We start from the raw sequence: 60,948 nt of genomic DNA, 5'->3' as shown, positions 1-60,948 counted from the left end.
GCGCGGGGCTGAGCGCGCGGGGCGCGGGGCGCGGGGCGCGGGAGAGGGCCCGGCCCCCACCCCCACGTGCCTTTCCCGCCGTCCCTGCGCCGCCCGGGCCCCCGAAACCCCCGCCCCCCGGGGCTGTGCGGTCCGAGCCCCACCCGCCCCGGCCGCCGCCGCGCTCCCCGGGCTTGCAAGTCACGTTTTCCTGAACCTGCACACTCAAGGAGGGGGGTCCGAGGAAACCCGGGGCACCCAGGCAAATCTGAGTTCCGGATGCGTGCCCACGTTTTAGTGGGAGCACTGAAGGAGCATGTTGCAGCCTGGGTTCATCCCGGGCGGGGTTGCTGGTGCAACCGCCTTGAAGAGGTCAAGACCATCTATGCTTCCCTCAGTGATAGCGAGAGGAGGGCGTGTGTGATTTCATGAAAACGAATCACCCTGACTTGTAACTTCTCTCTACAAACAAAAACACTGCCTCGAAAGGTAGTCCAGATCCGGGACATTTCCCGCTCTGTATTTGCTCTGGGGACGTTAGCACTCATTATGTGCTCGTAAATCTCGTGGCTCCTCTTAAAGAGCCTGATCAATCACTTTTAAGATTTCACAGACCCGCCCCCCATCCCTACCACCCCCCACCCCCCCCCCCCCCCCCGTGGCTCAGTGGTTGAGCATCTGCCTTTGGCTCAGGCTGTGATCCTGGGGTCCTGGGATGGAGTCCTGCATGGGGTTCCCCGTGGGGAGCCTGCTTCTCCCTCTCCCTCTGCCTATGTCTCTGCCTGCCTCTCTATATCTCTCATGAATGAATAAAAAATATCTTTAAAAAAAAAAAAAGAAGATTTCGCAGATCAATCTTGGGGTGCCTGGATGGCTCAGTCAGTTGAGTGTCCAACTTTTTTTTTTTTTTTAAGATTTTATTTATTTATTCATGAGAGACACAGAGAGAGAGAGGGAGGCAGAGACACAGGCAGAGAGAGAAGCAGGCTCCATGCAGGAAGCCCCACGTGGGACTCGACCCCGACCCCGGGTCTCCAGGATCAGGCCCTGCACCGAAGGTGGTGATAAACCACGGAGCCACCTGGGCTGCCCCGAGTGTCCAACTCTTGATATCAGCTCAGGTCATCATCTCAGGATGGTAAATCAAGCCCCTTTTCAGGCTCCAGGATCAGCAGGGAGTCTATTTGGGATTCCTTCCCTCTGCCCTTAGTCCCCCTACCCCCCACTCTCTCAAAAATAGAAAAAAGAAAAGACTTCACAGAACAGTCTTAAATAAATTAAACAGCATTTCAGATATCTACCCTTGAAATATTTTAGGATTCACATCTGTTTTTCTTTTCTTCTCATTCCTTTTTTTTTTTTTAACTTTTTCTCACTCCTTCCTCCTGACCACCACCCCCCTGCCCCAACATAAAATATTTTCTGTAATCCATTACAGGGCTGAAAATTTTTTTCCAATGGTGAACACATTTTTTTCATTTGGGGTGCTCCTTTCAGGAAAGTGCCCATATTTTTTTCATATTGAGCTATTCAAAGACCACCACTTTCCAGTCATTGTAAAGTTGGGAATGAGGCATTTTTCAAAGCTTCTTCAGGGAACTCCAGCCTCTGTGGATGGGCATCCTTCCCACAAAAGCCCCTTCTTTAAACCACAGCTGAAGAATATGAAAAACAGGGCCCAAGGGACACTGCAGAAGGACAAAATATGCCCCTAAAAACCATAAACTCTTTCCCAATCCTTGCATATGCGCATGTTACAGATAGCAGTGAGCCTCCCAGAAGATGGTGTCAGATGACATCTTTTGAATTTCTTTTTCAACTCTGTAGGTTCAGGGGATCACAAAAGGCCTGAAGGCAGCCAGCCAGAAGCTTGCAGACATGGCAGGAGAAAATAAAGACCATCCAGAGATCAGCTAAGCCATGAAAGGAGCTGATGATGGGTCTGCTCTGGGGAGAACTTAGCACTCACAGATTCCGTCAGCAGCGCAACCCTGACAAGTGTCACTGAATCCCACTGCCTTGGCACTGCAGGGCCTCTGCGATGCTTTGTCTCATGGAAGCTGATGACGAGCTGTTAGCCAAAGAAGTAGAAAACAAACTAGAGAAAGTCCACGCGTGAGTTAGAAAAGTAACACAACTAGACCACAGGTAGCTTCATGTCTGCTAAAACCTAAAGGCCTTCAGCTCTAGAGTGGTGGTTGCACCCAAACGTGTCCACAGCCCTGGGCTGAATCCACACTGGCTCCACCTGAGCCCCTGAGCATTCTCACCTGGGGCCCTGGGTCATCTCGGTTGACCCTAGAACATAACCTATTGACTTCTTGGTCATGGTAGTTCTCCAAGAGCTTCACTGGGCAGGCGGAGTGGAAAGCCGACTTAGGACAAAGGAGTTGTAGTCTCTCACGTGCTTTCAACCAACTGTGGAACCTTGACCCCATCCTCCGGGGCCCTCGGCTGTACATGTGGGGGGTTGGAGGAAACCCAAAATCTTCAAAGCAGCGTTCACATCAAGTTTCCAAAAGTTGGCAGAGGTGTCCAAGTGGGGTCCTGTGGCCAACTAAGCTGGACAAATGGTAGATTACACTTCGACGTCCTCATCCCAGATGAATATGATGATACCTGGTTCATGAGGGTGTGAGGAGAATTAAACGGATGGTAAGAACACTCCCAGCGTGGTTTCTGGCGCTTAGAAAGATTCTTAAGATGGTTAGAAGGGAACTGGCTCAGCGAAGGAGGACGAGGGTGCGGGGATGCTGGGCTGGGGGGGGTGTTTCCTGGCGCCCTGCGGGCCCAGGGCGAGCAGGACCAGGACGGAACTTCCCCAGGCCAGGAGCCCGGAGGCCGCAGACCGGCCTCTTCTGCGAGGGGGGCGGTGCGGAGGCCTGTCACCCCTGGAAACGGGCACCGTGAGGGCCCCGCTGGCCTGTCACGGAGGGGCCCTGCCGGTCTCCTCCCAGGGCCTTTGTTAGGCCCCGCTCCCCCAGCAGCACCGCCCTGCGTGCTGGTTTTGTGAAGGGCACAATCTGACACTCTGACGAGACCACCCAGCTTCCTCCTGAGGCTCGCAGGGAACAAAACCGCCCCTCTGTGTGCCAGTGACCTCCCCTCCTGCCAGGCCCCCTTCCATCCTCCGCCTCCCTGCCTCCCTGCCAAGGGGAAGTGGAGAGGCAGCCGGGCCCTGGCCCTGTGGGAACCCAGGGGCGGGTGTGCTCATGAGCTGTCCCCAGCAAGGACAGGCACGGTACCCGCGGTGCTGCTGCCACCCTGTGGCACAGGGCTTCCTCTGGGCTCCTCGTGGCCCCTCCAGAGCAGGCCACGTGGAAACAGCATTTACCCGCAACTCATTACTGATTAACTCAAGCAAAGGCCACAGAGACCAAAAAATAGTTGGGAAGTCTGAAGCAAAAGGGAACTTGAAGCATTCTGTGTCTCCAGCAGTGAGCCCCCAAGTGTGGTCCCCAGACCAGAGGTATCAGCATCCCCTCAGAACTTACCAGAAACGCAAATTCTCATCCTACACTTACCTAATCAGAAACTGGGAGAGCAGAACGCTGCCATCTGTCTTAATGGTCCTCCAAGTGGTTCTGATGCACACCAAAGTTTGGGAGCCGCTGGTCCAGAGTCCAAAAGGAAACAGACTTTTGTGTTGACAGGTTATCCTAATCCTGGCTTTGCTTATGAGCTATGTGACCTTGGGTGAGTCATTTAACCTCTCTGTGCTTCAAGTTGTTCAATAATCATTCTTATTTTCTAGGGTTGTTGAAGGTTAGATAAGAAACAAAGGCCAAGTCACTGACAGGTAGACATGCTCGATAAATGGTGCTAGTTTAGGGTGTTATTATAACGGGGTCATAAATTTGTTCACACAACCACTAAAATACCCAGAGAACATGGAGTGCTTTCCTCTTTTTAATACATATTGATAGAGTGCCAGCCATAGTAATGGGGGTTAGAGACATAGGGAAGTACAAATAAAGCCCCTCCGTTTGTATGGTTACGTTCCAATAAACGTGCGCTATAATGGACTAAATAGTGTACCCTCCAAAGTCACGTGTTGAAACCCTGATTTCCAATGTGACTGTATTCGGAGATAGGGCTTTTAGGAGGTCATTAAGGTTAAATGAGGTGATAAGGGTAGGGACTTCATTCAACAGGATTGGTGGCCCTCTCTCTGAGCACACATACTGAGGAAAGGCCCCATGGACACACGGGGGAGAAGGCTGCCATCTGCAAGCCAGGAAGAGAGCCCTCACTGAACCCGACCCCACAGGCACCCTGAGCTTGGACTTCCAGCCTCCAGAGCTGTGATAAAATAAATCTCAGCTGTTTAAGCCACTCACTCGGCGTGTTTCGTTATGGCGGCCCAAGCGGACTAACACAGTGGGTCAAGTTGTAATCACTGTTATGAAGAATAAAAAAGCTGGAAAGGGCCTGGAGAGGGATTGGAGCAGTATTTCAGTAGGGTGGTCAGGGAAGGCTTCCTGAGGAGGCTCTGTTTTAGGAAAGACCTAAACAGAGCAAGAGATCAGGACTGGGGATCTCCAGCGTGTTGTGCCAGCTGTGCAGCAGGAAGAGCCAGGAGGCCAGGAGGGCCGGACAAAGAGGAGGGGTCAGAGAGGGGCTGAGGGAGAGCCCTCTGGTAGGATCTTTTTTTAAGAGATTTTATTTATTTATTAATGAGAGACACACACAGAGAGAGGCAGAGACACAGGCAGAGGGAGAAGCAGGCTCCCTTCAGGGAGCCTAATGCAGGACTCAATCCCAGGACAACGGGATCATGACCTGAGCCAAAGGCAGATGCTCAACCACTGAGCCACCCAGCAAGCATCCCTCTGGTAGGGTCTTGCAACCTGCAGTGAGGACTGTGGGTTTTATTGTAGGCGTGATGAGGTGCTACTTAGGGTTTGAGAGGCAGGAGATGGTTATTTTAACTCTAACTCCTCTTTGTCCTCTAGGATTAACAATCCTAGTGCCTGCCCATCTAAATAGTTTCCTTTGGATAACTCAGATACCTTCTATTTAAATGCTTGGCCTCTTTTGGGGCAGTTGTCTGGACTCCCCATTCCCTCCCCTCTTCTCCACGTTCTTCACCCAACTCTGGAACTCACTCCCACTAAGGCAGGTTCCCTGTCAGACCTGATGGCTCTCAGCCTGACACCCACACCATGCAGGCAACGAGAGAGGTCTCAGGTATGCAAACCACACCCTCTGTTGGTGCAGAGCAGCCCAAAGCAGTGAAGAGGGGATTATCCTCAGCTTCTGGAACACCTGCCCTTGTGGCTTCCCTTCTTTTTCCAGTCACTCTATGGATGGAAGAGATGGGCTCTCTGCACCCAATTCTCTTTCTGATTGAACCTCCCAAGTGAAAACCCTACAGTCTTGTTCACTGGCCTGGGTCTTGATAAGCAAAGAAAGGAAATGGGGGAATTTAGAAAATCTGTCTTCATAATGCCTGTTCTCAAGTCTATTGCCTTGAAATAAGACCCTATTTTGAAAATCAGAACCTGAATACTATCAATTTCTTTCCGTAGTAATTTCCCTAATTTCTTAAGGCAGATGAGGACCCTTGGCTGCATTGACAGAAATGTATTGAGAAAAGCAAAAGAGAAAATCATGTCAATTTTTCCCATCAAAATATTAGGTAATCATCATCATCATTAGTATTATTATTACAGAAAAATGAGGCCTGGGGGCAGGGAAGTCCTCACTTGGGTTCTTTATCATTTGATGGATTTTTCCAGTGTCTCTTCAAAGACTGATTTTTTTTTTTTTTTTTACTGCTACTTAAGAAATCCTTATTTCTCTCTCTGAGATTTATTCATTTATGAAATTACAACTTCTTTGGGCCTTTGTGTCTGGCCTCGGTTTTTCTTCCATTTTATCCTCTATTTTCTCCATTTGTCTTTCTCATGAGGTTGGGACTTGCCCCAGGTCACACTGCCAGGTCACCCTGGACCTCTTCACTGTACTTTAGAGGCCCCATGAGACCCCGTGGGAGAAAGACTAAGGAACTGTGCTTTGGAGAAAAAGCTGAGGAGTTAGAGAGCTCGGACGCCATAAAGGAGCCCGCCTTGTGGCTCCTTGCCCCTGTGGGGAGAACCTGAGTCAAGTCCAGAGATTTCCCTCAGGCAAGAGCCCTTTAGGAAGTGGAGAGAAGCCTTGAAGTAAAAATAATGGAAATGTTTCCCATATCTACTCCCCCTGCCCCCAAAAGCAAGGAAAACTTTGACATTGGAAAGAGGTTACCATTAACTAGGTGTTTCCTGCCCTAATGGAAATCAGAGCCCAGGATGGCAATACCATCTCTCAGAGGCCCCTGTTGGAAGAAATCAAGGAGTCATCCCAGAACAGCAAAGGCTCCCTTCCCACCCGTCTCAAACTCCCACAGTCCAAGCGGATGCCCCCTTGCTCCTGCCTTGCCCCAGCTACGCGCTTATGAGACAGCGAGTCACCCCAGAGTGGCTAAGCCCGAGCATGAGCTTTGCCATCAGGAGCTGCCAGTGCAGGCCACACACCCCCACTTAGGTATCGGGGATCCTTGGGGCAGTAATACCACTCCTCTAAACCTAAGGTCTCCTCTGGTAGAGTATCATCAGCCCTGTAGGGCTTTATGGGTATTTAATTAGGCAATGCTTAGCTGATGGCCAGCACGACACATGGTCCGTAGGCTGCGGCTGAGAACCCGTGCACGGGGACAGCCAGACCCGCTGTGCACTCCTGTGTCACTTCTGATTGGCCAGCATCCGTGCTTCAGCAATGCTAACGTAGTTTTACTATCACCTTTGGCTACTGTTGGTACTGATGTTATTATTACTTTTGTTTCACACAGTGCGTGTAGGGTGGCTTTATGTGAAAAGAGAGACAGACAGACAGAGAGACACAGAGAGAGGATCCTGCCACAGGATGGCAGCAAATAATCTCCGAAGTCTTTTCCAGCTCTGAAGTTTTGTGAAACTGCTCTATAGCTGGAATGGAGTCAGGACAATAGGATTGGGTTGTAACACAAGCCCGTCGTTGGAGCCAGAAGCTTCGGTCTCTGCTCCTTCCCATCCAGGCAGGAATCCGCAGGAGTCTGGGGCTCTGTTCCGGAGGCTCGGATGATTTGTCCACATCATCGTCTTCCTTCTCTTTAATCCTCTTTAATCCTCTGCCCTCCCTGGATTGCATGCAATCTTGGTGTTTCTCTGTGCTCCGAAGCAATGCCCCACAGGCCAGGATCAGGATCCTGGAATGCTCTCTCCCTACCTGGACTTGGCAGTTCAGGCTCCCACTTGTCTGTGGAGAATCAGATCACAAATTCTCAGTCTATCAACTGACCAACCATCAATCCGTATATATTGAGTGCAAGCATGTTGAGGCCACGAAGGAGGGAGGTGCTGAGAGTGCTGTGGATACGCGCCACACCTCGGTCCTCACAGGACTAAGTTTGTGTTATGCTATATGTTGGCAAATTGAACTCCAATTTAAAAAAAAAAGGGGGAGTAAGTTTAAATCCTGGCACTGTTATTTCCTAACTGTGTGACCTTGGGGAAGTTTTATACCTTCTCTGAGCGTCACCCCTGTCCTCTGTGAAATGGAGCTATAACATCTACCTTGCTGTAGTAGCTGTGAGGGCAGGTGATCCCGCACTCACGGAGCAGGTGCTCACCAAACAATAGGCGTCATCATAAAGCAGATTCAAGGAATTTGCAGTCCAGTGGGGGAGGAGAGATAGAAACACATCACGAGAAAACAATGTCAATGGATTCTTATGCCGGGGGTTCTGTGTCTCTTCCTCAGTCTGAGGAAGGTTTAAAAAACCTATCTGAGCAGCTCCATTATTAAACAAATCACAGCACCCTAGTGATGAGTATTTGGTACCCTGAAAATTAAAAATTCAGTCTTTCCAGCTCCTCCCTCAGTGCCTCACAGGGATTCATGGATAAAATTCTCCACATGATGGGGCGCCTCTGCCTTTGGCTCAGGGCATGATCCCGGGGTCCTGGGATCGAGTACCGCATCGGGCTCCCACAGGGAGCCTGCTTCTCCTTCTGCCTATGTCTCTGCCTCTCTCTGTCTGTGTGTCTCTCATAAATAAATAAATAAGATCTTTAAAAAAAATATTCTCCACATGAGATTTCTGACCTGTAGTCCCATGCCCATTCATAATTGTGCAGTAATTCAGCAACATTTTGGGCACCTACTGTTTACCAGTCAAGCACACTTCCTAGCAGGGAAAATCATTAAATGAGTAATAATATCCACATAGTAAGTACTAAAAGAGGGTCAGATAGAGGAATTCCAGTGAACGCATCATTGTAAGGTGGACATTTCTTCCTCTCCCCAAACCTCCAAGAGGCTTCCCTCACTCTGCCTCTGAATGCAATTATGCCTGAACTCATCTCTATGGCTAAATCACTGCTCTTAGCATTAATCCCCCTTCCACACCAGAATACCCTCATTTAGCTTAACCACAAAGTTCTCTAACCACATAGAATGTAAAACCCTGCAAGTACAGAAGAGGAAGGTGTGTGTTGGAAACCTGTTATGTACCAGGCACCTCACAACAGTCCTGTGAGACACCATTATTACATCCATTTATATACAAGAAAGGTGAGCTTTCAGCAAATAAATAACTTTTTTTTTTTTTAGAGAGAGAGAGAGAGATGATTGAGAGGGGTAGAAGGAGAGGGAGAGAGAGAAAATCTTAAGCAGACCCCACACTCAGGGCAGAGCCTGTCATGGGGCTGGAGCTCACAACCCTGAGATCAGGATCTGAGCCAAAATCAAGAGTCAGAGGCTTAACCAACTGAGCCCCCTAGGCACTCCAGCAAATACGTAACTTAAAGCAAAGTTGCAGTTGGCGTCTGAGCCCATATCCAAAGCAGTGGCTTTCTCCCTTAGAACATTCCAAGCTCAGAAATTAACTCTGATGGAGCATTGCAAGCCCAGGGCTTCATCTGAGACATACTGGGAGATAATCTCCTAGGTCACTGGTTTTTCAAACTGTGAGTCATCAGTTTGGTGGGTCCCAACTAGCATTTTTTAGTGAAAGAATAGAAGAGAATAGAAAATATCAGAGTGCCTCACTCGGGTTGTTTCAGGAAATTTTTATTTTAATCGTGTATGTGTGTATAGGCTTGCATCCTACATAATTACATTTCATGATTTAAAAGTTCAAAGCTACATTTCTAAGACTTGGCTAATCAATAACCAATTGAAACTTTTTATCTCATAAACTCAAGGTTTTTTTTTTTTTTTTTTAAATATTTTTTTTATTTTTTTATTTTTATGATAGTCGCACAGAGAGAGAGAGAGAGAGAGAGAGAGAGGCAGAGACACAGGCAGAGGGAGAAGCAGGCTCCATGCACCAGGAGCCCGACGTGGGATTCGATCCCGGGTCTCCAGGATCGCGCCCTGGGCCAAAGGCAGGCGCTAAACCGCTGCGCCACCCAGGGATCCCTAAACTCAAGGTTTTAAGTGTCTTTTGGCTTCCACAGCTGACCCCTCTCAAGGAACTTTTATTTTCCAAATATAAATTTTTCCTTAGGAAGTGATGATTTGGACTTTTATCTTAAAGATCCAGGTGTCCTACCACCACCCGTTTTCCAAATTCAGTTCTGGGCTCTGCTAATACATGTTCCTCTGACCCAGTTCTCCAAAATCACTCAACACGTGGATGAACTTAAAGATGGATTTCACAACCAGGTTAAATTTCTGTTAGAGAGACGTATCTGATGGTGCTTCTTGCCAAATGAAGAATTAAGTCTACTCTAGCCCTTAGCTCCGGACCCAGAACGAAGGGGAGAAATTCCTTGTTAGCACTGACATCTGGTGGTCATCACGAGGCCGGCACCTCAGTATCTTGAACTTGAAAGCCTTAACCTGGGAACCAGTTAACAATCCTAACTGCAGCCACACACACATACACACCTGCATCACTTTCTTTCTTGTAGCTGGACACAGCAGGGAGGAGGGAAACAACAGAGACTGAGAGACAAACAGAACCAAGGTCCATTGCCCATCATGAGATCCTGGGTAAAACTCTATAAGCCTTGGCTGCAAAATTGGGATAAGAAATCAAGCCCCCACCTACCCCCCACCATGGGCATGGCAGTGTCTTATTTTATTCAACGCTCAAAACAACTCCTTTGATGTTAAGTTCCAGGCACTCATTAAGCATTCAAAAAAATTGGTTCTCTTGCCCCTTTCATCATTTTATATAAGGCACTCACTAATTGTCCTTTAAAACCTAAATTCCTATTTCCTTCCTATCATTGCTTGCCTGCCTTATTCCATTAAAATAATAGCAAAGATTTATGGAGAGCTTACTGGGTGCCAGGCATTGTTCTAAGAGATTTACATGGTTAAAATCAAGTCATATAGGCCCTCTGAAAAAGAGGCTATTATTCCCCATTTTACTGATGAGGAAAATGAGGTGTGGGGAGTTTAAATAGGTTTCCCAAGGCCACAAGCTGTAGGACTAATAATGTGTTTGTTTGGTGGGGAGGGGCAGAGGAAGAGAGAATCCTCAAGTAGATCCCTGCTGAGCCCTATGTAGGGCTCAATCTCATGACCCTGAGATCATGACCTGAGCTGAAATCAAAAGTCAGACACTTAACCAACTGAGCCACCCAGGTGCCCCCTGGAACTAACATTGTTAATTCAACAGTGTGGGTCCAGCAAGAATACTCTTAACCTGTCAGCCAAACTTGCCTCCTTTGTTTTATTTTTTTAATTTATTTATTCATGATAGAGAGAGAGAGAGGCAGAGACACAGGCAGAGGGAGAAGCAGGCCCCATGCAGGGAGCCCGACATGGGACTCGATCCGGGGACTCCAGGATCGCCTTGGGCCAAAGGCAGGCACTAAACGGCTGAGCCACCCAGGGATCCCAAATTTGCCTCCTTTATAATGATAGCCAACATTTAGTGAGTGCTTGTTATGTGCTGAGCTCTCTATATACATCATCTCTTCTAATCTTTATTAAAACTCTGTAAGATAATGATTATCATTACTCCCATTCTACAAATGAGAAAACTAGGTCAAATAACTTTCCCAAGGTCACAAAATTAACAAACGGTGAAGTTGGAATTCCAACTAAAATGATGTGATTCTAGAGTCTTTGGTCTTAACCACACTTCTTCTTTAGATTTTCATGTAGTTCCAGCCTCCCAAACTGCTTGTGATTTCAAAGGCAGAGTAGTCTCTGCCTGCAGAAGATACTCCCTCACCAGGTGGTTGATGATGGTGGTAGTGATCATGGCCAAGTGGGTAAAGGAGTGAAGTCCAGCCTTCGTGACTGCACAGTAATGCAACCACAGGAGAGATAGAGAAAGGCCAGATGACTCTCAGTGTCTTTCCTGTCCAGTGTCTGAAGGCAGGGTGACAGCAAAACCAACATTCAATTCAATGGCATCATCTTTAATTTGATGAATTCCAAATGGCCAGTGTTAGCACCTGTTGGAGTACTATCCCCTTCCCCTTTCAGTGTCTCTCTGTAGACATGCTATTGTCATTTTCGGTGAGACAGTTTATCAGAGACTGCCCTGAGAACTACAGGCATCAGGCATCCGGGATTCCTGACACTAAATGTTGGTTGTGCCCCCACCCCTGGACTTTCTCCACTCCCAGTCTCCATCTCCCACCCTCCCATCCCTGTTGTTATGGTAACCAAAAATGCCTTCACACATTTCTAAATGTCCCTTGAGAAGAACCTTCTCTAGGTCAAGAACCAGTATAGCTAAAAGGTCATTTTACTCTAGATAGAATATAATTTCCTTGAATCAGGCACTCACAATATTTATGGAATTTTGATATTCTACCTCTATGACCCTTGCTTGTCAGTTACCTATCACTGTAAGCTCCTCCCAGCCTGCACATGTAAGACACATGATATTGTGGAAGACCCCATTTTCCTTTATGAAATCACAGAAACCAAACTCTTAATTTTATACCACCTCCTAGGTCTTTCAGCACTGCAGTTGATTTGGTGTGTATATATTTGTATACATATATGTGTGTGTGTGTGTGTGTGTATATATAATACAAACATATACAAAACAAAAAATTCAATGACTTTTTTAAAAATTGAGAACTTTATGGTTCTTTGGATGCAAGAGGTCCCCCCGCCCATCTGAGTGTTATGCAGAAAAGAAAGGGCAAGGGGAGCAATTACTGGCTCCAATGAATGGGGACAGCAGACAGTCAACCCGATCTTTGGGTGGTTGTTTTCTCTTTGTCTTTTTTTTTTAAGATTTTATTCATTTATTTATGAGAAACACAGAGAGGAGAGAGAGAGAGAGAGAGAGAGAGAGAGAGAGAGGCGGAGACACAGGCAGAGGGAGAAGCAGGCTCCATGCAGGGAGCCTGATGTGGGACTCAATCCTGGGTCTCCAGGATCAGGCCCTGGGCTGAAGGCGGCGCTAAACCGTTGAGCCACTGGGGCTGCCCTGTTTTCTCTTTGTTAATAAGCTATATTATTTTCCTCTTGCTGCTGCAACGACCTACCATGAACTTAATGGCATAAAACAATACAAATGTATTATCTTACAGTTCTAGAGGTGAAAAGTCTAAAATCAAGGTGCTAACTGGGCTACATTTCTTCTAGGGGCTGCTAGACAGAACCTATGTTCTTGCTTTTTTCAGTTTCCAGATGCCATCCACATTCCCTGGCTGGTGGCCCCTTTCTGCATTGTCCAACCTCTTACTTCTGTTGTCACATCTCCTCCTGCTCACTCTAATCTTGCCTCCCTCTTGGAAGGACACTTGTGATTACACTGGGTCTACCCAGACAATCCAGCATAATTTCCTCATCTAAAGATCGTTAACAAGGTTCCTTCTACCATGTCAGGTGACATATTTGTAGGCTGCAGGGATTGGACATGGACCTCCCTGAGTGACCATGACTCAGCCTGCCATAGATACCTAGACCAGGTTTCTTCCCATGAGAGGTTTTCCATTTTAAGGCTCTTCTTCTCTAACAGAATGGGAAGCTCCATGAGGCCCAGGCTCCACAGTCATGAAATGAACTGTTATTCTCTACAGTAAAGCAGGATAGTATGGCGCTTTAGGATCAAAGGACAAGACTACTGAGGTAGCCCTTGTCACCTTTTTTCAGCTGGATCATGGACAACTCACTGCACCTCAATAAGCTTCAGTTTCCTTCTGTGTGAAGTAGAAACACCACTGGCTTTCAGCGTTGACATGACGACTGAAGACCAGCTCTAAAAAGGGCCCAGAACATAGTAGGACCTCCAGGAGACCCTCCTGAGGGACAGTGCACTAGAGCTACTCAGCAACAGCATTGTCTTGATGAATCTGCCCATGATAGCGATGAAGGGTGAGGCGAGGAGGAAGAACCTGGAGAACCGAAAATGTTGGCCACAGGGCAAGAATGAGGTCATCCTATCCTTCTTTTTCTACTTGACCTACCTTGTGAAGACACATCAGGTCTGTGTTGGGAGCAAATGGCTAGCCTCAAGAGGAATGCCTTCTGTGCTTTGAAGATGGTACTGGGACTTAGGAGCCTTAAAAATTATGTTGGATATTCAACATTGCTCAAACCCAGTTGGGTTGAAAAAGCAAAAATCTTTACGTGATTGGTGGTCTCAGTTTCTCTGCAAATGAGGATTTTGGGAGGAAAAATCCTCTCTCCCTAACTGGATAGAGCATGGAGGAACCTCAGAAAATTTCATTAATAGATATGCCTTTCATATTTATATTTTGAAGGATAATCATGGCTTAACTCAGGACTTGTGTCTTAGAAATCGGTGTCAGTGTGGCCAACAAGCACATGAAAAAATATTACATATCACTTGTCAGCAGGGAAATACAAATCAAAACCACAATGAGATACCACTTTATACCAGTGAGAATGGCTAAAATTAACAAGACAGGAAACAACAAATATTGGCAAGGATGTGGAGAAAGGGGAACCCTTTTGCAGTATTAGTGGGAATGCAACCTGGTGCAGCCACGCTGGAAGACAGTGTGGAGGTTCCTCAAGAAGTTAAAAACAGAGCTACCCCACAATCTAGCAATGGCACTACTTGGGTAAATACCCCAAAGATAGAGATGTAGTGAAACAATGGGATACCTGCACTCCAATGTTCATAGCAGCAATGTCCACAATAGTCAAACTGTGGAAAGAGCCAGAATGTCCTTCAACAGATGCATGGATAAAGAAGATATCGTATAGGGGCCCTTGGGTGGCTCAGTGGTTGAATGTCTGCCTTTGGCTCAGGTCATGATCCCAGGGTCCTAGGATTGAGCCCTGCATCAGGCTCCCTGAAGGGAGCCTGCTTTTTCCTCTATGTCTCTGCTTCTCTGTGTGTCTCTCATGAACAATTAAAAATCTTTTTTTAAAAAAGGAAGCTGTGGTATATATATACAATGGAATATTACTCAACCATCAGAAAGGACAAATACATCCCATTTACATAGACATGGATGGAACTGGAGTGTATTATGCTGAATGAAATAAGTCAATTGGAGAAGGACAATTATCATACAGTTTCACTCATGTGTGGAATATAAAAAACAATGAAAAGGATCAAAAGTGAAGGGGGGAATCTCAGTAGGAAAAAACTAGAGAGGAAGACAAACCATGAGAGACTCCTAACTGGGAAAAAAACAAAGGGTTGCAGAAGGAGAGACAGGTAGGGGGGAATGGGGTAACTAGGTGATGGGCCCTAAGGAGGGCACATGTTGTGATGAGCACTGGATATTATACTATATTTTGGCAATTAGATTTAAATAAAATTAAATTTGAATAAAAACTTTATTATTAATAAAATTTTTTTTAAAATTTTAAAAAAATTTAAATCAGTGTGTAGACATGAGTTAAGTATGGGATTCTGTTATGAAAAAGACTTGGGAAATTCTACTATTGTTTCTTTTATACTCTTAGGCACTGTTATTTTAATCAGTGATAAGACACCTTGTTTAAAACAATTAGCTTTGGCAATACACAGATACACAGAACATTAAATTCGAAAAGTGTTCGTTTTCTTCTTCTCTGCCACACATATGAGATAATAGAGATAAGAAAAGTAGGTGGAAGATGATGCTAAGTAATTTCAGGGCATTATTACAGAGTGAGGCTGGTGAGATTTTTGTCCTTTTGACAAATTGAAAGAAGCCAGCAGAACAAATCTTGTTTCAGGAGTGCATTTTCACTTAGCTGTCCTCTAAGTGGAAATGCATTACCCCTAGAAAGAAAAATCAAAGTTCTTCAAATGACGAAGATAAAATGGCAAATTTGGCTCCCAGCAATACATGCTTGACAGCTACTAGAGTTCCAGGAAAAGAAAACAAAAAAATTAAATTTGACAGAAATGAAGAGGAGGGAAAAATAATTTTTTCCAGTTAGTGTCTCGATGCCTTTGAAGAGATTTTAGGGCAATTCAATAACAGGCCTCTTAGACATCTCCCCCATTTTATCCTATAGACATAACGCTATTTCAATGGAGCTGCCACCCTATATACAACAGGCGATGTCTACACGTGTAGTCATGGATTGATGGCACGATGACTTGCTCAAGACAACCTAAGAACAAACGTGAGCAATGACCTGCTTGGAAATGAATTGTACAGCTTTCCATCAGCTCTCATTTCTGGGCTCAGGAATGCACTCCTGCTGAATTCTTGCAAAAGCCTGTTCTCCAGTCTGAGCTTCAGATTTAGGAGTTCGTTTGTTCCATGTTTAGAGAACTGTGCTATCTAGTAGGTACGGTTGTGGCTATTTTAATTTAAATTAATTTAAATACAATTTAAATTAATTAAATACATTTTTTAAGTCAATCATTTAAATTCATTAGCTGATCTTACTTAAAATTAAATGAAATTCAAAATTCAGTTCTTCAGTTACACTAGCCACATTCTGAGCATTCAATAGCCACATGTGGCTAGTGGCTATCGTGTTGGACAGCACAGATGACAGGACATGGCCATCAGGGCAGAAAGTCTTATTCTTTGAGTTATCTTTGAGCTCAAAATGTGGTTGGTTGATAGTGAAGAGTGGGGAGTGGAGAGGTGGTGCAAAAAGAGTATGGTTGGAGAGGAGGGATTGCCATGGACTTCTACTAGCAACCAGAGGGGATTTCAAGTAAAGAAATATTTGCTGAATACCTATTCCATGAGCACCACACCTGAGAGAAACAAAGATAAATAAGTGAGATGTAGTTCCTGTCCTCAGGAAATTCAAAGTAAAACCAAAGAAACAAAAACACATTATGAAACCACTTTAATTAATACAAGTTATAGTGCCAAAAGGGACATACCATGAGAAAGCTATGGGGGCACTCAGGGAGTTCTTAACAGAAATTAAAGATGAGAATACTAAAGTGGCTGAAGGGTGGAAGAAAAAGGAGACCACAGGGTAGGAGAGGACCCCCAGAAGAGAGATAACAGCAATTGGAGAGAAATGTCAAAGTGGAATTGCTGACTAACACAAACCTGATATGAAGCCAGGCCAGTAGAAGGGGTAGATTCCCAACATCACCAAACACCATTTTTTTTATTCGTCTCTCACCACTATGTTTTGAAAGATATTTATCATTATTACCTGACCTTTTTCTTTTTAAGATTTTATTTATTTATTCATGAGAGACATAGAGAGGCAGAGACATAGGCAGAGGGGGCTCCCACAGGGAGCCTGATATGGATCCTGATAGGACCCCAGGACCCTAGGATCACAACCTGAGCCAAAGGCAGATGCTCAACCACTTAGCCACCCAGGCGTGCTAACCTGTGGTTTTTCCTGAAGCAATTTCTAATATAGTATATCCCTATACTATGTTTTGGGTTGCTGAACTCCTGCTGGATCAATGATTTCATAATTTTATAATTAAGAAGCAGCAATTAGATATATTCCTTCATCTAATAAATATTTACTGGAGATCTACTCTAAGCAGTGGGGATATAGTGATAGATTAAACACACAGTGCTACCTTCACTTGTCACTGACATACAGATTCTAAGAACTCTCCTTGGAAAGGGCATTTGGGAGGGGATGTTGGGATGGAGCTGGATGGCACGAAGCTGGGGAGCAGATGGAAAGGAGGACAGAAAACCATATTGCTGTGATTTTGTAAAATTTGGCTATGGAAAAAAAGGCTCATGATGGGATCATTTGTGGAAGTAGCAGAACAAGGAAAGATTCATTTCAGCATGAGAAGAGCCTGTAAATTTATGTAAGAAATATTTTGAACACCTACCACGCCCAGGCACTGGGCATACATTCTACAAGACTGTGTGTCTCTATGTTCATTCAACAAATGTGCAATGAGTTCCTTTACCATTGGCTGGACACAGTGGAGGGTACAAGCATCTGTAAAATAACCACTGTCCATATATGAGCATGACCGCCATGTTTGAAGGCAAAAGCGAGGGGAAAATCAAGCCCTAGAGTGAGAAGAGTTGATCAAAGGGGCCAGTTCCAGCAAGATAGTAGGACAATGACTTATGTGCCCAGTTGGGAAGAGTTTTTTTGGATTCTGGGGGGACATCTTTTCTTTTCATAGGAGGAAATGGCCAGGTGGTCCAATTTTTCTATAAAATAATTGGGAATAATATATCAAAAGCCTTAAAAATGTCCATAGCCATTGACTCAGTAATTCCTCTTTTAGAAATCTTCTTTAAGGAAATCATTAGTACATGGTCAAAGATGAGAAGGCTACAATGGTGGCTATAGAATATGGGCCCTAAGTTCAAATGCTGGCCACTCCACTTACCAATAATAGAACCTTGAGCAAATTCCTTAACTTCACTTTCCACATTTTAAAATAGGAAACTAACCTTTATCTATAAGACTATTGTGAGGCTTAAATGAATTAATGTTTAAAACACTTGACACTTGGTAAGTACCAAAATGTTAAAGATTTACCATTAAAGCAAAAGAAAATGGAAATATCGGGACACCTGAGTAGCTCAGTGGCTGAGTGTCTACCTTCGGCTCAAGTCGTGATCCCGGGGTCCTGGAATCGAGTCCCTGCAGGGAGCCTGCTTCTTCCTCTGCCTACATCTCTGCCTCTCTGTGTGTGCCTCTCATGAGTAAATAAATATTTTAATATAAATAATAGTAAATGTTGAAAAAGAAGAAGAAAATGGAAACGTCAAAAGTCTCTGGCAATAGCTTGTGGTTCCTAGAAGCAGTATATGGCCATACAAAGTGTGACAGAAACTGCTAGTTGACCCTCAATATCTCCCTTCTCCTAAAGAAAGAGAAACTAAAGAAGTAGAAACACTGGTCTTAGTAGACAGATAGTCACCTAGAATAAATACATTTCCCATCCTTCCTTGTAGCTAGTTGGAGCCACATGACTAGTCTAGTCAAGGGGATGTGAGAAGTGACAGGCATACTTTCTGGGTTGTGTCTTTAAAGATTAGGGGTAGGTCTTCCCTATCTTATTTTCCTTCCTTCTCATTTTCACATAAATGTGGTTGAGACATCTCGGATCCTGCAGATGGGGGCCACACCTGGAGATGGCAAAGCACAGCCATAAAGTTGACTGAGCTTCTGAGCCACTGGTGCAGAAGACCACAACAGAGAAACAAATTCCTGTCTTGTTGAAACCACTTTTATTTTGCATCTCTTTCACAACACTCAAACCTCTTTCCTATTTGCACACAGAAATATTGTGCAACTATTTTAAATGATACTTTAAGGAGCAGTTTGAGGGTCACAAAAGAATGTTTATGATACAGTAGGTGAAAAAAACTGGACACTAAATTGTATATATCCTATGATCTCAGTAATTCTTTGCAAAAATTCATGGTTAAAAACAGTGGAAGGAGCTATACCCAAATAGAATGAAGATTGAATATTTTCCTTCTACTTGTTTATGCTTTTTAAAGTTTTCTGCAGTATATATCTAAATACTGATAATGAAGAAAAGATAAAGATTCTAGCCACCTGTATTTCTGACAAACCTGCCCCAACTGCCAGAAATACCCCCTTCTTCTGCACTCATGGGCCATTTCATTCCTGTTCCTCTTGTATTGTAAGCAAGCACTGTGTTTTATGTAACTTTGTGTTACACAGAATTTCACCTCTAGCAGACAAGTATTTGATGGATAAATCACAATTAGAAAGGCTGAGATGTTTATAAATACAGCTAACTTAAAGCAGTAACTTGGCTGGGGCGCCTGGGTGGCTCAGTCAGTTAAGTGCCTGACTCTTGATTTCTGCTCAGGTCATGGTCTCAGGGTCATGAGACTGAGCCTCCTGTCCATCCCCAAGCTCAGTGGGAAGTCTGCTTGAGGACTCTCCCTCTGCTCTTCCCCCCACTCACTCCCTCTCTCACTCTCTAATAAATAAATACATACATAAACCTTAAAAAAAACAAGCAAATTATTCACCACCCATTGTATTTAATTGATCTTCCAATATCAAATTTAAAAACAACACAAAATTTATTGTAGCATTTAAATTTTACACATTTTTCTTTTGAATATTTATGACCACCCTATTAAGTATGTACTATTACCCCCATTTTACAGATTTCAAAACTGAGGCTTAAAAAGTTATTTGCCCCAGATTACAGAACTAGCAAGTGATAGGGCTGAGATTGTAACATAGATCTTTCTGACTTTACCACACTGTCCTACATAACATTTTTTTTATCCAAACATTTATTTTAACCTTTTAACCTCATAATAGCAGTACTAGTAATAGATAATATCTAGGCAGTGTATACCAAGTGCTAAATAATATCCTAAACAATATTTGTATGTATACACATACAAACTCTTTTAACCCTCACAACAATCTACAGAAGTATTTATATTGTACTAATAATATATTCCCTTTTTTATTAGCTAGTTTGTAACTGAAAAAGGAAAGTATGCCCTAGTCTAATCATGAGAAAAACATCAGATAAATCCCGATTAAGAGATACTGACTAGTAGCCAGTACTGACTAGTATTTATTGAAACTGTCAAGGTCATAAAAAACAAGGAAAATCTGAGAAACCATCACAGCCAAGAGGAGCCAAAGGAAACAGGACAACTAAATGTAATATGAGATACTGGATGGAATCTTGGAACAGGAAAATTACATTAAGTAAAAAAAAAAAAAAAAAGGGAAATTCAAAAGAAGCCTGTAAACAGCACATCAATATTGGTTCATTGTGACAAATTGTGAAAAATGTATCATACTAATAATACAAGATGCTAATAATAGGGAAAATTGGATGTAGGTATATGGAAACTCTCTGTACGATATTCGTAATTTTTCTGTAAATTTAAAACTCTCCTAAATTTAAAAGTTTTTTGACATACCTTATTTGTGCATTTATTTATTTACTTATTTATAATTCCAGTATACTTAACATACAGTGTTATATTAGTTTCCAATATACCATATAGTGATTCAACATTTCCATACATGGTGTTCATCATGATAAGTGTGTTCTTAATCTCCTTCACCTGTTTCATCCAGCCCGCCCACCCCTCTCCCCGCTAGTAACCATCTGTTTGTTCTCTATAGTTTAGAATCTGGATTTGGTTTGTCTCTTTTCTCCTCTTTGGTTGCTTTGTTTCTTAAATTCCACATGAGTGAAATCATATGATGTTTGTCTTTCTCTGACTTATTTCACTTAGCATAATACCCTCTAGGTCCATCCATGTTGCTGCAAATGGCAAGATTTCTCATTTTTTTTAAAGATTTAATTTATTTATTCATGAGAGACAGAGAGAGAGAGAGAGAGAGAGAGAAAGAGAGAGAGAGAGAGAGGCAGAGACACAGGCAGAGAGAGAAGCAGGCTCCATGCAGAGAGCCCGATGTGGGACTCAATCCCGGGACTCCAGGATCACGCCCTGGGCCAAAGGCAGGCGCTAAACCACTGAGCCACCCAGTAATCCCCAAGATTTCACATTTTTATGGCTAATATTCCATTGCATATACATATACCATATCTTCTATTCATATCATTCATTCATCTATTGATGGACAGTTGGATTACTTTCATAATTTGCCTATTGAAAGCAATGTTGCAATAAACATAGGGGTGCACATATCCTTATGAATTAGTGTTTTCATATTCTTTGGGTAAATACCCAGTAGTATGATTGCTAGATCATATGGTAATTCTATTTTTAACTTTTTGAGGAACCTCCATACTATGCTCCACAGTGGCTGCACCAGTTTGCATTTCTACCAACAGTGCATAAGGGTTGCTTCTTCTCCACATCCTCCCTAACACTTGTTGTTTCTTGTGTTTTTGATTTTAATCTCTGACAGGTGTGAGGCAATATCTCATTGTGGTTTTGATTTGCATTTCCCTGATGATGAGTGATGTTGAACATCTTTTCAAGTGTCTGTTGACCATCAGATGTCTTCTTTGGAGAAATGTCTATTCCTGCCTCTGCCCATTTTTTAGTCGAACTATCTGCTTTTCTGAATGTTGAGTTGTACAAGTTCTTTATATGTTTTGGATACTGACCCTTTATTGGATGTCATCTGCAAATACCTTCTCCCATTCCATAGTTGTCTTTTAGTTTTGTTGATAGTTTCCTTTGCTGTGTAGAAGCTTTTTATTTCAATGGAGTCCCAATAGTTTAGTTTTGCTCTTGTTTTCCTTGCCTTGGGAGACATATCTAGAAAAATGTTACTACAGCCAATGTCACAAAAGCTACTGTCTATGCTCTCTTCTAGGATTTTTATGGTTTCAGGTCCATAATTAATTTTGAGGGGTTTTTTTTTTTTTTGTGCATGGTGTAAGAAAGTGTCCCACTTCATTCTTTTTGCATGTTGCTGTCCGGTTTTCCCAACACCATTTGTTGAAGAGACTTTTTCCCATTGCATATTTTTGCCTGCTTTGTCAAAGATTAATTGACCATATAACTGTGGGTTTATTTCTGGGCTTTCTATTCTGTTCCATTGATTTATGTTTCTATAAAAAGTTTATTTTTTTAAAAAAGGAATACATGAATTTGGAAAAAAAATCTCACACAGAACCAGAATATATAAAATGCAACAACACTAAGTCTGCCTCTTATTTTAGACTCTATTCTCTTGGTTCCCCTTCCCAGAAGCAAGCATGGCTGCCAATTTCTTGTGTCTCCTTCTCTGTAAGCACATATTGGTTCTGACATATTTTTCAATAGAGAGATCTACATTTATGAATTAAGAATCTAACTAGGTTCAAGTTAGGCAAGTGCAGTAGGGTTCTATGACTGCTATAACAAATTACTACAGACTCGGTGGCTTAAAACAACAAAATTTATTCCCTCACTTTTCTGGAGGCAAGAAATCTGAAATCAATATCACTGGGCCAAAATCGATGTGTCACCGGGGCCATGCTCCCTCCTTAGGCTCAAGAGCAGATTCTGTTCCTTGCTTCTTTCAGCATCTGGTGGCTGCCAGCGTTACTTGGCTTGTGGCTACATCCCTCCGATCTCTGTCTTCATAGTTACCTTGTTTTCTCTTGTTCCTTTGTGTATGTCACATCTTGCCCTATTGCCTTCTTAAAAGATTACACTATAATTATTTGGGGCCCAATGAGTAATCCAAGATAAGCTCTCCTTCTCAAGAGCACTAACTCAAATCACACCTGTGAAGACAATCTTTCAAAAAATAAAGAAACAGTTACAGGTTCTAGATATTAGGACCAATTCTCTTTGGTGGCTTTTATTCAGCCCACTACAGTAAGTTATGGATTTTTTAACATTAAAGCTTTCATTCACAAATTAATAACAATAACAAGAATCAAATTGTTCTTTTTCAGGTTAACAAAAGTAAGAAAGGTGAATTATATGATGATCTCTAGCATCCCTACCCCTTGCCCTCTGAGGGACTTAACTATATTCCCTTTAAGCTCATCTCAAAGGATGTGGGATGGTCTCCAGTAATATGCAGCTGGTAATTTAAATTCAGGGCCTCAAGATATTGTTTTCAACTTCCCTTCCCATCTTCCCTTTTGCAAGGGCAACTTAACTCCCAGTGCTTTGGGCCCCTTCCGCCCTGTTGCATCACTTTCCAGCTATGGTTGTTCCACCCTCATTGTCAGAGCAACGTGATGAAAGATCTGCAGCGTCTGATGCAAGACTATGCTCCCTTGGTGTCCTCTCGCCCAACTAGCTGGCTCTGTCCCCCGTGTGAGAACACTGCTGCCTGACTGGGGAACATGTGCCAGTCCCCAGAGCTCTAGATTCTGACTTTGAACGCAGCCTTAGGTCTTTATATGTGAAGCAGAAGAACTCTGGAGAACTCTGTACACAGGTGGGTTCACTAGGAGAGTGAGGAAGGTAGGAAAATGAAGTACACGCCAGGAAAAGGAAAAAAAAAAAAAAAAAAAAAAACCCCAGCCTCAGTGGACCTGCCATGCTTTCCTGATTCATTGGCTCCAACCCAAAAGGTCAGACCTTCCAGAGACAGCCTGAAATGTCTTGCCTATGAAATACCCAGTAGAGAGATGAGGTACTTCTGTTTTCTCGTATGGTTAAGCATTGACAATAATAGTTAATAATGAGCCTACTAGGAAAGTTTAAGTTGAAACTTAATACTTTCCTACATGATAGGTTCTGATGCATCCCCACCAGTATTAAAACAAGTGCGAGCAAGGAAGCAGTTATACTTCAGTATAAAACAGAGCTCCCAGGATTTTCATTTACCACTAGTGATTACTGCTCAGGGAAAGGATTAAGAGCATATATAAAGCCTAATTCCGATTCCTCACAGTCCACCTGCTAGCTCCTTTCTGTAACCAGCATCATATTTACCAATATATTTTAAGCCAAGCATGAAAAAGCCAAGAAGACCAATAACTTTGTTATATGGAATGCTGACCAAGGACATAATGGAGGAATTAACCACCACGTCTGACCTGGCTCATGACATGAACATGCCCACCCTCCTGGAGGGCTGCTGGGAAGGACAGCTGAGGTCATGTATCTGGGGTACTTTGCACAGTGCCTGGCAAGTGGCAAAGGCTTGATAAATAGCAGCTACCTCTATTATTAGCACAACCCTGGGGCCCGCAGGGAAACTCCATCCAGTATTAGGCACAGGGAGGAGGGGGAAAAAAATAAGAAAGGCACAGTAAGAGGTGGAGGGGCGGGGAGAAAGGGAAGAGGAAAAGAGAGACCAAGAATCCGACAGACAAGTTTTACAAGTTTTCCTCAGCATAGCTTCTACCCTAGATGCACAATCCAAAATGACTTAAAAAAAAAAAAAAAAAAAAACCTGATTGTCAGATGCTGCCAATTGAACTAAAATTGTATATTTTAAATTTATGCCAGAAAACATTTTTCACGTTTGGAAATTCAGTTAGCTATATTTAGTTTCTTTCTTTTTTTTCCCCCACAAAAAATGAAAGACCCAGGTGATACTGTTTTCTACCTACTCAGTCCTGAGATTAAATCCTGGTGTGTGGTAGTTTCATGGACAATTTGCCTATCGGAACTACCTAAAAATGTACCTGGTTGGGTAAAGCTCCCTTCACCTGACCCAGGCAGGCAACCTTTCCTTGATCAACATAGTGAAATGGCTAATGTTTGTATCATCCCCACTGCTCTTTCAACGTATAGGAATGAGACACAATTGATGTTCATCACCAGTCTCAATGGGGAGAGGGACACGAGTGTCACTACTCTGTACTGATCTGTGTCCTGGATTAATGCTTGGAGGTTTTGAAGAGCTTTTCAGCAAGAACCCACACAATAATATTATGACATAATGTAAAGTAGAATAAGGAATCAGCAGGAACAAAATAAACAAAAATAGAAAAATTGAGACGGAGAAAAGCCTAAGACAGCTTAGAGAGAACCTAGAATTGTGCCTTAGATTTAGCTAGAGAGACGTTTCCAGGCAGCCGGAGCAGCAACCTAGGAGCCAGGGCCCAGGGGGCCAACCTCATGCCTGGAAAGGAAGGAATGGTAGGAGCTGCAGGAATCACAAGGAGGAGCATAGGGCAAGAGTCCTATGAGTCTGGACTGGGGACAGCCAGTGAGCCAGAAATATCCAATTTTATTTCCACTATTGCAAACTAACTCCACCCCATCCCCTTTTAGGACGGCCCCAGAGAAACACAGATAACTAGTTTCCAAAGACCCAGTGTGTAGATAGTCCAAGATGCTGGTTAAGGGTGCTTCCCTGCTTTGAAGATCAGATGAATAAGCAGTAAAATAAGCATCTGCTGGATACCTGTGGCAAAGCCAGCAATTTCCTCAAGAGACTGGGCCTACTCTATCATGGCAATGAAAAAATGCTAAGGTTACGGCATTCTATGTGGTGGATTGTGGCTCTGATGCTCTTGGCATGGTCTCCTCTCCGCTTAAAGCAGGTACTACCAATCATTCTGCAAGGTCAAAAAAAAAATCCTCAGAAATCCTCTCAGGAGCAAAAGCTTCCCAGTGAACCTACCCAGATGAATTAGCTGCACAATGTGTCTCTGTAGAAACTACATGAATTAGCCCTACAGCCGCAGTTACTCGACACAGAGCAGTCTACTTTGGAGGACATCTGCCAAAAGAATACTTTTGTTTAAGAATGGCTAATGTCAAATGGCTCTTAAAAAGAGAAAAACAAGTAGCTGGCAGGCCCACCTGTTTATGGTAGGCCCCTCCTGGTGCCTAACAAGAGGCCACAGATCAGTAAACCGGAAGGTTGGCATGTTTGCATTCCACCATTATCTATAGCTAGGCATCCAGGTGATTGCGCAAAGTTCCAAATCCCTGAAATACAATTTTGCATATGGGTGAAAAGTAACAAAACTAAACAATCCCAAATTACTATCTAATCTCTAAGCAATCCATTCTGGCTAACCCTGCTTCTTACAGAATTATGAATATACAGTATACCAGGCTTCCCATCACATCTGAATTAAGGGTATAATAGTTTCTGAGTGATTTGGCCACTCCAATTGCCTCTTCTGATTCAAAATGTGTGAGGAAGGAATCCCTAGGGTGTCTCTTCTCCAGTGTCCTTGTCCCTTATTTCTTTATGATAAGCAAAATAATGTCCATCCCACCCATGCCCTGCAAAAATATCTGCATCTTAACCTGCAGAAACTTTGAATATGTTGGGTTACATAGCAAGCAGGAATTAAGGCTGGAGGTGGAATTAAGCTGCTGGTCAACTGACTTTGAGAGGGAAAGACTAACGTGGATGATTTTAATGGGCCCATTACAGGGTCTGTAATACTGGAAGAGACAGTCAAAACCAGGAAGAGGGCATCATGAGAAAGTTTCAGTCTTTGCTAGCTTTGAGGATGGAAGAGGGTCAAGAACCAAGGAATGCAGACAATATCTAGAAGCTGGAAAAGGCAAGAATAACAGATTCTCCCTTAGAGTCTTCAGGAAGGAACCCGACCCTATAGACGATTTGATTTTAGCCCCATGAGACCCATTTTGGATTTCTGACTGTGAGATGGTAAATTTACTACTTTACTACTATTTTATTTCTCCCCAACTGCAACTCCTATAAAAGCTGAAAATTCACCTCTCTTTCTTCCCAGACTTAACTGGTTCTTCAACCTTGCAAACACTGGAATCACCTGGGGAGCTTTCAAAAATAATGAATCCTGAGTCTCACACCCAGAAATTCTGATTTCAATGATCTGGGTTCAGCCTAGGAATCAGGAATTTTTAAAACTCCCCAGATGATTCTGATGTGCAGCTGAGTTTGAGAACCACTGTCATAGAGGGTGTGATATGTTTTCATTAACCCCTCTTCATACTCTTCAGACCATGCTGTTTCTTATTAGAATCAAAAGCAGATGAAAGAGCAATAAAAGGCATAAGCTGACATCTAAATTTTGACAGATTTCTCTCCAGAATAAATAGGGAGCATAACCAGCAGTAGCAGAGAAGCTACCCCTGAACTGCTTGCTCCTCATGGAAAGTATTGGCACAGGATAGTGGGCTCCCAAACCCCTATGTGTAGAGATCGGGATTTATTGGCAAAGAATTAAACCCATCGTAGCTAGTTTAAGCAGGAAAAGTACTTATTACAGGCTACTGCCAAGGCTTACCGAATCATTGGGAAAGTCAAAGAAATAGCCTCCAAGTCAAGCTTTCAGGAACAAAAAGCCACAATGCAGAAATGAGCCACCAAAGGAGTTTCTGCCTCCGCTGTGATGAGGAAGCAGCTACAACCAGGAGGCCGTCCCATCAGAAAGTTGCACCAGGCCTGCATACATACCAGCAGGTGGGAGGGCCCAATGCTCTGCCTCTTAGTACTCAAACCGAGCTACTAACTGCTGGTAGCTATGTTAAAGCTGCCACAGGAAAAAAATAAAAATTAAAAATCCCCAACTCCCCTGTGATTGTGCTTTTTAGAAAAAAACAAGCACAGCAGAACATAGTGTCCACTCCACTTCTACCTTCTAAATCTTACACAAGTATGTTCGATTGGCCCAGACTCTATGACATCCAAAATTTTAGCTACAGGAGAATCTGGGTAAAACAATTTTTTTTACTAACTTCTGCAGATCATGAAAGTTCACAGAAGAAAGCCTGAATGGGTATTGAGCTCCAATCCACCATAAATGCCATTCACTGTTCCCCCAGCTCATCAACATCCATACTTCTCTCCGTATTTAACCCTCCAAATGATAATAACATAACTGTCCCTGTACTAAAAAAATGTACTCCCCTTCCCTGAAGACACCCAAACTTCCATGAGTCTCTGTCTTTGGATGATATTTATTCCTTCTCCAGTTCAGTTTCAATTCCACCAGGATGTTCATTGTATATCAATTAATTTATAAAATTAGCCACCATCAGTAGACCATACATAAAACTGCCAGAAGAAGGGAAATGGGTAATTATATAAACTGCACTTCAGGGCAATGAAGAGATCAGTGGTGGTTATGGTAGTTCCAGTTTCAGGTGCAAGCCTATCGACGTTATTTACAACTCTTGTCCTCCCTCCGCAGCCCGTTGTAGGTTACTTTTGTTCTCAGCATCACAGCTGGGCCAAGTTTTTTAGCTGGTGGAGTCACCCAGATCTTCATTCCTAGTGAATCTGAGCACTAGGGGATCCTGAATATGCTCAATTTCTGTACTCTTCCATGTAAGGTATATGTTTAATATACACATTAAATATAGAATTTAATATAACGTTTCCACTGGGCACAAAAACCCCTCCATTCCTGCTTCCGTTGTATAATGACTATCCTATTTCCTCTTGATAACCAGGCTCAATCACCCAGCTGACCTGATGATGATCCCTCTTTTGCCTGTTGGTCTTATTTGCATGTGGTGCCCAAGTGGTGAGGGGCAATCTCAAATTTCAGTTTTATGGGACTAACTGATATCATGTGCCTCCTGGTGTTTTCACTGAGGACCGATATTAGTTACGTGACATTCCTGCCAAAAATGCATAACCTGAATCTAATTATGAGGAAACACCGTCAGGCTGTGGAAAGCGGGCTTACAGACATCCACAAGGCAGGTGAGTGCGTCCAACTTATTTTTTAGCAACTAATCCTCAAAACATGCCCTATCGTAAACAAATGTGAAGATAAGTGTGACCCTCCTAAGGGTTCATTCACACATCTCTTCCTCAGTCCTTGACACCAGTCCTCCTATCTATTTCCTTCCAAATCTCTAACCATCCAGCTATTCTACTGACCATTAACCATATCCAATGGGAATGCCTGGGTGGCTCAGCAATTAAGCATCTGCCTTCAGCCCAGGGCCTGATCCTAGAGTCCTGGGATGGAGTCCCACATTGGGCTCCCAGCATGGAGCCTGCTTCTCCCTCTGCCTGTCTCTGCCTCTGTGTGTGTATGTGTGTCTCTCTCATGAATAAATAAATAAAATCTTTTTTTTTTAAAGCCATAACCAATGTATCTGTGTCAGCCTGGACCTCTGCCCACCTTTATTTTCAGATCACATTGATAAATTCAAATCACTGATTTTTTTTCCCACTACTATCCTTCAAAGTTACCACTGGGTGGGGCTATAATGGTGCAGAAGTCGACTTTCACTAACACAAGCATATTTTGTGGAACACATCCTAAACGAGTCTTGATTCCCCCTCCCCCAGTTAACGTTCATTGGGCTCACCCCGAGAATCTATGGGTATTGGCTAAGGAAGAGGACAATGCAGCAGTAGGTGATACCTGGGAGTATGAGCTTTCCAGCAATGTACTTATGCCTTCAAGACCACTTAATGATGAAGTGTTAAAGAATTAAGAATTAAAAGACCCATTCTTACAGCCTGATTCATAAGATAACACCAAGCCCACAGACAGCTCAGGTCATGTGATCACTTGGTATGCCATGAAAAGTAAGCCAGGACTATTTCTCAGAGGGAGCATTTTTTATTATGTATATCAAGCGGGATCCTGATAGATCAGCCATCTATTCATTCCTGGAAACCTCATGATCAATTAATTACTCATGATCAATCAGCTTCCCAATGAACTTTTCCAGCTCTATTACCAGAAGCTGCTTTAACTTTGCATCTGCATTTAAGTGTTGCTACTTGTCCTTCCCCACTCCAAGACCTCAACAGATCCACTGCAATCAACATACCCATTTCAAGAGCAGCATCTCTCACCTTTACCCCTGACCTAGGACTTCACTGCAATACTTTTCAAGGATATATTTCTCACAACTTTGTTTTTCAATGTCTTGGTGAAAAGAGCATCCTCTGGGTCTCCTTAGTAAGTTACTGGGTCATACATGAAATAGTCCTTTCTCTTAAGAATTTAGATTCCTGCCCCTATATTATACCATGGATTTTGGACACCTGAATTTCCTTCCATGTAGACCTTCACTAAGTCCCATTTCCAGTCATTCAACCAGGCCTAGAATTACAACTATTACCAGCTGAACTCACTAGAACAATGAACCCAGAATCTTTGGGAAATGCACCCATACCAAAAAATTAAGCCAGATTTAAAATTGTTTCTTTCTCTCTGGCCTAGATTCTCCTAATCCATTCCTACACCTGTTCCCTAGGGTTTTGCTGATATAAATGAGCAAAATATTGCAAATCCTTGGGTATGTAAACATTTGTCTCATAAGATAGACATTGTACTTGTCCTTCTAGAGACATACTGGTGTTTGACTTCCAATAGAGAACAATGAATGGTTGGAAATAGGGGCAGGAAGAAAACTGACATCCCGTTGCAAGGAAACTATCTCAGTAAAGCCATTATAGTCTCTAGCAAGGCTGGACCAGCCTTATGAGACAGGGAAGGACAAGATGCTTTACTGGCAATGGAGGCTCACTGGAATATTGGGGATCTTGGAAGGTTGGACTGAACCCGCCCAAGTAGTTCCAATTCTCAGGGTCCCACTCTTTCCCAATCAATACCCAAAGTTTTACATAAAAGACCTAGTGGTTCTATGAGTTTAGATTATCTTTTAATCATCAACCCACAGAATCAAATGGTATTTGATATTAGAATGCATAAGCCTTGCAACTACATGAAATAAATGGTTCTTCTAGAAAGTCATAGAAGCTCCTTGGTCCTCTGATCATGCCTCATGCCAATAACTTTAAAATTCTGAGCATATCATTTTCTTTCTTGAAGTTCTCCAACGTAGGTAAAACAGCCACCCAACTCCACAGACCTTGTATTCCTTATTCTCACCATGATGGTCAGCAGGCACTCTACCAAAATCTTTGCCTTCACTGAGCTCTTCACTCTAAGTAATCAATATTTTAAGTCACTATTGCACCACTCCATGTCATATACTGCCAATATTCCATATTCTAATATTTCATATTCCATATTCTAATTCCATATTCCATAATCATTGCTACTTTCAAACCCAATAGTCAGGAAAAATGAATCCAAATTTCCAATTTTTTAAGAGTCTGTTGCCTATAACTCTCCTAGTACCAATTATAGGCATAGATAGATTTAGTTCCAGAGAACATAAGCCATTCTAGCAAGTTGAAGAATGAAAAAAAAAATTATTATAGGGCATTGAAAAGCTCACTGAATCTTTAGAAGAGTCCAAATTTAGGTTGACATTTCAGAAATGACTCCCAAAACTACATGAAGACCTGGATCACCAAGGGATCTTTGTTCTCCCCAGATGAGGAAACTGCCATCTCCTAAACAATATGACTGCCAAAGTCCAGAAGCCACCGCAGTGGGGTGGGCCTCAAGGAGAGGAAGGTGGTGCCATGTGAAACCAGACATGCCTTAGTCCTCACTTGCAAAATGAGCTTTCTGTGACCACCTCTTAACACCCACAAACTTCTGCTAATGCTGCTACAGAAAATTCAAATACCTCCATGACTAAACTTTTAAAAGAAAAAACAGAAGCAGCAAAAGCATGGCCTCTGTCTCGTTTTACCTTCCAAACATTGCACTAGTGCAACTTAATGGCAGGACGTAAATCACATTCAGAGCCCTGAGGGTAGGGTAGTCTGGGAAATGTGGTGTTTGGTTCACCAGCCACTACAATGCAAGAAGGCATGTTAGAAGTCAGGTAAAGTAGACAGTAGGGGCAGAGCTAGCAAACCCATCACAAACCCCAAATACTAAGTTCTAGTCTTAAACTCTGACAAGAACTTTTGTAGATGTAATTTTCTTTGAAACCAGTGAGACCATTGCATACATTTTCTTTATATGCTCCACATACCTATATAATCCCTCAACAGTTGTAGATAAACTATAAATTCCAATTGATTGAATGATTGGTTTAGAATATGTTGTAACAGAGAAAGGCACTTATTTTTTATTTTCCTGACTCATTGCTAGAAGTCACTGGATAATGCCTTCTCAATGCAGCTGCAGCACAAAATATTTGCTGTTTATCTTGATGACATACCAGGTCTTCTGAATCATCTGAGTAACAATAAATTATATTTGGAAGCATTGTAGATGAACTACATTGTACAATATACTCATTTCTGGAAACTGATATAGGGAACCAATGCACCCCTTTTTTTCCATTCACTTGAGAAAACAGAGAGTTTACTGTCTTAAGGAAAGTCACACTTTCATGGCCTCTTGCCTTGAAGTCAATAATGTGCCTTACAGAAGAATCCCAATAGAGATAGACAGTCTATCTTCTCCAAGATATCCCCTTTCTTATCGTACATTCAGTTGTCTTGAAACTCCCAAAGTCTCTGGTGTAATTGTTTTGCCTGAAACAGAGAACATCTTTGTGAGTGTTTCTCAGAGGAACAACTGACCCAGAGAACCATAGCCCCCTCGTTCAAATTCTGCTCTCAGCACCAAGACCCATTGGTTTGTAGTGTATAAATACCCAATTCACACAGTGTGTCAAGTGTTGGCCAGAACCCAAACCTTGCACAGCCCCCCTGGCCTGCTCAGAATTTGGGAGGGCAAAGGTCATCGTGCCCATTTCCCCCTGGCTTCAGTCAGGACTATACAAAATTAATCTTGGCCCACAAGAAACTGATTGTAACCTGGGAATGACATGAAATAGCCACTTTCTTCTCAAATCTCCCCTGTTACTTCCTAAACCATTGATTGAAAGGAAAAAGTAGCTCATGAAAGGTGAAAAGGTTTCATTTCAGAAGCACCAAGGAGACCTTGACAAGACCCACAGAGGCCTCTAAATGATTTTTGAATGACTACTGTGTTGTTTCACTCAAAAAGTTAAGGATTTGGGAGGGGGTCCATAGCAAGCAAGCACGTTGACATGAGCAGACCAGATATCTCTCTCTCTCTCTCTCTCCTCTCTCTTTCTGCAAACAAAAAAAGGAAAGAAAGGAAATGGAGATCATTATTATAGTAATTCAATAGCTCCCCTACCTCCTGAAATACTAGAATAATTGCCTCAACCTGTAGTGGAGACCAATTACAGCTTAGTCGCTGCTCTGGGCATGGACCTTCAGAGAGTTGTTCAGAGTAGAAGAGTCTTCCATTCCACATCCCTGCTACACACTCTGTGTTCCTCAGCAATGTAGGTACAACCCCCTCCATTTTCTTTTGTTAAACATAGAGCCACACTTTCCTATCTAATCCTAAATTCTCAAGGCTTCCCTATAAAGGTACGTGAGCCCTCCCTGGAGGAACTGGCACAGAATAGAAGAAAATGGCTCCAAAGGAAGGTTTATAGTTTGGCTTTATTTTTAAAAGGAACTGAAGACAATTAGATGTCATTTATACTCCTTTTTAAGAAGTCAGAGAGGAGTAAGAATAACCCCTCAGGATTTCTTGCTAGACTCTAGCCCTCAAGGAAAGCCCAGCTTTCCCTTTGTGGCATCTGCCTGTCATTGCTTCTGACTCCCTCCCCCAACATGCAACAGTGGAGGCTTCTGCATATGCTTGCCTTTCTGACAGGATTTGTGCATTGCATTCTCCCTTATATTTTTTTCTTAAGGATTTTATTTATTTATTTGAGAGAAAGTGCATGAGTGGGGAAGGGATAGAGGGAGAAGCAGGCTCCCAGCTGAGCAAAGAGCCCAACGTGCAACTCAATCCTAGGACTCCGGGATTATGACTTGAACCAAAGGCAGATACTTAAACAATTGAGACACCCAGGCACCCCACATTCTCCCTCTTATAACTGTCCTACCCCCAACACACACAAACACATACACACATACACAATCTTCTTTCATGACTCAAAAATCATGTCAAAAGTCATAGAAAGCAAAAGAAATGGCTTCAGGGGCACCTGGATGGCAGATGATAGATAGATAGATAGATAGATAGATAGATAGATAGATAGATAGATATATCCCCCTTAAAAAAAAAAAAAAAAGCAATGGCTTCAGAGCTAAATTGTGTGAGCTCCAATTGTGGCTCCACCATATACAAAGTGTTGGACAAGATCTATGCCTCAATTTCTTAGTCTATAAAATGAAGATAATAATAGCATCTACCCCGAAAAGTTGCTTTTGAAGGTTAAGACTGATTTTTTTTTAAATTTATTTATGATAGTCACAGAGAGAGAGAGAGAGAGAGACAGGCAGAGACATAGGCAGAGGGAGAAGCAGGCTCCATGCACCGGGAGCCTGATGTGGGATTCGATCCCGGGTCTCCAGGATCGCGCCCTGGGCCAAAGGCAGGCGCCAAACCGCTGCGCCACCCAGGGATCCCTGAAGGTTAAATTATGAATGCTATTCAAATGCTTAGAAAAACATCTGGCATAAGGTCATATTCAATACATATTTGCTCCTATTATTACAAGACATGGCAACTAGATGGTGTATTGAGTATTTATATTCCCTTCCTGTCCTGATAAACAGTGAAGTACTACACGTCGGCTATGCCCACATCTCCATTCAGAGGAGAGTGGTCATGAGGAGTTCTTTCTTCATTAAGATACTATAGCTGATAGTCACTGATCCAAAAATGAGTGCCCAGGACTGAAGCAACCACATGTACATAAGATGAACATGAGCAAGACTTATTGTCAAGGAGATGACTTGGCATGCTACCTAATCGGAGCACTCCATACTGAGTGGTGACAACCCAGCCCAATCAGAACTTCTCTCCTGGAAAGTTGGAATGTAAAAGTACACAGGGAAGAAAGCAATAGAGGCCTCTTTGAAAGACATTGAAAAGATGACCAGATCACTATCAGGGCAACCATCTTCTGAATGGCAAATAAGCAGAGGATCCAGTGATGGCATAGGTGCTGACATAATTCCCCACCTTACCTTCTTTCTAGTACATCTTTCTGTTAAAATCTATCTCCTAAGCTGTGATTTTCAAACTTGAGCCTTAATAGAAGCCTGTGAAATTTGTTAAAATGTAGATTCCTGAGTCCCTTCCCTAGAGATTCTGATGCAGTAGAACTAGGGTGGAGCCTCAGAGAGAGCCATGATTTGTGCACACAGGTTATCCACTGTACTCCACCAGGCACACACATATTGATGATGTGAATGCCTCCTGAGAGTTGTGCAGTGTACAACCTGCCCAGCTAAATGCACCAGCCACGAATGGTCCTCATGTACATGGCTCCAAGCTCACACTAAGAAACACTGAAGGTAACTTGGATACGTTTCTTTTTTGCCATCTATAAGAATTTAACAAATACTAGTTTCCTGCTGATCCACCAGGGTCCTAGTTACTGTGCATACTTACAAGATATCGATAGCTGGGCAGAACTGAAGCAGAGAGGAAAATGATAGGTAGAGAAAGGACCAGTGCATTGCTGTTTCATTATACACAGAAAACTTCGACAAGAGACTTGAAGTCTAGTCTAAATATATGTCCCTTCTGAGTGCTACTGGCTGTGAAGCAATTGGAATGAAACCAGATACAAAGAGTGCAGAATGAATTGCTGATGAAAACCTTACAACACCCCTAGGCACTGGCATTGTGCTCCCAGCTCCCTGCCCCTCCTTATACACATTGCTTTCCAACCTCCATTAGTTGGTGAGGGTCTCAATGTAGTTAGGGAGTAGGAAGATGCCACAAGCCCCTGCAAAAATGGATTGGGCTCCTAGAGAAAGGATTTTTTCTAAGTTTTATTTAAATTCCAGTTAGTTAACATACAGGGTAATATCAGTTTCAGGTGTGCAATATAGTAATTCAACACCTCCAGGCATCACCCAGCACTCATCACAAGTGCACTCCTACATCCGTATCACCTGTTTAACCCACTCCCCTCACCCACCTCCCCTCTGGTAACCATCAGTTTGTTCTCTATAGTTAAGAGTCTCTTTCTTGAGATGCCTGGTGGCTCAGTGGTTGAGAGTCTTTGGCACAGGTCATGATCCCGGGGTCCTGGGATAGAGTCCTACATCAGGCTCCCCGTGGGAGCCTGCTCCTCCCTCTGCCTATGTTTCTGCCTCTTTGTGTCCTCATGAATAGATGAATAAAATCTTTTTTTAAAAAAAGTCTCTTTCTTGGTTTGCCTCTTTTTTTCTCCCCTTGGCTCATTTGTTTCGTTTCTTATATCCAATATATGAGTGAAATCATGTCTTTCTCTGACTTATTTCACTTAATATATTACCTCTAGCTCCAGCCATGTCATTGTATATGGCAAGATTTCATTCTTCTTTATGGCTGAGTAATATTCCTTTGTGTATATGTGTGTGTGTGTGTATATATATATATATATATAGAGAGAGAGAGAGAGAGAGAGAGAGAGAGAGAGGCAAACAAGCAGAGGTGTGTGTGTGTATATATATATATATATATATATATCCCACCTCTTCTTTATCCGTTCATCAGTCTATGGACACTTGGGCTCTTTCCATAACTTGGCTATTGTAAATAATGCTGCAATAAATATTGGGGTGTATTATCCCTTTGAATTAGGATTTTTGTATTCTTTGGGTAAGTACTGAGTAGTGTGATTGCTGGATTGTAGGGTAGCCCTATTTTTAACTTTTTGGGGAAACTCCATACTGTTTTCCAGAATGCCTGTGCCAGTTTGCATTCCCACCAAGTGCATGAGGGTTCTTTTTCACCACATCCTTGCCAACATTTTTGTTTCTTGTGTTGTTGACTTCAGACTTTCTCATAGGTGTGAAGTAGTATCTCATTGTAGTTTTGATTTGCATTTCCTTGATGATGAGTGATGTTGAGCATCTTTTCGTGTGTCTGTTGGCCACCGGTCTGTCTTTTTTGGAGAAATGTCTATTCATGTCCATGTCTTCTGCCCATTTCTTAATTGGATTAATTGGTTTTGGGGTGTTGAGTTTTATAAATTCTTTTTACATTTTGGATATTAATGACCCTCTACCAGATATGTCATTTGCAAATATCTTCTCCCATTCCAGAGGCTGTCTTTTAGTTTGGTTGATTATTTCCTTTGTTGTGCAGAACCTTTTTATTTTAATGTCCCAATAGTTTATTTTTTTATTTTGTTTCCATTGCCTCAGGAGAAATACATAGAAAGAAGTTGCTATGGCTGATGTCAAAGAAGTTACTGCCTATTCACTAAAGAAAGGATTTATCATCTATCAAATGAGTTCAAGTCAACAGGTTTTTGTTGAGCACAGTTAAGTACTGATGGAATTAAAAAAAAAAAATTAGAAGACTCCATCCCAAGCTACTCATGGAGAGAAGTGTCTCTTGTGAGAAGGAGGGGCATAAGTAAAACATGTAAAGAAACTGGAGGACAACCAAGAGAATATGTCATCAAGTACAAAGTACTAAGATTGTACGTGGATTAGAGTTCAGGAAACCAGGAGACCAATGAGACTGCATAATGCCACATGGAGGCAATTGAAAAATATTCTAGCAGCTACTTTTGTAAAGGTATCTGAGGTATGAGATTTAAAAGGAGAAACACACTTGCTCATTTTCCTGTTGATCCCAATGTTGGACATGGTCATGTCCACTTCACATGTTCTGAACCTCACATTTTACTCTGATTTTCCTGGGGCACCTCGCTTCTGCTGCATGCTTACCTCAGCTACTCAGACACCTGGTCTAACACTTTGGTAACCACCCAACACTTGCTCAAAGCTGGCAATATGAGGGAGATAGCACATGGGGGCAATCCTTGACCAGTCAGGGATGGCAGCTTGCAGACGCCCGCCACACTAGTATCCCTTGAGTGGACAATTCCGAGAGGCATTTTTCCTGGTTCTCAGTCCCAGAAGGGGCAGGCCACAGTTTCCCACAGCTGTGACCAAACTTGATAACAAACCTTTGTGTGAACTGGCTTCCCCTCTTGTCTTTTTTCCTTTTCCCCATCCTCCACTCTAGTTCCCTGAGCTCACTTCCCAAAGGACCTGCATACAATCCTTTGTCCTAGGCCCTCTTCTGGAAGGAACTCTGGTTTTAAACAATCTCCTAGAGAGATAATGGTTTCTGGTTTCTGGTATTTTACACTCAATTTGCAGAGAACTCTGACACAGGCCTTCTCTCCCAAGCACACTCATCTCAGAAAAGTCCAAACCAACATGTACTGTGTATTTGATCCAAAGTTTTGCCAAGGCTCAGCATATGAGGACAAGGAGCAGAACAGAGTGTTTTATATTTCCCAAGTCCCTGTTATGTGCCCCTACTGTGCTATATGTGCTTGTATGTTATTGTTACACAAACCTGATGAGGTAGGTAGAATTTTTTTTTTTTAAAGATAAGGAAACTGATTGGAGAGAACAAGAAGTGACAGTATCAGGATCTGAATTCAAGTCTAAGGATCCTAAAGTCCATATTTTGCACATTTGCCTCATATTTGCTCCCACATACTACTTAACACATGGGGTTAGATGCCTCTTTCTCAAGTGTGTCAGTGGTTTTCATTTTTTGTTTTTGTTTTTTCAGTTTTGGAACTAGAAATTAGTGATCTGCAGCAAGGAGTTGGCATTTTAATCTCTCCAGGTTGTGGGACAGAGTTGGCCCTTTAAGCAAGAGTGAAAGCTCAGAATATTGAAAGCTTCTTATGTCTGTGTGCTACACCCAGGGATTTCAAGCCAGCTTCAGTTTGGCTCTGAGAAATGCAAGGCAGCTGTCTGGCTGCTAATGAACACAGAACAAGAGTCAAGCCTATCGTGGCTCTGGGCTCAATGCTGAGCACTCAGTAGGTACACATGAAACATGCGCCAAACTACCTGTAAGGTCTGAGAGCCAAGGCTCCATTTCCCTCCAAGTGCCTGCCAAAAGTAAATAGTTGGGGGGCACATAACACATTTCTATGCTCTCTACACTGAGCCCCACTTGTACCTTTTACATGTCAGACCCCAGAATAACAGGTATCTAAATAGCTTTATGAAAGCCACACAGTAGCATTTTGAGACTGAGAACCTGCCTCCTTAGTGATCACATCCCTTTTGAAACATAATTCACGGCTCTTTGAGCTGTCACTCTTAATAGTGCTCCTACAGGTTGAACTAGATCCCCACTGCTTTATGTCATCCTCTGTGCTCTTTCTGTTTTTGTGTTTATTTACTAATTGGCTGACTCTGGTTGTTTTTTATTGATTTACAAGTCAACTCAGAAAAAGTGATTCAAGTGTAAGGTATTGAAGGCTTGGATCTATATTCTCAAACTGCTTCTCTGGTCACTGAGACCATGTCATCTCTGGGGATATCTATTCACCTTGCTCTCCCCACCTTGGTAAGGAAGGGATCAGAATCATTAAGCCTCCTGGAGTAGACAAGGCCACATTCGTTCATTCACTGATTGAGACAGAACTACATTATTTCTACACAAAGAAAAGTTTAGGGACACCTGACTGGCTCAGTTGTTATAGCATGCAACTCTTAATCTCAGGGTCATGAGTTTAAGCCCCACACTGAGTGTGGAGCCTACCTAATTTCTTTAAAAAATAAAGAAAAGTAGTGACTTTAGTAACTGTAATCAATTTTCTTGAGCATGAGGGTGCCATGGAGTTAGGACTCTGTGAAGTATTTCTCAAACTGCAGGCTTTTCAACCACCTGCAGCAGAATTCCCTAGAATGATTATAAATATAGATTCCTGGACTCCATCCCAGACTTAATGTAATAGAATTTGGTTTTGGTTTTTTTTAAGTTATTGTTAACCAGGAAATTTTCATCCCACTAAAGGTGAAGGGCCCCCCCACCCCGCCAAGATCTATAAGACTCACATGCCCTACATTGCCAAGCAAAGATTTCATCGGTGGACATCACCTCCACCTTGTCCAGTTCAGAGCCGTCAGGCCAGTTCTGACACTATCATCCTGTGTCATCCTCTTTCAGTATGTGAACTCAAATCAATATACTGGTGAGGGGGAAAAGAAACTGAGAAGAGAAGAAAAATCAAGGAATTACAGTCCAAGAAACTCACTGATGAACTCAGGAGGAAATTGCTCCAAGAATATACCATGACAGTTAAGTCACTGCAAACACATATTTCTAACCATTTCCCACATCTGTGTATGGCCCTTAATAACCTCCAGTGGGTATCATATTTTGGTTCCAAAACTGTAGTCATTCAACTTACACTATGGAAGCAGGGAACCGGTAACCCAACTGTCTAATTTCCACGGGGAATGTAGGAGACATCTGGCATTATAGCAAAACTGTGTGTTATAATTGTACCACCTCACATTTGCAGAGTGACTTACGGTTTCTAAACATCCTTTAAGGACAATATATCCCATTTAAACTTTGCATTGTTGGAGATACCAAAATTAATATAGAGACTAATAAGGTTAACAGCAAGCCAGGATTTGGTTATCTCCTCAAATAGTTTCTTTTAAACACCATGAGGTCTTGAAAACAAGATCAGAAGACACTCTTCAGCAAGAATGAAGAAACATGCAGACTCTGACCCACAAACTGAGTTTTCCCAGACAGTCCTGATCTCCAGGCATGTACTCAATGGCTAAGGAAAAAAAAAAAATCATGATTTGCCAGAATGAAAATTAGCTTCTCTGATTCACTGGGTTTGAGTGTATAAATTTTGTTAATAAAAGTACCTGCTATAGATCAGATTCCAGGAGACATATTATGTCTTAAATCACTTCCTGAATTTATTCAAATCTGCCTGTTGAAGAAAGGTTCACTCTCATACATAATGCCTTTGACCACAAATAAAGTCTCTGCCATCTGTTTTCACACTAGGAAAACACTATTTGGATTCAGTGATGAAATAAAAAAAATCCTATTCACATAAATCCAAGTTTTGTTCTCTTACCCTGGGATCTCTCCTGCTGAAATTACAAGAAAAAGGACTTTGTTAATTAAAAAGATGAAGTATGAACATGTGTTATTCAAGAATATTGATACCTCCACCAACATCTACAAATTATTAACATTCACATAGCCCATGGTTTTTGTTTGTTTGGTGGCAATGCGAGCTTTTTAAAATTAGAGCTTCAGATATATCATTTTACCAGGCCCTCACAATACTTCAGAGGGTAAAGGGAGATGCCTTTACTTTTGTAGCTCCTTTTAGCTCTTTGAACCAAATATTTCAAGGATATTTATCACTACCAGGTATCTTATTGAAATGGGTAAGCATAAGCAGCTTAGGTCACTAAAGAACTAGAAACAGGAATTTAAACTGGTAAGACAGGACGCCTGGGTGGCACAGTGGCTGGCATCTGCCTTCGGCTCAGGGCGTAATCCCGGTCTGGGGATGGAATCCCGAATAGGTCTCCTTGTGGGAAGTCTGCTTCTCCCTCTGCCTATGTCTCTGCCTCGCTTTGTGTCTCATGAATAAATAAATAAAATCTTTAAAAAAGTAAAAAAAAAAAATACACTGGTTAAACAAAGAAGGTATCCTTACCATGGTTGATAAAGATGGATACCGCATCCTTAAATTCCACCCCATTGACGACTGCTGCTCTGGATTATGGAGGACTGATCAAGAGCCAATACACAGTCTGCAATGCAGCCTGGAATTTCAGTATCAAATTCCTAGCCCTATCCTGGGGAACTGAGTTTTGAAGACATTCCCCCCCCCCGCCCTTTAGGACCAGACCTAGGAGTAAGGCAGGTTGAAGAGGCTGTTACTTGGTTCATTTCCCCCAGACTTCAACATGTTCCTGAGTCTCACATTTGACCACTTCCCCTCCAGAGAAGGAAGTATGAGAATGCCTGAAAATGTGAGCACACCTTACCTCTGAGCTACACCTCCACGCGCTCCAGGCATCTTTTTCCTGGCCTCACCCCTCAGAGGGTTTGGGGACCTCAGGCCTGGAAATACCTGGAACCCAACTTTCCATCATCCTGGGAAAGACAAGGGGTACAGGGTGGTTCTATTTATAATCTTTTCACTCTTCCCACCGAGTGCCCCGCCTTCCAGCATGCTGGCCCCCTTGAGTGTAACTAATCCACATCAGCATCCCTCCTTTCAGGGATGGAATATGGGAAGGTGGGGGGATGCTTCATCCCTACAGCTTGGAAACCTTATCAACCCAATATCTCAGGGCCACACAAGTCAGAGGCCCTTTCTGCCACCTCTTCTTCCAACCATGATCCCATCATTCTCTCCGAGCAGAACATTCCAGGCCATGCTCTACCGTTTGCGTCCCATATTAGTTCAAATAAATCCTTCATGCCATCTCTTACATCTATAGGTTTCCATAGTCAACTGCTTTGACTCTAATTCAGACTTTAATATTTGCATACCAGGATATAGTAGACAAGGCTCTTATCAGACTCCTTGGCTCATCTATCTCTTGTTCCAAAAGACTCTTCCTGAGCATCATGGTTTTTATACCATGTCTACTTGTCAACCTACTGTAGCTCCCTATTATCTACAAGTTAGGGTATAGGAAAATATTGAGGGGCATGGATGCTGACAAGAGTCTTTCTGGGCTCCAATCCTGAATCTACCAGATATTAACTGTAAGTTTGGGCAAGTTACTTAAGCACCCTGTGCCACAATATCCTCCACCTGAAATAGGGATAATATAGTACATATCTCATAGGATTAATCTGAAGATTAATTAATATAGAAAAGGGTCTGATATTTAATAAACACCAGTAAGCAGCATCTATTATTACTATTATTATGGAATATGGCTCACTCTTCTTGGCTCAGCATCCACTGGTTTATACAATCTGTACTGTGGAACTTCATTTTTAGGACAGTGGATACTATCCTGGAGCTCCCTGTAGCTTCCCAAACAAATTAGAAACCCAGTTAAAGTGATAGGCATGGTGGCCAATGAACAAATACTTAATCTGAGCCAAGAGCCTAGAAGAAGTACAGAAAGCTGGGGAGAAGTGGTTTTCTCTCCTCTGCTGCTCCCAGGGACACATGCTATGCTCTGAGAAGTCAGAAGGAAGATTTGAGCTGATTATAATCTAATGAGGCTGCCAAATCAGTTTTACTTTCCAATACAGCATAATGACTGGTGAGTCCCATGGGCCCTGAGTGAGGGTTATTTTAACTGGTAGCATTATCTGGGTCAGACTGGTCAGCCTCTATGGGGGAACACTCTGGGAAATGTCATCTTCCAAGGCAGAGTGGAAGCAGCACTTAACCACTGAATAGATGGTGATACCCATGGTATTTGGAGGGCAATTTCTGAGTTCATGAGATCCAACAAGGGAGCACGGGATGGAAAAAAAAATGAAAGAGAAAGGAGACAGAAGAAGGGCAAAGACACGGCATAATGTGGGGGGAAGAACGATACAAGTGGAAGAACAGCTAAGGGATAGCAAGAAAGTGATTTAAAAAAAAGAAGAAATGGGCACTGAGGAGGGCACTTGATGGGATGAGCACTGGGTGTTATACTATATGTTGGAAAAAATTTCAATTTTAAAAAGAAAATCTTAAAAACTTTTAAAAAGCAGAAAAGAAACGAAGAAGAAGAAGAGGGGGAAAAAGAAGAAAAAAAAAGTGTAGAGATTAAAAGAACTGAATGCTGAGGGACGGGAGCATGTCTGCAACTAGAACTAAAACCACCAAGGGGGCTTGAGTGCCTGATGGATTCTGAAGAACTAAAAGACACGAAGACGAAGAAACAAGCCCACAAACAAAACATGGGACACCCCTTTGCAGCCCAAGCAGTGTCATCTATAAATATTTCTTAATAGGCTTAGTGAAGTGCTAAATGAAATGGTCTGGCAAATTCGCACCCGCTGGCTGGATTCTCGAAGCCCCAGACCTCGCTCCTTCCGCTGTAGCAAGTGGCGAGGGCGAGTTACCCCTCCCCCCGCCCCTCCCCCCCAGCTCTAGTTCCTTCTAGAACTTTCCCCACCGGGGAAACAAGGCTGGTTCAAGAGGCAGCCCGGGGGCTGCTGCTGAGAGGAAGTGGGGTCCCCGCGGGGTTTGCCCCAAAGTCAGCAGCGCGGGCCCTGCGCCCCCCCCCCAATCCACCGACTGCGGAGGAGGCAGCCTTGGGCAGCATCGCATATGCTTTGGGGTAACGATTTAGCCCATCCCAAACTACGGGTCTACACAAAACGGTCACTATCTTCACGCCCTGCGTTGCGAAGAGATGGTGAAAAGAGCTCGGTATTTCTGAGCTATCTTTGCCTCGTAGGTAAAGAATTTCGTGAGACATACACGCAAAACCACCACCTAGAGAATCAGAAGTGGAGGCCAGATCCGCAGGCCGGTTGGTCCTTGAGAATACCCCACGGGAACAGTCACGGGGAACCGCCGAGGGCAACATTCTTCGGAAGCCCAGAAACCCTCGTCTCGTACAAGCTCCAAACAGGAGGTGGACGCGTTGAACCCAAGGAAGGCGGGGAGGGTATTAAGATCATCTCTAGACCCGGGGGGGGGCGCTCCTTGGTGTTCTTTTTCTGCTCCGAAGGTTTCCCAATCGCAATGGGGTTTTCCTGGTCTTCCTCTTGTTTTGGTGTCGCCCCTGCCCCCCCGGGCTATGATGGGGGCGAGCGAGGCCCTTAGAAGGTCTCGGAGTCTTTCCCGCCTTTCTCCGCCTGCAGCCCCGGAAGCCGCCACCACCGGAAGCCGCCGCCACCTCTCACCCGCTCCCCTGCCGCGCCCTGCGCTCCGGGCCCCCCCACTCCGCGCTCCGCACGGGGCAGCCCCCCGGGGAGCACAGCACCGCCCGTCCACGCCCCCTCCCACGTACCGCACCCTGCGGCTCTCCCTTCTTGGCACTGTCCACAGGCTGTAAACGTGAGCAGGTGGCCAACCACGTGCCCGAGCACTCTCTCCGCTTGACCGTAAGCCCAGGCGGGCAGGGCCGGCTCAGGGACTGCGGCCATGGCCGCCCCAGAGGGCGCTGCGCCGAGGGGCGGGCTGGGTCAGATCACGTGGGAGTGGGGGACGGAAGGGAATGGAGGAGAAGCTGCCAATCAAAAGCTGCCGCGGCCACGTGACCTTAGCTGGCCAATCAGAACTCTTTACCCGGTTCTTGAAAAACTGGAGCTGTGGGCGGAGTTTTCCCAGACGTCGGCCTGGCATCTGTTTCCGGTGCAGGTGCGTTTTTGAGGCAGGGCTCCCCCCGGAAGCCTCGCAGAGGAAACTAGGGAGGGGGTGGGGGAGGCAGGTTAGGGAAGAGGCCAGGCGATGGGGCAGGCATCAGGACGGAGTACGAGGTGACCCTGGAGCCCTGAGGTGAGGGTAGTTCCGACAGGAAGGCTGCTCCAGGTAGCTCCAGGTTCTCCTCCCATCTCCTCGTCTCTTCCTGGAGCCATGCACTCTAGATAAGAAGCTGCCCAGCCACCTGCCTGGGCTCTGGTCCTGGCTCACTTTTCACCCACTTTCTCCAACCCTTTCTTGCCTTGGCTTCGCTCAGCTGAACCCACTGATTTTGCATTTTGCTCTTTCCCATCTGCGCCGGTAACCGGGCTCCAGATGTTGGAACCACGCAGATTCTCTGCTTGGCGCCACGTGCCGCGTCCCAGACGTGAGTGAGGTGCCTCCGCGATTTCGATGCGCCTTCCTGGGAGGGAGACCCGAGGCTCCAAGACATTGCCCACCTCCAAGACCCTGTGCTTATTCGGGCTTTTAAAAAAGGAATTTGTCTTATTGAAGGAAAAACCCGGAATCTATTAAAAAATCTCTTGATATTTTTAAATTAACTGGAAATGTGGTGGGTTTTTCCCCAATATTTTCATCTAAAGCAGCCTAAATGAATGAGTATGATGGGGGAAACCGCCTTTTTTAGAATTCACTGCTCCATTTCTTTCATCCATATCCATCATTGATAACATAAGCTACCACATTTAATGGCACATTTAATGCCAGGCTTTATATATTCACACACAAATTTCATCCTCAGGCTTGGAGAGGATAATTTCCCCAAAGTCACACAGCTGGTATGTGGAAAGGCTTAGGTTCCAACTTGGGTCTCTTTGACTCCAAACCCATGCTCTTAACTGTTTCACTCAACTTTTGCCAGCAATCATATCTCCTGGGCTGAATGCCAAGACCTAAATCCATAGGGATTTGGGAGTGGAAGGAGGAGAAAGAAAGTAGGTCTTTGGAAATGCTTTGGAAATGGTTTCTGCATATCTGGGCAGCATTCCATGACCAAGGATCCCAAGTCCTTTACCACTTGTACTACAGTGTGTTCATTCATTCAACAAATACAGAACAGTCCTTGTGTTAGGCACTGTTCTAGGCACCAAATGTTTCGCAACGAACAAAACAGACCATTAAAACAAAACAAAGCAAAAACTTTCCACTAGGGGCGCCTGGGTGGCTCAGCGGTTGAGCACCTGCCTTCCGCTCAGGGCGTGATCCTGGAGTCCCAGGATTGAGTCCCACATAGGTCTCCCTGCATGGAGCCTGCTTCTCCCTCTGCCTGTGTCTCTGCCTCTCTCTCTCCCTCTCTCTCTCTCTCATAAATAAATAAACATCTTTAAAAACAAAAACAAAACCTTCCACTATGCTTGCTCATGAAGTCTACATTCTGGGAAGCAGGAAGGAAGCTGAGAAGGGTGGTACTCAATAAACATCAAAATGAGTAAATTTTGCAATGATCACTTTGGTGGGGAGGGGAGCAAAGGAAAGGAAATTTAAAGTGCAATCTAAAAATAGGGTGGTCAGATTAGGCATCCCTGAGAAAGTGACTTTTGAGCAGCCTTGAAGGAGATGCGGAAGTGAGGAACGTAGCTATCTTGGGAAAAAATAGTCCTAGCATAGAGAAGAATCAGTGCAAAGGCCCTGGGGCACATCCAAGGAACAGTGAGAAGGTCAGAGTGGCTGGAAGCAAGGGCAATTGGAGATGATGACAGAGAAAAAAACAGTCACCAGAAAGGCCGGAAATTCAGGACAGTATTTCATGTGCTAGTCTCTTAAAATATCAGTGATGTGATGGTTTTTCCAATTCTCACTAAGCCCTCAAGATCTTTATATACTCACCATTTTCAGGATTCCAAATGAAAAGAATAATGTAGTCCTGGTGCTGTATGGCAGCTTCAGTTGCTCATTAAGCCATTCCTGCTCCACCTACCCACCCCAACACCTACACTCAACTCAGTTTTTTCAAGAAAACTTTTTCAAGAAGCTGGGGTAATTGGAAACCAGAAGAGGCAAAATTCCCCACCTCTGAGGCCACCTGCAGCTGCCACTTCTGCATACCTTCTCTCCCCACAGAGCCCGAGCTCCTCCTTTCCCTACATGCCCAGAGCCAGCCCCAACCCCAGGTCTGACTGACGCTGATCTTCCACAAGAAGACTCTTAGAGAAACTCTGCTTTGTTCTGGAGACCTTCCTCACCCTACGGCCCATTCTGGGTAACTTTGTTCCTTGTACCTGATTTTTAGCTATTGACCTGGTAGCCCACACCCCCCGGGGACTCAGATCGTGCCTGGTATTGTCAGCCCCCAGCCTGACACATGTTCAGCACATCCCTGATGCCTCCCACCAACCTGCTGGGAAATCACAGTGATCTGTCAACCTATGGGAACCAGCCTTTCTCTAGGGGCTGGGGCTCCCCCCAGGGTCTGGGGAGTCTTCCACAAGCTTCTTCCAGTTTGCCAAGCTGGTCATCCACTATGCCTTCTAACTAATTACTGCACGTATCCAGGCCATATCACCTTCCTTCTTCACTGTGAACTCCCATTCGTGATGATATCCCCGACAGGCCCACAGCAAAGTTGGGGGGAGGGGTCCAAGTTGCAGCAGAGAGCGGCTGCTTGCTAACACTGCCCACTATCCAGCTGCCACACACTCTGGGGCTCGGGCCCACCTATGGCAAGCTCGAGGGGCATTGGCCAAGGTAAATCTGAGACATGTGAGTGGAATAGGGAGTCCTGGGAGCACTAGATCAAATGGACCTCAAGTGCTGCATGTTGTCTCCATTCAGGATGGTGTATATCATTCCATATATTTTTCCTATGAAGATGAAAAATCATATAGTTTTTCTATGATATACACAAGTTCTGCAACTTGTTTTTTTGAATTGAACAGCATATTGTAGAACCATCTCTGGCCATATTTGGGGGGAACACTAACACATATATCCATGTCATTTTTGTAAACAGCTGCCTGATTCTATAGTATAAACATATTATGGAATCGAGTAGCCTTTATTTGTTTAATTGGTATCCTACTGATGGCTATTAGAAGGGTTTTCCATTTATTTATTTACTTACTTACTTATTTGCTATCACAAACAATACTGCAATGCACACTCTTATAAATGTATCCTTGAACATATGCATGAGTAGTTACATAGAATAAATTCCTAGAAGTGAAATTACGGGATAGCTACTGCCAAATTGCCTTCCAAAGAGTCTATTTACCCTCCTGCCAACAGTGTATCAGTGAGTGAGAAGATTAGGATTGTAAATATTTTTTACAAAGTACTTTTTTCCAAGAAAGGGAGGCAGGATTGCTGTTGGGAGCTAACGTCATTAAGCGGGAAAGCATCAAAGTGTATCAAATCTCAGGGACAGGATTAGCCCACGATGAGCAAATGAGTAGCAAAGTCAAGGACCAAGAGAGATAACAGGTAAGGTGCAAGTTTGGATTGAGTCTAGTTTCTTGAGGGCAATAGGGAATTCCAACTTGTGCCAGAGAGGTAGCTACTGTGTTTAAAGGAGTCTTGCCAGGCTGGACAGATGTGGCTGTGTGCAAATCTCACCATACTGACTGCAGGTCATCCATGTTATTGATCGTAACTTCTTGGTAGGGGGCAAAGCAGAACTTTCTGTTTCCTGTGCTTCCGTAGAGGTGACATTGCCATGTGTCAGCCTACATCATTTACACAAACACATCAGCCCCACTGCGACTCTCCCCTGAGGGAGCATAACACACAGCCAAGCTCACAGTTGCAGTTTGGGGTTTGAGCTGCCTACGAACACGACCCAACATATGGGTTCCTACACAGGAAGAAGGCAAAGCCATAAAATGAGAGGTCAGAGATCTGAGGTTGAGTCCCAGACCTGCCACTTACCAGCTGGGTGGCAAGTTACCTAAGTTCTCTGAGTCCCTTTCTTATAGGAAAATGAGGCTATAATCAGATCTCAAAGGAGTGTGAAGATTAAACAGCATATATAACACCTGACACAATGGCTGGCCAGTAGCACCTGCTCCTATCACCTGTTTTGGAGGAACACCATTCAGGATATCCTTTGGACCACAGAATTAGATGCCACATTTGAGAATCTAAGAGAAAAATATGGAAATTTCAATAATACTCCCTAAGATTTACTTTCAACTCCAACCCTAGAATCCTGACCATCTGGGGAAAAGTAGGATATTCAACCTTGAACCAAAGGCTTTGAAACAACAATGACTCCAAACAAGCCCAAGCAAAATCCAACTTGGATGTCTTTTATTTGTTTGTCTTAGTGGATTTTATGGAGAAAAAGATATAAATAAATGAAGAGCTTTATTCCAGGACAACATTCTCTAAAATGACTCTATGGGAAAGGCAGCAAGTAAAAATCTTTAGGCAATATTTACTTTCTTTGCCATTAATTCACATAACATGAAATAGTGGATTTCAAAATATTTTCCTAAATATTTACCCAAATCCTTAAAGGCAAACACAGCCAATGTTTGTGTAAAAATTAACCTCGTTCCTTATTATTTGGACCTTAATAAAGATATTTTATAGGAAAATAAAGATGCCAGGGTTGACTGGCTAATATTTTAGCCAGAGTCAGAGAGATGGAACCTGAATTCAGGAATTTTTTCCCTTTTAGTTCTTGCACTCTGTTAAGAAGTAAATGATTTCCTAGGTTGACCACCAGAGGGCACTGATGCAAAAGTGAGTCACAGATTCCCATACAGAGTATTCGGTCTTGTATCACCAAAATGTTGCCCTTTAAACAAAATACCCCTTTTATTTGAGCAAAACTTTGAATACAAAGAGCTCAAGCTAGACTGAGAGCAGAATGTCCAAGAACATGCAAACACTGGTTTAAACACAAACTATTCCCGAATAATATTCTTAAGTGTTGTTATTGTCTTGTTAAAAATAGAAGTAACATTAAAAATTAGGTGGAAGCAAGCACATGTTCCGAATAACCAGGCACTCATATCTTGGGCTCATTCCTGCATTCCTCCAATTCTCACTGTGTATACCATTCCTTTGGGCTCAGTGCCCAATAAGCTCCAGTGTAGTGTCTACAAGATCTGTGTTTGAATCCCAGCTTTACCACATGATAGGTTTTGTGACTGACCTTAAGAATATCTCTAGGCCTCAGTTTTCTCACCTGGAAAATGGGAATAGTAATACTTATTTTGCAGAGCTGTAGTACGGTGTAGGAGATTATGCTTATAATAAAGTCCCTAGTACATTTTGGGGGCCTAATTCTTTTACTGGATGATATATGGGATTCACACACATGAACAACTACTATTATTATTCCTATATTACAGACATGAAAACTAAGGTTGAATAACATGACAAAGATCACAGAGCTTGTAAGTAGCAAAGAAGTGGACGAAGCTCATATTATCTTTACTTTCCACGCTGCTTCCCCTTGGAGGGTAGAGGATGGGTGGATGGATGTTGCATATTATGCTTCTTTCGATGTCCAAGACTGACAAACATAGTTGCTACTCACATGCCTGGTGGAGATGATGAATATGCATACATAGCAACTTCTTTTAAAAATGAGATAAAAATACAGTTTGCTCTGAAAAGTCAAAAAAACTTTACCAAAGCAATGTATTGTTATCATTATTATCATCATCATTATCAGTATGATTAAATGCATGACCGGTTTGGCAGATGGTAGGGTAATGATACACAGAGACTGTAATTCAGTCTAAAAGATGCTACATTTTCAGGAAAGAGGAGGAAAGGGAGGCCAGGCTGAACCAGATAGTTCAGAGATTTTGAGCAGAGAGAGAAGCTAAGCCCATGAGGGACAGAGACTCAGGGGAGCCCTGGGACTCTCACAGGTAAACTGGTCTAGGGCCCAGCAGGTAGCCACACCTGACTCAGCAAGCCCCGAAGAAGAACGGTGTGAATCTGGAGAGGCCTCATCTTTTGCTCCTGGTCTCCGCGTGCCCATCTCTGCCTCTGCCCCCATCATGATTCCTAGTGATCAAAGACCATGTCTAGCCTGTCTTTATATTCCCAGTGCTAGGCCTAATGGCTTGCTCAGGAACTCCCTACAGCCTGAAAAATTAAAGGCCCCACACTCACCACCACCACAGGAAGAGGCTTTCGCCAGCATCCATCTGAAGCATCAGAATCAAGTGCTTTTAGCCACAGCACCCTCAGAGCTCTGGGACCAGAGTTTTCTTGCAGTGAGAAGCACAGGCCTGCAAGCAAGCCAGACAGAAGCTAATTAGAACAACTCCAACCTGCCATGACTAACGTGCTTATTTAATTTCAAATGTTTATTTGTTGACCTACAGAAATCAAATACAGCAGCATCACAGGCCAGGCTGCCACTGGGGCCCCAGGAGCCATGTCTGTGTGCACAGCAATTATGTAGGCCCCACCTGGGCAGGGGTTGGCTTGCCTGGTGAAACCTGGAACAGAATCCACTCTGGGATGGTGTCAGTTCTTTAGGGAATGTTGTCCAACTTCAGCAGCAAATGAAAGGCATGAAGTTGGTCCCAGGAGGCCTCTGACCAGCAAGGGCTCTCCAGCATGAAGGCTAATAATAAAATAGTTAATTCTTTATCAGGATTCTACTATCCATCATGCCCTTTATGTACATGATCACATCTGTTCGTCAATCTTTATGAGACATATATAACTATTCCAATCTTACAGGTGAAAAAATTGAGTCTCTGAGAGGTTAAATGGCTTATGTATGGCCATATATGAAAATAACACTGGTGAACAAATATTTATTGGGTATTCACCATGATTCTGAGCTGAGCACTTAATGTAGTACCATTTTGTCCTCAGACTAACCCTACAAGGTAAAGATTATTATTAACCCCATTTTTCAGATGAGGACACTGAGGCTCGGGGAGATTAAGTAAATTCATCTAGGGAACAAGGATTTCAACATACACAGTCATACCCTACGACTCAAGCCTGAAATCACTGTGCTATGCCTGATCCTTGGGCTAGACTTCCTCAGATCATAAGATGTGAAACTAAGATTCAAACTCAGTGTATCTGGCTTCAAAGCCCATACTACCTTCTGGCTCAAGATTACACAATTCTGCAAGTGAGGCTCTTGTCTATGAAGCAGCAATGGCCATTGAAATCCAAACATATTGGCACAGGCTACTCCTATCGAAGGGCAGTCAAAGAGAATTGAAAATGGAGGCATCTAGGGCAGCCCGGGTGGCCCAGCAGTTTAGCGCCACTTTCAGCCCAGGGCATGATCCTGGAGACCATGGAGCCTGCTTCTTCCTCTGCCTGTGTCATGAATAAATAAATAGAATCTTTAAAAAAAGAAAAAGAAAATGGAGGCATCTAGAAGGAGACTGACATCAGAAGGGAAAGATTGAAGCTGGAAGTTAAAACCCATTGCTCAGATTAGCAGCCAAGCATCCCTGTTGCAGCCAGAGGCAGGCGTAGTCGACACTGGCAGTGAGACTCCAGCTGTGCATGGGAACTGGGATCGGGCTTGTAATCAAGCTAATGACCGCTAACATTTACTGAGCCCCAGCTAGGTACCAGACATGGTTCAAGGCCCTACAGTTACAAGGTAACTGAGGCTCAGACCTAGAAGACTTGCCCAAGGTGAATCATGTAGGAAGGGGCAGTCAGCACTTAGATCCAGATCTCACCCTACAGCCCCCAACCAGAGCTTTCTGCCACTAACATCGCTAGGGGTTGAGCCAACTTAATGCTTCAGTTAACTAGGTTTTATCATCTACAAAATGAGCTCATAAGTTCCTCTCTTCTTTTAATAGGGAGGGAATGTTTTAAGGTGGTTTAAAAAAAAAATCTGCCGAAAGCTTTAAAATTTTTCAAGCTGTCACTAAATGGATATACCTGCCACAGAAAGGATGCAAAATCCTTTTTTTTTCACCTTTTATTTATTATTTATTTAGATTTTATTTATTTATTCATGTGTGTGAGAGAGAGAGGCAGAGACACAGGCAGAGGGAGAAGCAGGCTCCATACAGGGAGCCCGATGTGGGACTCGATCCCAGGACTCCAGGGTGGCACCATGGGCTGAAGGCAGGCGCTAAACCACTGAGCCACGCAGGGGTCCCCAGGATGCAAGATCCTTAAAAAAGATAATGACAACATCAAAACAAGATCCATTTCTAGTGTTTACGGTAATCAGTTAAACCCACAAAGATGGAAATGGAACTGTATCACATCTCATTAAAACACTAGTCACACACACACACACACACACACACACACACCTTTACTAGCCTATAATTAATGGCAATTCCTTTCTACAAGGAAGTAGGCAGGTCTGTATGGACTGAGCAGTATGAAGTTAAATTCCAACGTATGATTAGTGCATCTTAACTCCCCTACCTCCATAAGTTGCTGCTGCCCAGTGTATTAGAATTTCTAAGGAAATCCCTAGGGGCACCTGGGTGGCTCAGTGGTTGAGCATCTACCTTTGGCTCAGGTCGTGATCCCAGGGTCCTAGGATCGAGTCCCACATCAGGCTCAGAGGGGAGCCTGTTTCTCCCTCTGCCTATGTCTCTGCTTCTCTGTGTGTGTGTGTCTCTCATGAATAAATAAATAAAATCTTGAAAAGAAAAGAAACAAGAAAAGAAATTCCTTAAAGAGTCAACAGGATTAGGAACAGATCTCACTGCTTTGTTGAATATCTTCAACCTAGTCATCAGCCATGAATCACACAGAACAATGTAGAAGTTGTCCTAGAAGTTCCCCGTCACAAGATGGAAAGGACTCTTTCTAAGCAGCTTCTCCCCCATCGTAAGAAAAACCACAAAAGGTTCATGTTGATTTGATACTTTCACTTGAACTTGGGCAACCCATTTTAATTCATGTTTGCCTAGCTCCGAGTCACAATATCAAGACCAAAAAAAACACTAGCAAGTATTTCTTCAAAAATATTCATTTCCGCATGTTTTCATATACCACTAGAATCTTACCATGACTGTCACAAATTGGCACTGAAGTCCACATATTTAGCAGTTCTGTGTGATGGGTTTATTACTCTATATACTGCTAACTCCCTAGAGAGTGTCACTTAATTAAATGCAGAGAAGTCTTCATGGATAGATTTCTAATTTACCGTTTCTATGCCAAGTCTCAGAGGTCCCATTTCCTTTCAGAAAATTCTACTGCCACAAAAAGAGAGATTAATGAAATCAAATGGCTATTATGTCTCCTAAGACTGAGACCCGCCTGTATCTGAACTCTGGATTTAGGGCAGAAGTCAAAAGAACATGCTGCCAAAAGGGAAAACCTCTTTCTTCCTTCGACTTGAGCATCTCTCACAAGTTAGTAGTTGCCCAACCTGTGAGCATTCTTTGATTTGAAAATTCCGTATAGATATTGGAGGACTATTGCAACTGTAGTATTCAAAATCCTTGCCAACGCGTTTCTCCACTTCAACCACCATCTTAGCAGAAATTCTCATAAAACTGATGAAAAAAGTCAGGTTGAGACCTCGTGAAAACATTTAGGCTTGTTGTAGAAGAATGTATGTGGCCTGGTTGAGTTGTGGGGACAGTTCCAGCTCTGGTCCTCCTGTCAGGTTTCCTCCTCTTTTGAGCGAGCAAACAGGAATGTCTAATCTCTGGGGTGCGGTGTTGGACAGCTTAACACAGACCATAAGCAGGGCCCCTGGGTGGCCTAGTTGGTTAAGCATCTGTCTTCGGCTCAGGTCAAGATCTCAGGGTCCTGGGATGGAGCCCTGCTCAACAGGGAGCCTGCTTCTCTCTCTGCCTCTATCTCACGAATAAATAAATAAAATCTTTAAAAAAAAAAAACAAAACAAAACAGAACATGAGCCCTGGTCCCTGTCTCACCCACAACCATTCTGCCCCAGACACAGCTTACTTTACTCCGAGGAAATGAAAGATTCCGCTTTCGAAAAGACATCTTTAATAGAACAAGTTTGTCTACTGAGCATTTTATCGCCAGAGCGCTTTAGGACAACCAGCCTATCTCCAAATGTAGAATGATCATCACTGTTTACAGTGACAATTGGGGGGCGCCTGGGTGGCTCGGTCTGCTGGGTGGCTGCCTTCGGCTCAGGCCATGATCCCAGAGTCCTGGGATCAAGCCCCACATCGGGCTCCCTGAGGATGGGCAGCCTGTTTCTCCCTCTCCACTTGTGCTCTCTCTTGCACTCTCTCTCTCTTTCTCTCAAATAAATAGATAAAATCTTTAAGAATAATAATAAAACATAAAATGACAATTCTGAGGCCCTATGATGAGCATCAGCCAGCAGTCACTCAGCGTCTGTGTCCCATGGATTCTATTTCCACAGTAACTCTGACTCTCATCCTTTCTGTTCTCACTGCCCTTCCTCAGAGGAGGGCTTCATCCCCTCTCACTGGGTCAGCCATCCTCATCTCCTAACTGAGGTTCTCACTCATCTGTCCCACGCATCACACACTGCCCTATTATTCATCCTCAAGAACAGGTCCAGCTTTTGTCATGCTCTGCTCAAAAGCCCTCAGTAGCCCCCTGCTGCCCACTGCTCTGTGATCTGCCATTGAGTCCCCTCCAAAAGATGGTCCCCAACATCCACCTTTTCAAACTTATCCTCCAGTACCCTCCTTTATCTAGCTCCCTGTGACTTCCTACCTTCCACCTTTACTCCTGAGATTTCAAATCACCTTCTAGTGCTTGCATCTTCCTGTCAGAATCCTACTCCTCCCACCAAATACACACCAGAGATGATCTCATCTTCCTCTGAAACCCTATTGCCCTTTGCCCTTTTCTGAAGAAGACACACCCTGCCCATCAGGTGAGCTCGTAGTGAACTTGGCCTAACCACAAATACCTTATAGCGTTCCATACAAATTTGTATTCTTACAATGCTTAGCACAGTGCACTAAACACACACCAAATTTTCGGGAAATACCAGTGGGTGCTATGGATTTATAATGTCCCTAAAATCCATTTGCTGAAGCCTCAATTATCAGGGTGATGGTACTTGGAGGTGGGACCTTTGGGGGGTTATAAGGTCATGAGGGTGGAGGCCTTATGAATGGGATTACTGCTCTTATAAGAAGAGATACCACAAGAGAGGTGACTGCTCTGTGCCTACCATGTGAAGACACAGCAAGAAGGCAGACCAGGAAGAGAGTTCTCACCACACACCAAATCAGCTCGTGTCTTGATCTTGGACTTCTCAGACTCCAGAACTGTGAGAAATAAATTTCTGTTGTTTAAGCCAATTAATCTATTGTATTTTGTTATAGCAGCCCAAACTGGCTACAACAGAGGGTGCATCCATGCTAGCAGACGATATACATTCAATTCCCTTTCAAAAATATTTAGATTTTAAAAATTCTCACACTTGTTAATAAAGAATTTAAAAACAAAGCAATGCGCTAAAAGACTTAATAGTACATGATACCATGCAGAATAAATACAATGTTTTGATCAACTGAGCCACCTTGCCCATAAGTGAGCGTGATCCTGTAGATTTGACAGATCTAATGTATAATATTGTGAATACTGATATTTAATACATCTCAATGATCCAAAGCCAGCCTTATGTCTCCATCTCCAATCCTTGTCCTTTTCCTCTGTGTAGTTTCTTTATAGGTTTTTTTTTTTTTTTAATGCAAGTTGGTACTGAATTTTTGGCACTTACAAACCTATCACTTTAAAAAGGGAGCTCAGAAAGTAATAAGCAGGCCCAGATTTGGGTTCAGTGCCCAAAATAAAATGCAGTTTCTCCACTTTAATCAGATCCAACCAAATGGCCAGTCCAATATGCAACATATGTCCAGCCAACTGGTTGAGGTCCATGCATTTGGTTCCTTCTGCAGATTAATGAGATTATGGCATTGTTTAAAAGAGGCAGAAAATGCTAATTTGACATCTACCATGATATACTTTACAGTTTAGGGGGTTTCTGCATTTTAAGACATTTTTAATTACTTTGGTATGCCGTGCCAATGAGGACCATATGCCCGTTCTTGTGCCTCCACGGCTGTCTCCATAGTCACCTGCACATTCCCAGGCAGTGCAGACTGTCGAGAACTTGTTTATCACAGCCTCTATCTAGAAGAATCAAAGGGCAGCCTTCTCCCTTCACTTATGCATGCACTTTCTAGTTAAAGCTGTTTCGGAAGAAAATAAAAGTCACTTCATTTTCAGAATGAAAGAATTAACTGACCTGTGACAAAAACTTTGTTCAAAACAATAGGAGTTCATGTGGTTTTAAAAGCACAAACCACACACAGATAGAGGCACTCTCCAAAGGCACATTCCTCTGTGACTTGGGAAAATTTTTGGAATTTTACTCATACAATGAACATTATTTACATTTAAAAAAATCATTTGTGGTTCTGCAATTTGTTACTGGGCTGTGTGCTATATGCTGCCCCAGAAGTTGGCTGGGAATGATTGATGTGACATGTGTTAACATATAGGATGTTATTTCATCCTTTGCAAATGCTTCTGAACACTCTCAGAAGCTTTAGGAAAGCAGAATTGTACCTCCCGCTTTCAATCTTCAGGGGAGCCTGATGATCTCATAATCACCTCCTTGTATACTGGTGGACTTCACATGGAGAGGGTGCTCAGCACTACTTATCTCTCCAAAGGCTTTCCTAAAAGCATATTTGGATCTGAGGATTAGAATAAAAAAATTATGCAAGCTAGTTAATAAAAAACAATGGTAGCTTGACACCATGAAGAACCTACTATGTGCCAAATATTCTGATTGACTCATTCAACCCTCATAATCATACTGTGAGACAAATCACATTATTATTTCTTTCTTACAGATAAGGAAAGGGAGGCACAGAAATGTGAAGTAATTTGCCCAAGGTTGCCTAGCCAGAAAGTATTAGATTCAGGATGCAAACTCTGAGAGAGACTGCACATTTACCCAGTACACTATACTAAAAGGAAAAAAGAAAATGAACAAAGGCAAGTATCCTGCTGAAAAGATAAAGATGGAGAGAACAAGCCTACTTTTCCAAATTTTCTTGAGCAATTATTGAAAACATTTTGTTTACCATGAAAGCATTTTAACATTTTGGGGTTCCAAAATATGAAATAATGGCATGCAGATTTAGTTAAACATTGGCAAGATGGCAGCCCTCCACTGAGGAGGTATACAGGAAAACAATGCAAAACAATGCACAAGCATATGTACCTCGAATCCACTTGACAAGAACACAAATGGCGGTGAAGAGAACATGGGCATCTTGTCTTCATCCCACCCGAAAACTGTTCCTCTTACAAGGTGGGAACCTGCTTCTTTTTCTTCTCATGTTTTAGGAAGGCAGCAAAAGCCTTCCAGGTGCAGCTTCCTCACCCTCTGGAGGCAGCCAGGTTGTTTCTTGCACTGATGTGGAGTGGACAGAAACGTCAACCCCAGGGGAAGGGGTGGAAAGCAGTGGAGAGGCAGGAAGGCTGTCATAGAACTGTTCCTTGGTGCCAGCATCGCCCACCTGTCCCCAGGCTGAGACACACCCTCTTCTGGGCTACTGCAGGTCCTGGGGAAATAAAAAATGGAAAGCTACGGGGGCTGGGAGTAGGAGGGAGAGATTGGTAGAAAACCACAAGTGAGTCTCCACCTTTTCTTCTCTAGTTTGTAGACTGCTTTCTGGAAATGTGGGCCAGTGGTCATGGGATGAGCTTCTGAATTTCCAATCCCAAATTACCTCTTTCTGTCATGAGACGTTGAACACGTCACTTAACCTGCTCCGACTTTATTCAGGCCACCACCACCTTCATCCTCTGTCTGGTTGCCTTAAAATCAAGTCCAAGCTTTTTATGATAATGCTTAATATTTGGCTACTGCTTGCCTCTCCAGCCTTATTTCTAATTCCAAATCCATATTCCAGCTGGAATTAACTTTCAAGGATCATGGTAGTTCTCACCTTTGGCCTCTGCATACTCTGTTCCCTAGAAACATTTTCCTTCCCCTCCCCGCCACTCTCTGCTTTTTTTGTAACCTAGCCAACTCCTATTCATTGCTTCCTCTAAGAAGCCTCTCTGACTGTCTTCTGTGTGCTCACCTAGCACCTAGTACTTAATCTATGGAACACTTCTAACTAAACCCATTGCAATGGGTTGTTTGCTCCCCCATATCTCACTCCTTCCTACTGGGCTCCCTCCTGCTATAAACTTCAACAGCACTGTTTAAACAATATCTCTTTCCTCTTTTATGTTTCTCTCTCTTGCTAGATTGTAAACACACTAGGATGACGACTCTATTTGTCCTCAATGTTGTATCCCTAGAGCCAGTCACAGTGCTCAGCACATAGCACAAAAATAATAAATATGGTTGACTAAATGAATAAACCAACCCCTCTGAACCTCCATTTTCCCATCTGTAAAACTGGGGGAACAATAGTCATCTCCAGAAGTATGTGAAAATTCAGTGAAATAGCATGTACAAAGCACTTGACACCTGGGAGTAGTCAATAAATGGCAGCTAAATACTGACCACCCAGTATATGGCCTCATGGTTCCAATCACCTTGTAGGTCTAGGGGGAAAAATGTGCATTCAGCAGGTTGCTCACACCCCATCTCTGAAATATCACTATCATTTTCCTTAAAAAGCTCTAGAGAGGGAGCCACACCTCTCCCTCTAGCAAATACCCATTTCTCAGCCTTCTTTTAGTCAGTCAGTCAATAACTATGTCTTTATTATCAACAACAAGCTAGGTATTCAGCTACACTCCTCATGCACTTATTTGATATCCAGGATTGTAAACTATTTCCAAGAGCATTCATAGTCTTTCTCACCTATTCTCTCTGTCTCTCTGTCTCTCTCTCTCTCTCTCTCACACACACACACACACACACACACACATACACACACAGAGAGACTCTAGGAAGCTTTCAAAGGACAAAGTTAGTCACATCCACTGAGGTCTCAGCCAGTGCCAGCTAGGGGCTGAGGCAGAGGGACCAAATAGATGAGGAAGGAGCCAGGCCCATTGGGAGTTCCCAGTCTACTGGTCCCAACTGGCACCTAAACAACTCCACACGGTGGTAAACCCGCTGAGGAAAATGCAGGGTAATACTGAGGGAGCCCAGAGGAGGGAGCTAGAGCACAACCTAGTCAGACCTTAAAAATGGCCTTAGAAGCAGACTTTCTGACAGGATGACTCCGTTGGCTACACCTTGAGGCCACTTGCTCTCTTTCTGTCCTCTGTGAAGATGAAGAACAGTTCATCAGCACCTACCTCATAATAACGGCCTTCATCCATCATAGAGGCCACCTCTAATGAACACAGAAGTCACCAAGGACACGGTCCTGGTCTGAATATTTCACTGTCACCAGCCTACAAGACAGGGCTTGGAATCTGTCCAGTTGAATTAACAAGAGCTTTCTGGACACTTGCTATTCTATCCTTTCATAGATAAGCTCTTTGTAGGTGGTTGTGCGAATATATCACCGTTTGTTTCCCCTGAAGGCTACTTTGAGTGCTTAACTTAGGCTTCAACCCCCACGTACTTTATCTCATATTTTGAAAAACAGGGCCCAACCAAGATTCAGAATGGTTATTAAAAAAAAAGTATGAACTATATGTGCGGTAAAACTCGTTTTCCTGCCGTACTAACGAGGAAGGCCACATTTCTTTCTGTTCTGAGCGTGCTTTCCGAGGAAGGCACATGGAGAAATCCATTGCCAGAGACAGCCTTGGGAACAGGTGGCAGAGCAGGCCGCGAACAGCTGTGAGCTGGGTGCTCAGAAAGGCTTCTTTGACCAACTCCCTCTTCCACAAGCTCTGCTCTAAACACCAGAGTTCCCATCATGGGGAGTCCCCAAGACCCAGAGCACTGTTATCAGGAAGGGTTATCTAGTTCACAGGCAACAACATTTCTGATCACCACCCAATACCACCCACAACATACCCATCTCTTGAGGGGCTGGGGTGCAGCCTGTTAACATGTAAGCAGAGGGATATGTTGGCAGCATGGAGCGCCCTCAGCTCCAATGGGCCGGCGGTACGACAACACTGGTCCCTGGAGGGGAGTATTAGTTCGCTAGAGCTGCCATAACAAGATGTCATAGACATAGACTAGACGGCTTCAACAACAGATTTATTTTTCCACAATTCTGGAGGCTAGAAGTTGGAGATCAAGGTGCTTCCAGGTGTGGTTTCTTCTGAGGCCTTTTGCTTTGCTTAGAGATGGCCATCTTCTCCCCCTGTGTCTTCACATGGTCTTTCCTCTGTATGTGTCTTTGTCCTAATCTCCTCTTCCTGTAAAGACACCAGTTGATGACCTCATTTGATCTTAAGTACCTTTTTAAAGACACTATCTCCAAAT

At 43.4% G+C, this 60,948-nt stretch overlaps 1 long non-coding RNA gene across 1 annotated transcript; it reads right to left on the bottom strand.

Moving 5' to 3' along the window:
- Window positions 1–663: 663 nt before the first annotated feature.
- On the bottom strand, window positions 664–44,508 carry LOC118354601 (uncharacterized). Its single transcript, XR_004815421.2, has 8 exons — window positions 44,278–44,508; window positions 41,344–41,452; window positions 40,198–40,265; window positions 40,055–40,103; window positions 39,364–39,517; window positions 26,933–32,022; window positions 3,504–7,254; window positions 664–2,598 (listed from the first exon to the last, which is right to left on the bottom strand). It is a non-coding gene; the product is annotated as an uncharacterized LOC118354601 (long non-coding RNA).
- Between the last annotated feature and the right edge of the window lie 16,440 nt (window positions 44,509–60,948).

Source organism: Canis lupus, chromosome 4 (assembly GCF_003254725.2).
Source record: "Canis lupus dingo isolate Sandy chromosome 4, ASM325472v2, whole genome shotgun sequence".
NCBI classification, from domain to species: domain Eukaryota; kingdom Metazoa; phylum Chordata; class Mammalia; order Carnivora; family Canidae; genus Canis; species Canis lupus.
The sequence above is the reverse complement of the archived record's forward strand: the minus strand, read 5'-3'. Positions and strand labels throughout refer to the sequence as shown.